This window comes from Bombina bombina, chromosome 1 (genome assembly GCF_027579735.1).
Source record: "Bombina bombina isolate aBomBom1 chromosome 1, aBomBom1.pri, whole genome shotgun sequence".
Lineage (NCBI taxonomy): Eukaryota > Metazoa > Chordata > Amphibia > Anura > Bombinatoridae > Bombina > Bombina bombina.
In genome coordinates this window covers 124,588,151-124,660,239 of record NC_069499.1, presented here as the reverse complement: position 1 = coordinate 124,660,239, position 72,089 = coordinate 124,588,151, and positions in this window count along the sequence as shown.

The window sequence follows — 72,089 nt, the reverse complement described above, 5'->3', positions numbered from 1 at the left end:
CTAGGTGGGCCTGGCACACAGCAGGCTGCAAGGCAGGAGGAAAGTGCAATTCACTGGCACCAGCAAACTGAGGATTCACAACTATTAACAAAAATTTGAATTTTAATGACTAAGAATACTGTGACAACAAATATGATTGGTGTAAATATTTTTCAAGTAGGCCTGGCACACAGGCTTGGAAGGCAGTAGAAAAGTGCAATTCTAGGGCACGAGCAAACTGAGGATTGAGATCAGCAATCAAGAATTTTTTAATTTTAATAAGTAACTATACTGTGACAACAATTATGATTGGTGTAAATAGTTGGTAAGACGGCCTGGCACAAAAGGCTGGCATGCAGGAGGTAGATGCAATTCAAGGACACTAGGAAACTGATTACTGACAGTCAAAACAGTGATGATTGACAATTTTTGCAATACTGTTAAAAGAAATATGATTGCTGGCAATAATTGGCTAAGTGGGCCTGGCACACAGCAGGCTGCAAGGCAGGAGGAAAGTGCAATTCACTGGCACCTGCAAACTGAGGATTCACACAACAAATATTACCAAAAATGTTAATTTTTAATTACTAAGAATATTGTGACAACAAATATGATTGGTGTAAATATTTTTCAAGTAGGTCTGGCACACAGGCTTGGAAGGCAGTAGAAAAGTGCAATTCTAGGGCACGAGCAAACTGAGGATTGAGATCAGCAATCAAGAATTTTTTAATTTTAATAAGCAACTATACTGTGACAACAATTATGATTGGTGTAAATAGTTAGCAAGACGGCCTGGCACAAAAGGCTGGCAGGCAGGAGGTAGATGCAATTCAAGGACACTAGGAGACTGATTACTGACAGTCAAAACAGTGATGATTGACAATTTTTGCAATACTGTTAAAAGAAATATGATTGCTGGCAATAATTGGCTAGGTGGGCCTGGTACACAGCAGGCTGCAAGGCAGGAGGAAAGTGCAATTCACTGGCACCAGCAAACTGAGGATTCACAACAACTATTAACAAAAATTTTAATTTTTAATTACTAAGAATACTGTGACAACAAATATGATTGTTGTAAATATTTTTCAAGTAAGCCTGGCACACAGGCTTGGAAGGCAGTAGAAAAGTGCAATTCTAGGGCACGAGCAAACTGAGGATTGAGATGAACAATCAAGAATTTTTTAATTTTAATAAGTAACTATACTGTGACAACAATTATGATTGGTGTAAATAGTTGGCAAGACGGCCTGGCACAAAAGGCTGGCAGGCAGGAGGTAGATGCAATTCAAGGACACTAGGAGACTGATTACTGACAGTCAAAACAGTGATGATTGACAATTTTTGCAATACTGTTAAAAGAAATATGATTGCTGGCAATAATTGGCTAGGTGGGCCTGGCACACAGCAGGCTGCAAGGCAGGAGGAAAGTGCAATTCACTGGCACCAGCAAACTGAGGATTCACAACAACTATAACCAAAAATGTTAATTTTTAATTACTAAGAATACTGTGACAACAAATATGATTGGTGTAAATATTTTTCAAGTAGGCCTGGTACACAGGCTTGGAAGGCAGCAGAAAAGTGCAATTCTAGGGCACGAGCAAACTGAGGATTAAGATCAACAATCAAGAATTTTTTAATTTTAATTAGTAAATATACTGTGACAACAATTATGATTGGTGTAAATAGTTGGCAAGACAGCCTGGCACAAAAGGCTGGCATGCAAGAGGTAGATGCAATTCAAGGACACTAGGAGACTGATTACTGACAGTCAAAACAGTGATGATTGACAATTTTTGCAATACTGTTAAAAGAAATATGATTGCTGGCAATAATTGGCTAGGTGGGCCTGGCACACAGCAGGCTGCAAGGCAGGAGGAAAGTGCAATTCAATGGCACCAGCAAACTGAGGATTCACAACTATTAACAAAAATTTAATTTTTAATTATTAAGAATACTGTGACAACAAATATGATTGGTGTAAATATTTTTCAAGTAGGCCTGGCACACAGGCTTGGAAGGCAGTAGAAAAGTGCAATTCTAGGGCACGAGTAAACTGAGGATTAAGATCATCAACAATCAAGAATTTTTTAATTTTAATTAGTAACTATACTGTGACAACAATTATGATTGGTGTAAATAGTTGGCAAGACGGCCTGGCACAAAAGGCTGGCAGGCAGGAGGTAAATGCAATTCAAGGACACTAGGAGACTGATTGCTGACAGTCAAAACAGTGATGATTGACAATTTTTGCAATACTATTAAAAGAAATATGATTGCTGGCAATAATTGGCTAGGTGGGCCTGGCACACAGCAGGCTGCAAGGCAGGAGGAAAGTGCAATTCACTGGCACCAGCAAACTGAGGATTCACAACTATTAACAAAAATTTTAATTTTTAATTACTAAGAATACTTTGACAACAAATATGATTGGTGTAAATATTTTTCAAGTAGGCCTGGCACACAGGCTTGGAAGGCAGTAGAAAAGTGCAATTCTAGGGCATGAGCAAACTGAGGATTAAGATCAACAATCAAGAATTGTTTAATTTTAATAAGTAACTATACAGTGACAACAATTATGATTGGTGTAAATAGTTGGCAAGACGGCCTGGCACAAAAGGCTGGCAGGCAGGACGTAGATGCAATTCAAGGACACTAGGAGACTGATTACTGACAGTCAAAACAGTGATGATTGACAATTTTTGCAATACTGTTAAAAGAAATATGATTGCTGGCAATAATTGGCTAGGTGGGCCTGGCACACAGCAGGCTGCAAGGCAGGAGGAAAGTGCAATTCACTGGCACCAGCAAACTGAGGATTCACAACAACTATTACCAAAAATTTTAATTTTTAATTACTAAGAATACTGTGACAACAAATATGATTGGTGTAAATATTTTTCAAGTAGGCCTGGCACACAGGCTTGGAAGGCAGTAGAAAAGTGCAATTCTAGGGCACGAGCAAACTGAGGATGAAGATCAACAATCAAGAATTTTTTAATTTTAATTAGTAACTATACTGTGACAACAATTATGATTGGTGTAAATAGTTGGCAAGACAGCCTGGCACAAAAGGCTGGCCTGCAGGAGGTAGATACAATTCAAGGACACTAGGAGACTGATTACTGACAGTCAAAACAGTGATGATTGACAATTTTTGCAATACTGTTAAAAGAAATATGATTGCTGGCAATAATTGGCTAGGTGGGCCTGGCACACAGCAGGCTGCAAGGCAGGAGGAAAGTGCAATTCACTGGCACCAGCAAACTGAGGATTCACAACGATTAACAAAAATTTTAATTTTTAATTACTAAGAATACTGTGACAACAAATATGATTGGTGTAAATATTTTTAAAGTAGGCCTGGCACACAGGCTTGGAAGGCAGTAGAAAAGTGCAATTGTAATGCACGAGCACACTGAGGATTAAGATCAACAATCAAGAATTTTTTAATTTTAATTAGTAACTATACTGTGACAACTATTATGATTGGTGTAAATAGTTGGCAAGACAGCCTGGCACAAAAGGCTGGCATGCAGGAGGTAGATGCAATTCAAGGACACTAGGAGACTGATTACTGACAGTCAAAACAGTGATGATTGACAATTTTTGCAATACTGTTAAAAGAAATATGATTGCTGGCAATAATTTGCTAGGTGGGCCTGGCACACAGCAGGCTGCAAGGCAGGAGGAAAGTGCAATTCACTGGCACCAGCAAACTGAGGATTCACAACTATTAACAAAAATTTTAATTTTGAATTACTAAGAATACTGTGACAACAAATATGATTGTTGTAAATATTTTTCAAGTAGGCCTGGCACACAGGCTTGGAAGGCAGTAGAAAAGTGCAATTCTAGGGCACGAGCAAACTGAGGATTGAGATCAGCAATCAATAATTTTTTAATTTTAATAAGTAACTATACTGTGACAACAATTATGATTGGTGTAAATAGTTGGTAAGACGGCCTGGCACAAAAGGCTGGCATGCAGGAGGTAGATGCAATTCAAGGACACTAGGAAACTGATTACTGACAGTCAAAACAGTGATGATTGACAATTTTTGCAATACTGTTAAAAGAAATATGATTGCTGGCAATAATTGGCTAGGTGGGCCTGGCACACAGCAGGCTGCAAGGCAGGAGGAAAGTGCAATTCACTGGCACCAGCAAACTGAGGATTCACACAACAAATATTACCAAAAATGTTAATTTTTAATTACTAAGAATATTGTGACAACAAATATGATTGGTGTAAATATTTTTCAAGTAGGCCTGGCACACAGGCTTGGAAGGCAGTAGAAAAGTGCAATTCTAGGGCACAAGCAAACTGAGGATTAAGATCAACAATCAAGACATTTTTAATTTTAATAAATAACTATACTGTGACAACAATTATGATTGGTGTAAATAGTTGGCAAGACGGCCTGGCACAAAAGGCTGGCAGGCAGGAGGTAGATGCAATTCAAGGACACTAGGAGACCGATTACTGACAGTCAAAACAGTGATGATTGACAATTTTTGCAATACTGTTAAAAGAAATATGATTGCTGGCAATAATTGGCTAGGTGGGCCTGGCACACAGCAGGCTGCAAGGCAGGAGGAAAGTGCAATTCACTGGCACCAGCAAACTGAGGATTCACAACTATTAACAAAAATTTTAATTTTTAATTACTAAGAATACTGTGACAACAAATATGATTGTTGTAAATATTTTTCAAGTAGGCCTGGCACACAGGCTTGGAAGGCAGTAGAAAAGTGCAATTCTAGGGCACGAGCAAACTGAGGATTGAGATCAGCAATCAAGAATTTTTTAATTTTAATAAGTAACTATACTGTGACAACAATTATGATTGGTGTAAATAGTTGGCAAGACGGCCTGGCATAAAAGGCTGGCAGGCAGGAGGTAAATGCAATACAAGGACACTAGGAGACTGATTACTGACAGTCAAAACAGTGATGATTGACAATTTTTGCAATACTATTAAAAGAAATATGATTGCTGGCAATAATTGGCTAGGTGGGCCTGGCACACAGCAGGCTGCAAGGCAGGAGGAAAGTGCAATTCACTGGCACCAGCAAACTGAGGATTCACAACAACTATAACCAAAAATGTTAATTTTTAATTACTAAGAATACTGTGACAACAAATATGATTGGTGTAAATATTTTTCAAGTAGGCCTGGCACACAGGCTTGGAAGGCAGTAGAAAAGTGCAATTCTAGGGCACGAGCAAACTGAGGATTAAGATCAACAATCAAGATTTTTTTAATTTTAATTAGTAAATATACTGTGACAACAATTATGATTGGTGTAAATAGTTGGCAAGACGGCCTGGCACAAAAGGCTGGCAGGCAGGAGGTAAATGCAATTCAAGGACACTAGGAGACTGATTGCTGACAGTCAAAACAGTGATGATTGACAATTTTTGCAATACTGTTAAAAATTGCTGGCAATAATTGGCTAGGTGGGCCTGGCACACAGCAGGCTGCAAGGCAGGAGGAAAGTGCAATTCAATGGCACCAGCAAACTGAGGATTCACAACTATTAACAAAAATTTAATTTCTAATTATTAAGAATACTGTAACAACAAATATGATTGGTGTAAATATTTTTCAAGTAGGCCTGGCACACAGGCTTGGAAGGCAGTAGAAAAGTGCAATTCTAGGGCACGAGTAAACTGAGGATTAAGATCATCAACAATCAAGAATTTTTTTATTTTAATTAGTAACTATACTGTGACAACAATTATGATTGGTGTAAATAGTTGGCAAGACGGCCTGGCACAAAAGGCTGGCAGGCAGGAGGTAAATGCAATTCAAGGACACTAGGAGACTGATTGCTGACAGTCAAAACAGTGATGATTGACAATTTTTGCAATACTGTTAAATTGCTGGCAATAATTGGCTAGGTAGGCCTGGCACACAGCAGGCTGCAAGGCAGGAGGAAAGTGCAATTCACTGGCACCAGCAAACTGAGGATTCACAACAACTATTACCAAAAATTTTAATTTTTAATTATTAAGAATACTGTGACAACAAATATGATTGGTGTAAATATTTTTCAAGTAGGCCTGGCACAGAGGCTTGGAAGGCAGTAGAAAAGTGCAATTCTAGGGCACGAGCAAACTGAGGATTAAGATCATCAACAATCAAGAATTTTTTAATTTTAATTAGTAACTATAATGTGACAACAATTATGATTGGTGTAAATAGTTGGCAAGACCGCCTGGCACAAAAAGCTTGCAGGCAGGAGGTAAATGCAATACAAGGACACTAGGAGACTGATTACTGACAGTCAAAACAGTGATGATTGACAATTTTTGCAATACTATTAAAAGAAATATGATTGCTGGCAATAATTGGCTAGGTGGGCCTGGCACACAGCAGGCTGAAAGGCAGGAGGAAAGTGCAATTCACTGGCACCAGCAAACTGAGGATTCACAACAACTATTAACAAAAATTTTAATTTTTAATTACTAAGAATACTTTGACAACAAATATGAATGGTGTAAATATTTTTCAAGTAGGCCTGGCACACAGGCTTGGAAGGCAGTAGAAAAGTGCAATTCTAGGGCATGAGCAAACTGAGGATTAAGATCATCAACAATCAAGAATTTTTTAATTTTAATTAGTAATTATACTGTGGCAAAAAATTATGATTGGTGTAAATAGTTGGCAAGACAGCCTGGCACAAAAAGCTGGCAGGCAGGAGGTAGATGCAATTCAAGGATACTAGGAGACTGATTACTGACAGTCAAAACAGTGATGATTGACAATTTTTGCAATACTGTTAAAAGAAATATAATTGCTGGCAATAATTGGCTAGGTGGGCCTAGCACACAGCAGGCTGCAAGGCAGGAAGAAAGGGAAATTCAATGTCACCAGCAAACTGAGGATTCACAACAACTATTACCAAAAATTTTAATTTTTAATTATTAAGAATACTGTGACAACAAATATGATTGGTGTAAATATTTTTCAAGTAGGCCTGGCACACAGGCTTGGAAGGCAGTAGAAAAGTGCAATTCTAGGGCACAAGCAAACTGAGGATTAAGATCAACAATTTTTTAATTTTAATTAGTAACTACACTGTGACACTAATTATGATTGGTGTAAATAGTTGGCAAGATGGCCTGGCACAAAAGGCTGGCAGGCAGGAGGTAAATGCAATTCAAGGACACTAGGAGACTGAATACTGACAGTCAAAACAGTGATGATTGACAATTTTTGCAATACTGTTAAAAGAAATATGATTGCTGGCAATAATTGGCTAGGTGGGCCTGGCACACAGCAGGCTGCAAGGCAGGTGGAAAGTGCAATTCAATGACACCAGCAAACTGAGGATTCACAAAAACTATTACCAAAAATTTAAATTTTTAATTATTAAGAATACTGTGACAACAAATATGATTGGTGTAAATATTTTTCAAGTAGGCCTGGCACACAGGCTTGGAAGGCAGTAGAAAAGTGCAATTCTAGGGCACGAGCAAACTGAGGATTAAGATCAACAATCAAGTATTTTTTAATTTTAATTAGTAACTATACTGTCTGTGACAACAATTATGATTGGTGTAAATAGTTGGCTAGACGGCCTGGCACAAAAGGCTGGCAGTGGCAGGCAGGAGGTAAATGCAATTCAATGGCACTAGGAGACTGAATATTTGCAGTCCAAAAAATAATGATTTTTATTTTTTCATATACTGTTAGAAGAATTATGATTGGTGCCACTAATTGGCTAGTTGGGCCTGGCACACAGGCTGGCAGATATGAGTCGTGGATGGTAGGTAGGGCAGCAATTTAACACAGTATGCTGTTTAAGTGACAAAAACACAGGCCTGATAGAAAATTAAGTTAGATTACACTAGCAAAATATTTTAAAATTTTAGATTTTCATATTAAAATTATGTTAAGAAGTGCAATGCACATATGACTCTATGAGTGGTCGCACTGGCTGGCTGCTACGTAGGGCAGCAATTAACAACAGTATGCTGTGTAAGTCAGATAGACAGACACAGGCCTGATAGAAAATACAATTAGATTACACTAGCATAATGATTTAAAGACTTTTTTGGGGGGAATTTAAAGAAAAAGATTAAGCACATACATATGAGTCGTGGCTGATAGCCTTGGAAGGGCAGCTATTTAAAACAGTAGGCTCTGTAAGTCAGATACACACACGCCTGATAGAAAATACTATTAGATTACACTAGAAAAATGATTTAAATTATTTTTTTGGGGGGGAAATTAAAAAAAGGTTAAACACATATGAGTCGTGGCTCATAGACTAGGGAGGGCAGCAAGTAAACACAGTAGGCTCTGTATGTCAGAAAAACACACAGGCCGGATAGAAAATTATATTAGATTACACTATCAAACAAATTTAAACTTTTTTTTTTTTTATATTTAAATTAAGATGAAGAAGATATGAGTGCTGGGTGGCTGCCTGGCACAGACCAATTAACCAAAAGACTGAAAAAAATGAGGTATATTAATGCTGAGTGAGCCTGACAGACACAGGCCTGATAGTAAATGTAATTAGATTACACTAGCAAAATATATTTTTTTTTTTTAAATTTAAAATAATGTTATAAACGGATATTAACACTGGTGGCTGCTGGCTGGCACAGAGCAATGAACCAGAGTATATGCTGTGTGACACAGGCCTGATAGAAAATGAAAAATAATTACACTAGCAAAATAATTAAATTTTTTGGTTAGTTAAATTTAAACTAATGTTGTTAGGGAGATATCTGTGGTGGCAGTAATCACAGCATATGCTGTGAGCCTTAAACACACAGCCTGAAAGCCGGGCAAATGCTAATAAAAAAAAAGAAAAAAAAAAAAAAAAAAAAAAAACGGCACGAAATATAGCCATAAAAAGGGCTTTTTGGGGTGCTGTGCTTGCAGCAGAGATGAGTGGAGTCCTTCTGGACTGTAAATACACTAGCCTAGCTATGTTTTTCCTATTAATGTCAGGAGCAAAAACACAACACGTCCTCTCATTAAGAAAGCAAGGTCGTTATGAGTCTAAAATGGCGTATTCCGAGTAGCTGGGAGGGTCTGTGAGGGAGTGTCTGATGTTGATTGGCTCTAATGTGTCAGGCGGCTGTGACATAAAGGGTCAAAGTTTCCTCAATGATGACACATAGGGGCGGATCGCCATGTGTTCGCGCACAAACGCGAACGCAAACAAGCTATGTTCGCTGTGAACCATTCGCGGGGAACAGTTCAGGACATCACTACTCTGGAGTCCCACGGACATCAAGGTGTAGAGTCATCCAGAGTCTTGCAACTGTGCATAAACCTTCCATTTGGCCACCACTAACCAATGCTCACAAGCAGAAATAGCTGCATTGGGAAGAAAAATACATGAAGACTAATTTTCAAACAGTCCTGTTCATTTATGAGTGCCGTGCAACTCTGGATGGTCCAGATGGATGGAGAAGTGGATGGTTGGTGGACGGCCACCATGTTCCAACAAGGCTGCAATGTCAGCAAGAAGGTGGTGGAGTCATGTTTTGGGCCAGGATCATGGGAAGAGAGCTGGTCGGCCCTTTTAGGGTCCCCGAAGGTGTAAAGATGACCTCTGAAAAGTATGTGGATTTCCTGACTGACCACTTTCTTCCCTGGTACAGAAGGAAGAACTATGCTTTCCGTAATAAAATCATCTTCATGCATGACAATGCACCATCTCACGCTGCAAAGAATACCTCTGCATCAATGGCTGCAATGGGATAAAAGGAGAGAAAGTCATGGTGAGGGTGGGAGGCAGTTTACATCCAAACAGCAGCTCTGGGAGGCTATTCTGACATCTTGCAAACAAATTCAAGCAGAAACTGTCCAAAAACTCACAAGTTCAATGGATGCAAGACTTGTGAAGCTGCTATCAAATAAAGGGTCCTATGTTAAAATGTAGCGTGACCTGTTAAAATGTTTAAAAAGTTAAAATGTTGTTCAAAGTTTGATTGAAATAGCTTTTGATTTCAGTAAATATGCTGCAAACACAACAAATGACAATTTTCAGTTCTTTACAACCTATAAAGTGTTTTGAAACTTACTGTGCATAATAATTTGGAACAGTGCATTGTAAGTTTTTTATGTTGAAAAAAAAATACTGTTATCATTAGGAGGTTTGTTCAATAAAATGTGAATTGTACTCTTAATAGTTGATAACATGAGAATCATGCAGACTGTTGTTTACATCAATTATTTAGGTAAATGAGAAATATATCATTGGCATAATAATTTGGAACAGGGTGTGTATATTTGTTTATGTGTATATATGTAAAGTATGTACAAATATATATATTATATATATATATATATATATATATATATATATATATATATATATATATATATATATATATATATATATATATATATCCTCTCCAAGAACACAGGCACTCACTGGTCTTTATAAATGGTAATCCTTTATTCAATCCATTAAAACGATAATAATACCATGACGTTTCGGCACATCATCGTGCCTTCATCAAATGTATCAAAATATTAAAAGCGTCATATCAAACTTACCCCAAGTCACCAATTAAATACTACTGGAATACAACACATGTCGTCAAGTTCCCCGTGTGTAAAATTGGCGTCTGACGTCATCAGGGAGCGCTAATCTGTGCGCCCTGTGAGATCGTGGAGCCGACGTTGCCATGGCAACATGTAAACTATACACAGTTTCTCGGCGGATGTGTAATAGACCAATAGATATATTTGCATATTGAGTGTGTCGCCGATTACAGATATTGACGGAGATCCCCATACTTATTTATAATGGGGCAAAGTTCCGCAATTTCCAAACTAATGGACAAAAACGATGTCTCTATCAGCGCAACACTCCCAGCAAATAATACTAAAAACAAAGTGCGTAAAAAACATAGTGTATAAAATTCAAAATGTGTTAGAAAGGAGCATCTGTGTAACATTGTATCCATATCATAATAAATGAAAAATATCAAAAAAGCATTTGATGTCATAGAGACAGTAAACTACATCAATTTTCATATAAAGTGAAATACTAGCTCACAGTCATGGCTACTAGTACTATGGTAGAAACATGGGAACAATATGTGAGAAATAATTGTATGTCCTTTATTGAAACCCATACGCTACAGCAGGACAAAATCTGGGTACTCAGATTATGTTGTAAGGACAGAATTTGTCTAGTAGAAGGGGCTAAAGTCCAGCGAGGTATTGAGGCCATATGGAGAGATGGTATTTAGCCTGTAAATCCACTTGGTTTCGCATTGTAGTAACAGGTTCCCCCTGTCACCTCCTCTTGGGAGTGGGGGTATATGATCTATAAGCATTGTTCGTAAACTGGAAACCGCATGTTTATATTGGATGCAATGCCTAGCTACTGGTTGTTCTGATTCACCAGTGCGTAGGGCCTCCCATATTGCACACCGGTGGTTTGCCATACGCTCCCGGAAGGTTGTTACAGTTTTGCCGATATATACACTGGAACATGGGCAAATAATCATGTATACTACATATATGCTGGTGCAGGTAAGGCGATGCCTAATGTCGAATCTTTTGTTGCTATGAGGGTGCTGAAACGAGTTACCCCTAAGCATACCATTGCAGGTCACACATCCAGAACAGGGAAAACAGCCCATCTTCGTGGGTTTAAGCCAAGTATCCTTTTTGTAATTTCTTATTGGATCTGACTTAACCAGTATGTCCCTTAGGTTATTTGCTCTTCGGTATGCTATTCTGGGGGCAGCTACCCTCCCAAATGGTAGTGTGGGATCACTGCCTACCACTGGCCAATGCCTCCGGACCGCCTCAATGAGGTGTCTCGAATCTGATGTATATGTAGTGACCATGTTGATCCGGTCAGGATCTGACTTGGTTGTCCTTTGCCTTTTTTCCAGATTAGTAGGATCCATAAGGTCATCACGTGCCCTCTTGACAATCTCTCTAGTGTAGCCTCTCTCCACTAGTTTCGTGTCCATTTCTTCCAGTTGTTGATGTAGCATAGGTAACTCACTATTGTTCCTGATGACACAAGTGAGTTGGGAGGTGACAATCCCTTTCTTTTGGTGCAGAGGGTGAAAACTCCTCGCATCCAACAAGGAATTGCGGTCAGTTGGTTTGGTATAAAGAGAGGTACCAAAACGAGTGATACTCTCTGCATCAACTTTGAAAATATTGAGATACAAAAAATGTACAGATGCTGTACTGTATTCCAACTTAAACCTGATTGGACAAGCCATGGTATTCAAATGTGACACCCACTCAAGCAATGCTGGCTCACCACCTCTCCACACCAAGAACACATCATCGATATAGCGTGTGTAATACATGATGTTGCTATTATCATGTGGCCGCATCAGAGTGCGCTCATACCACGCCATGTAGAGATTTGCACAAGTGGGTGCCACATTCGAACCCATGGCTGTACCTGCGATTTGCAAAAAGTAGTCATTTTCAAATTTAAAATAGTTCTTCTCAAGACAATGTGTTAACATTTCGCAAAGGAACTCTATGGGTGGGCCATTGTACAAATCATTACCCGTCACCATGGACCTGACAGCCTCCACACCCTCATGATGAGGTATCACAGTGTAAAGGCTGTCCACGTCCATGGTGACAAGCACATCATCAACACTTAAACCAACATATTCCTTGAGAACACGAATCATATCTGGGGAATCCTTTAAATAGGATTCAGTATGCTTAACAACATGCTGGAGGTGCGAGTCAATGTATATGGCCAAACTGGACAGAATTGAGCCCCTGGCAGACACAATCGGTCTGCCAGGTGGATTTTGTAAGGTTTTGTGCACCTTTGGCAGTAAGTAGAGTACAAAGAATGGGGCAAAGTTCTGCAATTTCCAAACTAATGGACAAAAACAATGTCTAAATCAGCGCAACACTCCCAGCAAATAATACTAAAAACAAAGTGCGTCGAGAAACTGTGTATAGTTTACATGTTGCCATGGCAACGTCGGCTCCACGATCTCACAGGGCGCACAGCTTAGCGCTCCCTGATGACATCAGATGCCGATTTTACACACGGGGAACTTGACGTCATGTGTTGTATTCCAGTAGTATTTAAGTGGTGACTTGGGGTAAGTTTGATATGAAGCTTTTAATATTTTGATACATTTGATAAAGGCACGATGATGTGCCGAAACGTCATGGTATTATTATCGTTTTAATGGATTGAATAAAGGATTACCTTTTATAAAGACCAGTGAGTGCCTGTGTTCTTGGAGAGGATACGAATTGGCTTGCAGTGCACCTTGGCAGTTGAATTGATGTAAGATTGTGCTGTCCTTTATCTGGACTGTATTTATGCTTTTGCATTTTGGGATAAGCACTCCGATCATTTATACACACATGAACTGTGGATGCTGCATTATAATTGTTCTATGGATATGCTAAAGTGATATTGGAAACTTCACATCTAATTTTTACCTGCTTTTAAAGTATATAATTAGAGGAGCATCGGATATACATTGCTTGACGTTCATTTGTATGTGACACAAAACTACCGGCTTACAGTCTTGTATACTTGCTATTCATGCACTAACTGTTAAATTCCTGTTAAAGATGGCTGAGTCAGCACAGTTCGACAATCTGTATCATGATGAAGACTTCAACACAGAACCATTGGTGTTTACAGATGATGATGCAGAGAGAATCAGAATAAGTGACGAAATGAGTGAGTTGGGGGGTGACACCCCCATTAATATATATCACAAATTGTTAAATTTAAGGAGGAAGCAAATAGATGATCATTTACACGCAGTCTTTTTATCTGGGTATCATAGGAAGAAATATATCCCTAGGGGATATAGGGTGAAAAACATACCCACCCTAGGCCGCAATAATGTTGAATTTTGTAGGAGGTGGTGCTCCGTGTTAAATAAGTGCTCCTATGACCTTATGTTGTTGGTGATAGAGGAGGTCACTAGGTTAGAGAATAAAATTAAAAATGAAACTGACATCATTAAACAAAACAGTATGCACATCCTGCTGGAGGATAAGAGTCAGGATTGGGTTACCAAACTGGAAGGTATAGTCAGTAAATACCGTAGTGACCTTATTGCATTCAAAAATAAGAAACTTAACAGTGTTGAAACAGATTATAGAGAGAAACGTGTATATAAGTGGCTACATGGCAAAGATGACACTGCACAGAATAGACGGCGACGTAATCTGCGCCCTAGAAACACACTAAGTATAGTCAATAGCAGTGGAGGAGATTCCTCAGGCCCGGAGGGTATCACCTCTAGCCAGGGTAATATGAATAATAGCGAACACTCCAATTCTTTTTTAGGAGTGGAGACACGATCAGCAGCAAAACCACCAACTATTCCCACTACAAAAAGAGAAGTGAGGGAAGAAAAATCAGAAGGGGGGGCCACAAAAATACAATTTGCAAGGAAAAAGTAGATATTATATTTAACCTTAGCAGCAGACATTTGAATGAAGCGGAAGTATCCCTGCTAAATCGGGGGCTATCATTCATACCGACCCCCAAAACTGATTCTTTCGATATGCTGGTGGATGTACATAAATTACAAAGGCAGCTGAAATTAAGAGATCATTTTAGAAATGATACTTATGTCCCCACTCCATTCAAGAAGAAATCTACTTTTGAACCTGCAAATACACATAACTCCATCAGAGGATACACACGGGCTCTTAGCCATGATATCAAACAAATACCCCAACAAAAGACATATTCTAACTTGAGTAAAGCTGAGGCCCAGGCACTCACGGACCTGAAAAATGACACATCCAGCATTATCCGCCCTGCGGATAAGGGGGGATCTGTTGTCATTTTAGACTATACAGAGTACAGGAATGAGGCACTTAGACAGTTAAGAGATAGCCAAACGTACAAGAAATTATCTGGTAACCCTACATTAACGTATAAAAGGGTCATTGACAAATTTCTACAGGAGAGCTTTGAGGCAGGTATACTCAGTGAACAGGAGCAGACATTTCTTATTACAGATTATCCAAAGGTTCCTGTACTCTACTTACTGCCAAAGGTGCACAAAACCTTACAAAATCCACCTGGCAGACTGATTGTGTCTGCCAGGGGCTCAATTCTGTCCAGTTTGGCCATATACATTGACTCGCACCTCCAGCATGTTGTTAAGCATATTGAATCCTATTTAAAGGATTCCCCAGATATGATTCGTGTTCTCAAGGAATATGTTGGTTTAAGTGTTGATGATGTGCTTGTCACCATGGACGTGGACAGCCTTTACACTGTGATACCTCATCATGAGGGTGTGGAGGCTGTCAGGTCCATGGTGACGGGTAATGATTTGTACAATGGCCCACCCATAGAGTTCCTTTGCGAAATGTTAACACATTGTCTTGAGAAGAACTATTTTAAATTTGAAAATGACTACTTTTTGCAAATCGCAGGTACAGCCATGGGTTCGAATGTGGCACCCACTTGTGCAAATCTCTACATGGCGTGGTATGAGCGCACTCTGATGCGGCCACATGATAATAGCAACATCATGTATTACACACGCTATATCGATGATGTGTTCTTGGTGTGGAGAGGTGGTGAGCCAGCATTGCTTGAGTGGGTGTCACATTTGAATACCATGGCTTGTCCAATCAGGTTTAAGTTGGAATACAGTACAGCATCTATACATTTTTTGGATCTCAATATTTTCAAAGTTGATGCAGAGGGTATCACTCGTTTTGGTACCTCTCTTTATACCAAACCAACTGACCGCAATTCCTTGTTGGATGCGAGGAGTTTTCACCCTCTGCACCAAAAGAAAGGGATTTTCACCTCCCAACACACTCGTGTCATCAGGAACAATAGTGAGTTACCTATGCTACATCAACAACTGGAAGAAATGGACACGAAACTAGTGGAGAGAGGCTACACTAGAGAGATGGTCAAGAGGGCACGTGATGACCTTATGGATCCTACTAATCTGAAAAAAGGCAAAGGACAACCAAGTCAGATCCTGACCGGATCAACATGGTCACTACATATACATCAGATTCGAGACACCTCATTGAGGCGGTCCGGACTCATTGGCCAGTGGTAGGCAGTGATCCCACACTACCATTTGGGAGGGTAGCTGCCCCCAGAATAGCATACCGAAGAGCAAATAACCTAAGGGACATACTGGTTAAGTCAGATCCAATAAGAAATTACAAAAAGGATACTTGGCTTAAACCCACGAAGATGGGCTGTTTTCCCTGTTCTGGATGTGTGACCTGCAATGGTATGCTTAGGGGTAACTCATTTCAGCACCCTCATAGCAACAAAAGATTCGACATTAGGCATCGCCTTACCTGCACCAGCATATATGTAGTATACATGATTATTTGCCCATGTTCCAGTGTATATATCGGCAAAACTGTAACAACCTTCCGCGAGCGTATGGCAAACCACCGGTGTGCAATACGGGAGGCCCTACGCACTGGTGAATCAGAACAACCAGTAGCTAGGCATTGCATCCAATATAAACATGCGGTTTCCAGTTTACGAACAATGCTTATAGATCATATACCCCACTCCCAAGAGGAGGTGACAGGGGGAACCTGTTACTACAATGCGAAACCAAATGGATTTACAGGCTAAATACCATCTCCCCATATGGCCTCAATACCTCGCTGGACTTTAGCCCCTTCTACTAGACAAATTCTGTCCTTACAACATAATCTGAGTACCCAGATTTTGTCCTGCTGTAGCGTATGGGTCTCAATAAAGGACATACAAATATTTCTCACATATTGTTCCCATGTTTCTACCATAGTACTAGTAGGCATGACTGTGAGCTAGTATTTCACTTTATATGAAAATTGATGTAGTTTACTGTCTCTATGACATCAAATGCTTTTTTGATATTTTTCATTTATTATGATATGGATACAATGTTACACAGATGCTCCTTTCTAACACATTTTGAATTTTATACACTATGTTTTTTACGCACTTTGTTTTTAGTATTATTTGCTGGGAGTGTTGCGCTGATATAGACATTGTTTTTGTCCATTAGTTTGGAAATTGCGGAACTTTGCCCCATTATAAATAAGTATGGGGATATCCGCCAATATGTGTAATCGGCGACACACTCGATATGCAAATATATCTATTGGTCTATTACACATCCGCCGAGAAACCGTGTATAGTTTACATGTTGCCATGGCAGCGTCGGCTCCACGATCTCACAGGGCGCACAGATTAGCGCTCCCTGATGACGTCAGACGCCGATTTTACACACGGGGAACTTGACGACATGTGTTGTATTCCAGTAGTATTTAAGTGGTGACTTGGGGTAAGTTTGATATGAAGCTTTTAATATTTTGATACATTTGATAAAGGCACGATGATGTGCCGAAACGTCATGGTATTATTATCGTTTTAATGGATTGAATAAAGGATTACCTTTTATAAAGACCAGTGAGTGCCTGTGTTCTTGGAGAGGATACGAATTGGCTTGCAGTGCACCTTGGCAGTTAAATTGGTGTAAGATTGTGCTGTCCTTTATCTGGACTGTATATATATATATATATATATATATATATATATATATATATACACCTATACACATATTTAGACATATTCACATTATAGTCATTTCCAGTCAAATACTTATAAAAAAAATATTTATAGAAATCTTTTTTTATCAGAAACTGTATATATGAGTGTAACACTTTCCTTTAATGTATTTATGTAGTGTTTGGTGCACATCTAGCCCTCAGTAAATTATAAGCAAAAACCCTTGTCTCTTGGTATATAATGACAATCTTACCCCCTCAAAGCAATAGCAATAATATTACCAGCAGCGCAACAGAAGCCGTAAGGAGCTTTAATTCTCTCCTCAGCATTAGAGTGCATATAGCAAGAAGAAGGCGTTTAGCCTGTGCTGAAAAAATGTGACATAAAAAAAATACTATTACTTTGTGAAGCATGCTAATCTGAGTCATCAATGCAACTTGGTAGAGTGTAGACGATAAAGAGTCGCACATCAAAGCCAGTGCACGCTATGCAAGTTCACAGATGACAGGAGCATGTCTGCATAGTGATAGCATTGAGGTAAAATAAACATTTTCCTTAAAATCAGCATAAATGCCAAATAAAACATAAGGCATGGTATTTTTGCACAAATAATGAATACAAAAATAAGCTGTCAACAATCAATAAAAGATTCCACAGCACACTGTAATCTCCAATAATAATTATACATAAGTCATAAATAGGCCTCTAGTTATCAATGTGTCTACTTACCTGCCATCGCCGGCCCCAATACGCCCGCCTAAGCTCACCTACCATCGCCGCCGCGCACCAAGTACGGAACGATGAGCAGCGGACTGTGATAGTTATCAATCATCCGATCTCGCTGATCTTCGTCTTTTTCCCAGCTTTATTGCTAGCCTGTCACTAAGCACCCACACTAAACTACACTGTTCTACCCCCTATACCGGCGCCCCCGGAGCCCCCCGCAACTAAATAAAGTTATTAACCCCTAAAACGCCACTCCTAGACCCCGCCACAACTATAATAAATGTAATAACCCCTAAACCGCCGCTCCCGGAGCCCACCGCCACCTACATTATACCTAGTAACCCCTATCCTGCCCCCCCTATACCGCCGCCACCTTTAATAAATTTATTAACCCCTATCCTGCCGATCCCGGACCCCGCCACCACCTATATTAAACTTATTAACCCCTAATCTGCCCCCCCTACAGCGTCGTTACCTATAATAAATTTATTAACCCCTATCCTGCCCCCCTACACTGCCGCCACTATAATAAAATTATTAACCCCTAAACCTAAGTCTAACCCTAACCCTAACACCCCCCTAACTTAAATATTAATTAAATACATCTAAATATTATAACTCTTATTAACTAAATTAATCCTATTTAAAACTAAATACTTACCTTTAAAATAAACCCTAATATAGCTACAATATAAATAATAATTATATTGTAGCTATCTTAGGATTTATTTTTATTTTACAGGCAAATTTCAATTTATTTTAACTAGGTACAATAGCTATTAAATAGTTATTAACTATTTAATAGCTACGTAATTAAAATAAAGACAAATTTACCTGTAAAATAAATCCTAACCTAAGTTACAATTACACCTAACACTACACTATCATTAACTAAATTATTCCTATATAAAACTAAATACTTACCTGTAAAATAAACCCTAAGATAGCTACAATGTAATTAATGAATACATTGTAGCTATTTTAGGATTTATATTTATTTTACAGGTAACTTTGTATTTATTTTAGCTAGTTAGCTAGTTAGAATAGTTATTAAATAGTTATTAACTATTTAATAACTACCTAGCTAAAAGAAATACAAAAGTACCTGTAAAATAAATCCTAACCTAAGTTACAATTAAACCTAACACTACACTATCATTAAATTAATTAAATAACTTAGCTACAAATAACTACAATTATATACAATGAAATAAACTAACTAAAGTACAAAAAATAAAAAAAACTAAGTTACAAAAAAAAAACATTTAAAAAATATTACAACAATTTTATGCTACTTACACCTAATCTAAGCCCCCTAATAAAATAACATTAGGAATAGCCAATAGAATGCGAGCTCAATCTGATTGGCTGATTGGATCAGCCAATCGGACTGAACTTCAATCTGATTGGCTGATTCAATCAGCCAATCAGATTTTTCCTACCTTAATTCCGATTGGCTGATAGAATCCTATCAGCCAATCGGAATTTGAGGGACGCCATCTTGGATGACATCACTTAAAGGAACCGTCATTCATTGGGAAGTCGTCGGTGGAAGAAGATGGCTCCGCGTCGGCTCATCTGAAGATGGCTCCACTCCGGATGGATGAAGATTGAAGACGCCGCCTGGATGAAGACTTGAATCGGATGGAAGACCTCTTCAGCGCCCCTTGGATGATGACTTCAGTCGGATGGAAGACTTCTTCAGCGCCCCTTGGATGATGACTTCGGACGCTGCGGATGTCCTCTTCTGTTCCATCGGTGGTAGGCTGGCTGAAGACGGCTAAAGGTAGGATGATCTTCAGTGGGGTAGTGTTAGGTTTATTTAAGGGGGGTTAGAGTTAGAGTAGGGATGTGTGGGTGGTGGGTTTTATTGTTGGGGGGGTTGTATTTTTTTTTTACAGGCAAAAGAGCTGAATACTTTGGGGCATGCCCTGCAAAAGGCCCTTTTAAGGGCTGGTAAGGTAATAGAGCTGTTAACTTTCGTAATTTAGAATAGGGTAGGGCATTTTTTTATTTTGGGGGGCTTTGATATTTTATTAGGGGGCTTAGATTAGGTGTAAGTAGCTTAAAATTGTTGTAATATTTTTTGAATGTTTGTAACTTTTTTTTTGTAACTTATTTTTTTTTATTTTTTGTACTTTAGTTAGTTTATTTAATTGTATTTAATTGTATTTATTTGTAGCTAATTTATTTAATTAATTAATGATAGTGTAGTGTTAGGTTTAATTGTATCTTAGGTTAGGATTTATTTTACAGGTAATTTTGTATTTCTTTTAGCTAGGTAGTTATTAAATAGTTAATAAATATTTAATAACTATTCTAACTAGCTAAAATAAATACAAAGTTACCTGTAAAATTAATATAAATCCTAAAATAGCTACAATGTAATTATTAATTACATTGTAGCTATCTTAGGGTTTTTTTACAGGAAAGTATTTAGTTTAAATATGAATAATTTATTTAATGATAGTGTAGTGTTAGGTGTAATTGTAACTTAGGTTAGTTTTTATTTTACAGGTAAATTTGTCTTTATTTTAACTAGGTAGCTATTAAATAGTTAATAACTATTTAATAGCTATTGTACCTAGTTAAAATAAATTGAAATTTGCCTGTTAAATAAAAATAAATCCTAAGATAGCTACAATATAATTATTATTTATATTGTAGCTATATTAGGGTTTATTTTAAAGGTAAGTATTTAGTTTTAAATAGGATTAATTTAGTTAATAAGAGTTATAATATTTAGATGTATTAATTAATATTTAAGTTAGGGGGTGTTAGGGTTAGACAGGTTTAGGGGTTAATAATTTTATTATAATGGCAGTGTAGGGGGGGCAGGATAAGGGTTAATACATTTATTATAGGTGGCGACGGTGTAAGGGGGGCAGGATAGGGTTTAATAAGTTTAATATAGGTGGCGGCGGGGTCCGGGAGCGGAGGTTTAGGGGTTAAACAATTTATTTAGTTGCGGCTGGGTCCGGGATCAGCAGGATAGGGGTTAATAAACTTATTATAGGTGGCAGCGGTATAGGGGGGGCAGGATAGGGGTTACTAGGTATAATGTAGGTGGCGGTGGGCTCCGGGAGCGGCGGTTTAGGGGTTAATACATTTATTATAGTTGCGGCGGGGTCCGGGAGCGGCAGTTTAGGGGTTAATTAGTTTATTAGAGTGGCGGCGGGGTCCGGGAGCGGCGGTTTAGGGGTCAATCAGTTTATTAGAGTGGCGGTGGGCTCCAGGAGTGGCGGTTTAGGGGGTAATACATTTATTTAGTTGCGGCGGTGTAGGGGAGGACAGATTAGGGGTGTTTAGACTCGGGGTACATGTTAGGGTGTTAGGTGCAGACATCTCCCATAGGAATCAATGGGATGTCGGGCAGCAGCGAACATGAACTTTCGCTATGGTCAGACTCCCATTGATTCCTGTGGGATCCGCCGCCTCCAGGGCGGCGGATTGAAAACCAGGTACGCTGGGCCGGAAAAGTGCAGAGCGTACCTGCTAGTCATTTGATAACTAGCAAAAGTAGTCAGATTGTGCCGAACTTTGTTCGGAACATCTGGAGTGCCGTAAGAATCGATCTGTGTCGGACTGGGTCCATGGGGATTGAAGCTTACGTCACTATATTCTACTTTTGCCAGTGTGTAGGGCTTGATAACTAAGGCGAATCAGCCTCGTCACAAATACGCTGCGGAATTCCAGAGTATTTGCGGTTGACGGCTTGATAACTAGTGGCCATAGACTGAAGTATATGAAAGTGATATAAACTGTCTAATAAATTTGTCCTCTGGCTATGATGTATGGTATAATAACTGTACATGCTTATAGGCTGTGGACTATGTGATGTGCAATCCGTGTGATTGTACTTAACTTCACCCACTCTACTGTGCTTACCCGCTGCAGAAATGACTTCTTCCAGTAGAGAGCCCATCCAGTGCTGTGTACATCATAGCAGAGGATCACTTTAAAGAGTATCTCAATGACCCAACAGGAGGAGGCTAAGGGACTGACCCCTATGACACCTGTGGCAGGCTTGTGACTATCTCCTCATTGGGAGTAATTGTGTCACTAACCCATACTTCAATATCCCCTCTGTCTCTCAGGAGCAGCTTGAGGGGAGAAATGAGCTTCAAATTGGAATGAGAACTCATCTCAACAAACAATCTAGAACACCTGAATTATTCACCTGGCTTACCAGAGAGGTGGCATGGATTGAGTGCTCTTGGAGTTTTTGGAATATTTGCCTCCTCCTAGTGGCCAGGAGTTAAACATAGAAGTAAATAAGGAAGGTTTCTTAAAATTACTTTGTCTATATGAACCATAAAATTACATATTTTCATTTACACAAACAGATGGGGTTAAAGTGTCAATATAATGAAATAATTACACTTTTGCTGTTTGCATTTCTTTTATAATAGAAGCTTTAAGACTTTTAAATTGGCTGTTCATGGACTGTTTACTCTTTTAGGGTGCAGTATATTGTTTAAAAATTATTTCCAACAATTACAGATTTTTTTATGAAATCAGTGGTGCGTTTATTAACAATAGAGCCATAATCAAAAGGTAGGAGTTGCTCAAGGAATACAAAGTTCTCTTGGAAAATTTAACCAAAATCTACTGATGTTTTGAAAATATTTTGTGTCTATTTAATGAATTTGCATCATGAGATTAGACCTTTGATTGAATTTACAGTTTATAAAATATAAAAATAGAATAAAATATCAAAAGCCTATTTAGAATAATGAAACATGCATAATAAAGGTTTTTTTGGTTCATATGAGCAAACTAGGAAAACAAAGCAATTTTTGATACATTGTTCAGTAAAATGTAAATCTAAATATTTCTGCCAAGAGTGGTCTTTTTGTACTACATATTGTAAAGAAAAGAATGTGTTTGTTTAAATGCCCTGTTCCATATTAGAAGCTTTCACAAATGTTGGGCTCTAACGTTTTCATCTAAGAGCATTTTGTTTATTGAAATGTTCAATCATAATATGATTTAAAAAAAGAAAATGAAGCAGAAAAAAAATCCTGTATTTCAAAGACACAAACTGTTATCTGTGAATCAATCATCATTAAAGGGATATGAAGCCAAAATAGTTTTCTATTATGACTCACATAGAGCATGTAATAATTTTAAACTATCTTAAACTTTCTCATATACTTATACTATATAATTTGCTTTATTCTCTTCCATCCCTTTTTAATTATTATTATTATTATTGCTATTATTTGTATTATTTATTATTATCAGTTATTTTTAGAGCGCCAACAGATTCCCTTTGTTGAAAAGAATACTTAGGTAGGCTCTGAAGCAACAAAGGATAGACATGTAAGCCAAAAAGATTTCAATTTGGACTAAATTTTCGTTCCAAATATTCAGGGAAATTGGTTTCCAAGAATATTTAATGGCTGCACTATTCAGTTTTTGTTTTGTTTAAATTGAAACGAAAACTGAATTTTCGTTAAACATTTACATTAGTTTTTGTCAAAACTAATGCAAATGTTTCCAAGTTACAGGTGAAAAGTTTACTGCAGCTACAATATTTACCTTAATATGCTGTGGAGAGCATGGAGAGCATGATAAGTATTAATCGCTTAAAAAAAAAAGAAAACTAATGAATACTGATGATTTTTGTCATTAAAAGGACCTCTATAGTCAAAATTAAACTTTCATTATTCATATAGAGCAAACAATTCTAAACAACTTTCCAATTCACTTCTATAATCAAAATGTACACTATTTTCTATATGCACACTTTCTGAGGCACCATCTCTTAATGAGCATGTACAAGAATTCACAGTGTATACATATCCAATTTTGTAATTGGCTAATGGCTGTCACATGGTACAGTGGGAAGGAAAATTAAACTCACTTTTAAATATGTCTGGAAATAATCTACTGCTCATTTAAAATTAATCAGAAGTGCTTTTGCATTTTTTTATTTTTTTATTTTTTTTTAAGTTTTGCATTATGCATCGGTTGATTATGCAATTCTACTGTATTTAATGGCCATGTAAAAGCACAGTGCACTCTACACTAGGATTATGTTTCAACATTTTCATTTTATATTTGCTCCACTAGTCCATGCTAGTTTCTAAATAAACACTGTCCATGTTCTGCTATGGAATTAGTCTGGCAGCTATCTAGAGGAAATCGGCTGGGGTTAAACGCATAGGTAACGAGGCTCACTAATGAAAAAATATACATACAGACTAGAGCATTTAGAGTATAACGTTTCTAGCTTATAAATCCAAAAAGTCTCCCCTTTTAACAAATTAATCCCACATCTTGGGCGCATTCAAATATACGGCACAGGTTTTGGTGCAAACGTGGAAAACTGCGCCGCCCGTAATTTCACCTCGCACATCGGGGTATTACATATATGGCGCCGGCATTTCCTAAGTTGCGTAAGTTGGATAAACTAGCGATGTCCAGAAATAAGCGTAAATACAAATTTCTGGAGTCGCTAGTGACTTACGGCACTTTAGAAACTGCCGGCGCCTAAGAAAAGTAAAGAAAATAAGAAATCTCCTGTTAAAGTCTAACACGCCTCCCAAAAATAAGCCTGACGCGTAAAACCCCTATATCCGCAATCCCCCCTCTCATTACTAATATTAAATGTATTAACCCCTAGACCGACAACCCTCCACAAAGCAATATGCCTATTTAAACTATTAACCCCTATATCCGCCATCAAACCCACACCGCAAGTAATAACTAAATTATTAACCCACCTAAACCGCCATAGCCCACAACGCAATTAACCTATTCAAGTATTAAACCCTAAGCCGCCATAGCCCACATAGTCTATTAAATGTATTAACCCCTAATCTGCCGCCACCAACGTCGCCGCCACTATAATAAAGTTATTAACCCCTAAACCTAAGTCTAATCCTAACACCCCCCCTAACTTAAATATTATTTAAATAAATCTAAATAATATTACTATTATTAACTAAATTATTCCTATTTAAAACTAAATACTTACCTATAAAATAAATCTTAAGATAGCTACAATATAATTAATAATTACATTGTAGCTATTTTAGGATTTATTTTTATTTTACAGGCAAGTTTGCATTTATTTTAACTAGGTACAATAGCTATTAAATAGTTAATAACTATTTAATAGCTACCTAGTTAAAATAACTACAAATTTACCTGTAAAATAAATCCTAACCTAAGTTACAATTACACCTAACACTACACTATCATTAAATAAGTTAAATTAATTAACTACAATTACCTAAAATTAAATACAATAAAATAAAATAAACTATAGTACAAAAAAAACCAAACACTAAATTACAGAAAATAAAAAAAATTACAAGAAGTTTAAACTAATTACACCTAATCTAAGCCCCCTAATAAAATAAAAAAGCCCCCCAAAATAATAAAATTCCCTACCCTATACTAAATTACAAATACCCCTTAAAAGGGCTTTTTGTGGGGCATTGCTCCAAAGTAATCAGCTCTTTTACCTGTAAAAAAATAAATACAACCCCCCCAACATTAAAACCCACCACCCACACACCCAACCTTACTCTAAAACCCACCCAATCCCCCCTTAAAAAAAACCTAACACTAACCCTTTGAAGACCACCCTACCTTGAGCCGTCTTCACCCAGCCGGGCAGAAGTCTTCATCTGATCCGGGCAGAAGAGGACCTCCAGCCCGGCAGAAGTCTTCATCCAATCCAGGCAGAAGAGGTCCTCTAGCCGGGAAAAAGTCTTCATCCAAGCGGCATCTTCTATCTTCTTCCATACGATGAGGAGCGGCTCCATCTTGAAGACATCCGATGCAGAGCATCCTTCCTGGCCGACGACTAAGCGAATAACGAAGGTTCCTTTAAATGACGTCATCCAAGATGGCGTCCCTTCAATTCCGATTGGCTGATAGAATTCTATCAGCCAATCGGAATTAATGTAGGAAAAATCCTATTGGCTGATGCAATCAGCCAATAGGATTGAGCTTGCATTCTATTGGCTGATTGGAAAAGCCAATAGAATGCAAGGTCAATCCTATTGGCTAATTGGATCAGCCAATCGAATTGAACTTCAATTTAATTGGCTGATTGCATTAGCCAATAGGATTTTTCCTACCTTAATTCTGATTGGCTGATAGAATTCTATCAGCCAATCGGAATTGAAGGGACGCCATCTTGGATGACGTCATTTAAAGGAACCTTCATTCGTCTTTTAGTCATCGGCCAGGAAGGATGCTCCGCGTTGGATATCTTCAAGATGGAGCCGCTCCTCGTCTGATGGAAGAAGATGGAAGATGCCGCTTGGATGAAGACTTCTGCCCGGCTAGAGGACCTCTTCTGCCCGGATCGGATGAAGACTTCTGCCCGACTGGGTGAAGGCGGCTCAAGGTAGGGTGGTTTTCAAGGGGTTGTTTTTTTTTTTTAAGGGGGGATTGGGTGGGTTTTAGAGTAAGGTTGGGTGTTTTAATGTTGGGGGGGTTGTATTTCTTTTTTACAGGTAAAAGAGCTGATTACTTTGCCTTTTAAGGGCTATTTGTAATTTAGTATAGGGTAGGAAATTTTATTATTTTGGGGGGCTTTTGTATTTTATTAGGGGGCTTAGATTAGGTGTAATTTGTTTAAACTTCTTGAAATTTTTTTATTTTCTGTAATTTAGTGGGGGGTTTTTTGTACTACAGTATAGTTTATTTTATTTAATTGTATTTAATTTTAGGTAATTGTAGTTAATTAATTTAATTTATTTAATGATAGTGTAGTGTTAGGTGTAATTGTAACTTAGGTTAGGATTTATTTTACAGGTAAATTTGTAGTTATTTTAACTTGGTAGCTATTAAATAGTTATTAACTATTTAATAGCTATTGTACCTAGTTAAAATAAATGCAAACTTGCCTGTAAAATAAAAATAAATCATAAAATAGCTACAATGTAATTATTAATTATATTGTAGCTATTTTAGTGTTTATTTTATAGGTAAGTATTTAGTTTTAAATAGGAATAATTTAGTTAATAATAGTAATATTATTTAGATTTATTTAAATAATATTTAAGTTAGGGGGGTGTTAGGATTAGTGGTTAATAACTTTATTATAGTGGCGGCGACGTTGGCAGCGGCAGATTAGGGGTTAATACATTTAATAGGCTATGTGGGCTATGTCAGTTTAGGGGTTAATAGACTTTATTAGTTATTGCGGTGGGGGATTGCGGTTGACAGGTAGATAGACATTGCGCATGTGTTAGGTGTTAGTTTATTTTTGCAGGCATTTTCGGGAGTTACGTTGCTCCCATACTCAGTGCAAGGCCTGCTACGGCTGCCTTTTATGGCGTGGTAAAAATGGAGTAAGATTTCTCCATTTTCGTCACGTAAGGCCCTGCGCTGGATATTGGATACCCATTTACGACGCGGTCCCATGTTAGCCTATGGGAGTAAAAATTGCGAGCGACGAGTGAAATATACCGGTGTAACTTGTATGCTACACCGTATATGTAATACCAAAATCACATAAAATCTGGCGTCGCCGGCTTTTGCGGGCGACGCTCTATATGTAATGGAGGCCCTTAGCTGTGGGATTTGATCTGTAAATCGGCATCTTAACTGTGAACTAGAATGGGCCATAGTTAAAAAATTATGAACGACCAGGGCAGACAAATCTTTCATCTGATGCTTTATTTGTGTTGAATTATTCTTTCTATAACTCTTACCCACATAGACACTCTCATATTGGCATTTAAGCAAATAAATGACATACATAGTGCCACATGTAAAGTAGCCATTAATATTGTACAAGTTATTGGATGTAAAAATACAGAGCCTTTTAATCAGGCTATTGCAATTCACTCATCCAAGACAAATAAAGCAACCCTTATTCGTAGATGTAATATAACCATAATTCCCTTTGCTACTGCCCCTTTATCAGCCTTCATTAATTTATCTTTCAATTTGCACTTCTTTTATATGCTGATATAGGGACTTTATCAAAGGCTTTAATACCTGGGTGGCAACATTTCTTTGTTTTTTGTTGATGTAAGCTCAAGAGCGTGCACATGTCTGGAGCACTATATGGCAGTAGTTTTCCAAGAATATTATCCATTTGCTTGAGCATTAAATAGCAATTTCCTGCCATATAGTGTTCCAGCCGCCTTCCTTGGTATCTTTTCAACAAATAATACCATAGAAACAAAGCAAATTTGATAATAAAAGTAAATTGGAAACGTTTGACAGACAGCCTCTTATCACATGCTTTTTTATTTGCTTTTCACAACAGTAGACTACTAGTTCATGTGGGCCATATAGATAACATTGTGCTAACACTAATTAGCTAAAATGCAAGCCAAGGGATTATAAATAAAACTCATGTGATCAGAGGGCTGTCAGAAGATGCTTAGATACAAGGTAATTACAGATGTAAAGTATATTAATATAACTGCGTTGGTTATGCAAAACTGGGCAATGGGTAATAAAGGGATTGTCGATCTTTTAAAACAATAAAAATTTTGATGTAGACTGTCCCTTTAAATATAGTGTTGAAATAATAAAGTATGAGCAAATACATTTCTGAATTTTGCTGCTATTTTTATCTGTTTTTTTTCTATTTGTGTAGGTGGCATGGACATAGGAACCGGGGAGACGGGGATACATATCCCCCCAAAAAAATCATGTGGTGGGGGACAGATAATGCAGAAATCCTTCCTCCAGTTAAATGAGGCAGGCGGATTGCTTAACACAGGACAAAACACCCATGGTTGTCCCCACTATTAACCCCTACCATCTGCAGCTTGCTGCTGCCAGCCGCACCTAACATTTAGCTAGGTGTAGCTGGTTCCTTTCTAGGCTGCAACCCATGATATAGGAGTCCTCACATCTGACCATGTAGCATGTTGAGACTTCTAGCTCCCCTACCACACAGCTAGAGGATGCATACATCACAGGAGCAGCTCATTTATATATATAGCACTGGGGGGGAGTGAGCTGCAGAAGACATGCTATATATAGCACTCGCTGTGAGTGGCAACACTGTAGGATGCACTTGGAGCACCCACAGCACCCAAGGCATTTTCTACCACTCTGCTGTGCACCTTGGAAGTGACTGGAGGCTAAGGACCATGCCCATCCTCGCATGGAAGGTGTGGATGGACATAGGAACTGTACAGGACAAGTCCTCCAGCTTCCTCTCCCACACATGAAATAAGGATTTTTTTAATTATTATTTTCAGCATAGCTTTCACCCTCACTTTAAACAGCAAGTGTAACTATGTCACCAAGCACCAGCTGTGAGTCAGGAAGTGCCTATCCTGCTGCTACATACTGTCTGTATGGGCAGAAGTTAAAGGGACAGTCTAGTCAAAATTAAACTTTCATGATTCAGATAGGGCATGCAATTTTAAACAACTTTCAAATTTACTTCAATTATATAATTTGCTCAATTCTTTAGATATCCTTTGTTGAAGAAATAGCAATGCACATGTGTGAGCCAATCACACAAGGCCTCTAGGTGCAGCAACCAATCAGCAGCTACTGAGCATATCTAGATATGCTTTTCAGCAAGTGATATCAAGAGAATGAAGCAAATTAGATAATAGAAGTAAATTAGAAAGTTGTTTAAAATGACATGCTCTTTCTAAATCACGAAAGAAAAAAATTGGCTTTCATGTCCCTTTAAACCTCTGCCTCTCTCCTACTGCAACCACAAGGAATGGTATTGGCTACTATGCTGCCTGTGTTCTAAATGAATCCGTCTACTCGGTAGGAATGTGTATACCTCGTCACTTGCCGTGACGTTTGTCAGCTGGTGGAGGTTTGTGGCGCTCACTGCGTCTGCGCTAGAGGCACAAACTCCTTACAAAAGCTGATTAGAATATGATCAATTATGTGGCACGCGCAAGTTACTAATCATTGAACCAGCTAGGGGTGATAGCTGAACATTGAGTAGCTATTCCATGTTTGGTTAAGGGAGTCTGGGTACATTGGTGGAGTTATGTGTCTGCCTGTCAGGGGAGTGGATGCAGGATATGATGTTGAGCATAATGACACTACGAGTGTATAGTAAAATAACAGCATTGTAAACTATGCATTTGTATTGTAGACGTTTTAATTTAAGACACCAGACTTCTCCTTCTCCCTAAAGGGCTGGACCCTTAACAGACAGCTGGAAAAAATTAATATCACTGATTCTGCCACTCTCTCACACCCATCCCAATCCATACCCAGGTTCTGTACTGACGCACATTACAGAGATCAAAGGTCTACAATACAAATGCATAGTTTACAATGCTGTTGTTTTACTATACACTCGTAGTGTCATTATGCTCAACATCATATTCTGCATCCACTCCCCTGACAGGCAGACACATAACTCCACCAATGTTCAATGATTAGTAACGTGCGCGTGTCACATAATTGATCGAATTCTATCAGCTGTTGTAAGGAGTTTGTGCCTCTAGCGCATGTGCAGTGAGAGCTACAAACCTCCACCAGCTGACTAACGTCACCGGAAGTGACGTAGTATACAAATTCCTATGGTAGACGTTTTATTTTAAGACACCGTGTTCACAAATTTATACCCCTAATTAAAACTACTTAAAAGTTCTTAGCTTGGCTGCTTTTCCTTAGAGTGGCAACCTCTTTCCCTTATGACTCAGCTGCCCTCTGAGTTTAGGTTACACACAGTGCACAAGGCTAAGAGTAAATAGAACCAAAGGTATACATATATATATATGTTATTTATTTCCTTATGTTTATCTATATGTACATGCATTTGTGTGTATATATATATATATATATATATATATAATTGTTTATTTTTTTATGTGTATATATTTACATAAAAAGAAAGTGCTATGTAAACTGGAGTGCTGCTATATGACTAAAAGCCATAGGCCTAGATTTGGAGTTTGGCGGTAGCCGTGAAAACCAGCGTTAGAGGCTCCTAACGCTGGTTTTAGGCTACCTCCGGTATTCAGAGTCAGTCAAAAAAGGGTCTAACGCTCACTTTTCTGCCGCGACTTTTCCATACCGCAGATCCCCTTACGTCAATTGCGTATCCTATCTTTTCAATGGGATTTTTCTAACTCCAGTATTTAGAGTCGTGTCTGAAGTGAGCGTTAGAAATCTAACGACAAAACTCCAGCCGCAGAAAAAAAGTCAGTAGTTAAGAGCTTTCTGGGCTAACGCCGGTTCATAAAGCTCTTAACTACTGTACTCTAAAGTACACTAAAACCCATAAACTAACTATGTACCCCTAAACCGAGGTCCCCCCACATCGCCGGCACTCGATTACATTTTTTTAACCCCTAATCTGCCGACCGCCACCTACGTTATCCTTATGTACCCCTAATCTGCTGCCCCTAACACCGCCGACCCCTATATTATATTTATTAACCCCTAATCTGCCCCCCTCAACGTCACCTCCACCTGTCTACACTTATTAACCCCTAATCTGCCGAGCGGACCGCATCGCTACTATAATAAAGTTATTAACCCCTAATCCGCCTCGCAAACCCTATAATAAATAGTATTAACCCCTAATCTGCCCTCCCTAACATCGCCGACACCTAACTTCAATTATTAACCCCTAATCTGCCGACCGGAGCTCACCGCTATTCTAATAAATGTATTAACCCCTAAAGCTAAGTCTAACCCTAACACTAACACTCCCCTAAATTAAATATAATTTAAATCTAACGAAATTAATTAACTCTTATTAAATAAATTATTCCTATTTAAAGCTAAATACTTACCTGTAAAATAAATCCTAATATAGCTACAATATAAATTATAATTATATTATAGCTATTTTAGGATTTATATTTATTTTACAGGTAACTTTGTATTTATTTTAACCAGGTACAATAGCTATTAAATAGTTAAGAACTATTTAATAGCCAAAATAGTTAAAATAATTACAACATTACCTGTAAAATAAATCCTAACCTAAGTTACAATTAAACCTAACACTATACTATCATTAAATTAATTAAATAAAATACCTACAATTACCTACAATTAAACCTAACACTACACTATCAATACATTAATTAAATACAATACCTACAAATAACTACAATGAAATAAACTAACTAAAGTACAAAAAATAAAAAAGAACTAAGTTACAAAAAATAAAAAAATATTTACAAACATAAGAAAAATATTACAACAATTTTAAACTAATTACACCTACTCTAAGCCCCCTAATAAAATAACAAAGACCCCCAAAATAAAAAATGCCCTACCCTATTCTAAATTACTAAAGTTCAAAGCTCTTTTACCTTACCAGCCCTGAACAGGGCCCTTTGCGGGGCATGCCCCAAGAAGTTCAGCTCTTTTGCCTGTATAAAAAAACATACAATACCCCCCCCCAACATTACAACCCACCACCCACATACCCCTAATCTAACCCAAACCCCCCTTAAATAAACCTAACACTAAGCCCCTGAAGATCATCCTACCTTGTCTTCACCTCACCGGGTATCACCGATCGGTCCTGGCTCCAAAATCTTCATCCAACCCAAGCGGGGGCTGGCGATCCATCATCCGGTGGCTGAAGAGGTCCAGAAGAGGCTCCAAAGTCTTCATCCTATCCGGGAAGAAGAGTAGATCCGGACCAGCAACCATCATCTTCCAAGCGGCATCTTCTATCTTCATCCGATGAGGACCGGCTCCATCCTGAAGACCTCCACCGCGGACCCATCTTCATCCGGCGACGTCCAACTGAAGAATGACGGTTCCTTTAATGGATGTCATCCAAGATGGCGTCCCTCGAATTCCGATTGGCTGATAAGATTCTATCAGCCAATCGGAATTAAGGTAGGAATATTCTGATTGGCTGATGGAATCAGCCAATCAGAATCAAGTTCAATCCGATTGGCTGATCCAATCAGCCAATCAGATTGAGCTCGCATTCTATTGGCTGTTCCGATCAGGAGTTAATTAATTTCGTTAGATTTAAATTATATTTAAGCTAGGGGGGTGTTAGTGTTAGGGTTAGACTTAGCTTTAGGGGTTAATACATTTATTAGAATAGCGGTGAGCTCCGGTCGGCATATTAGGGGTTAATAAGTGTAGGCAGGTGGAGGCGACGTTGTGGGGGGCAGATTAGGGGTAAATAAATATAATATAGGGGTCGGCGGTGTTAGGGGCAGCAGATTAGGGGTACATAGGGATAATGTAAGTAGCGGCGGTTTACGGAGCGGCAGATTAGGGGTTAAAAATAATATACAGGGGTCAGCGATAGCGGGGGCGGCAGAATAGGGGTTAATAAGTGTAAGGTTAGGGGTGTTTAGACTCGGGGTACATGGTAGGGTGTTAGGTGCAGACGAAGGAAGTGTTTTCGCATAGGAAACAATAGGGCTGCGTTAGGAGCTGAACGCGGCTTTTTTGCAGGTGTTAGGTTTTTTTTCAGCTCAAACAGCCCCATTGTTTCCTATGGGGAATCGTGCTCGAGCACGTTTTTGAGGCTGGCCACGTCTGTAAGCAACTCTGGTATCGAGAGTTGAAGCTGCGTTAAATATGCTCTACGCTCCTTTTTTGGAGCCTAACGCAGCCATTCTGTGGACTCTCAATACCAGAGTTATTTTTATGGTGCGGCCAGAAAAAAGCCAGCGTTAGCTACGCGGGTCCTTACCGACAAAACTCTAAATCTAGCCGTTAGTGCACAAGACATGTATTCATTAATAATAAAATTAGACATAAACTAAAAAAAAAAAGTTGTTAAAAATGGAGTCCAGAATATTGATCCTCCAAGTGGAAAATATAAATATATGTCTTGCAGGAAAGATTGCTGCATACAAATAGGCAACAACGTTTATATGCAGAGAACAGTACCTCTCTTTTGCAATGTATTAAATATCTGGTGTTTCACTTGAGTAGGATACTAAGCCTTCTAGGGACTAGTCACTTTGCTTATTCCCTACACATTTCATTCACTTCCGAAATAACTTCCTCAGGGGGTAGTATGTATTTATGGGTGTAAGTATTTTTATATATGGTTAGGTTTATGTGCAAATTAAGGGGAATATAAGGGAGAAACAAATTCCACAATGGCTGTGACCGAACTCGGATACCCCGACAGGGTAACTCCCCCAAAGAGTCTTTCCAACACCTGGAAACTGCTGCTATTTAGCGGAGAAAAGTGATTATAGCATGAGCCCACCCAAATAACTAGAAAAACTAGCATTCAGGTGAAACAAGAAATTATTTTATTAGGAAACACACACTCCTTATACACAATCAAAGGGTCTTATCTTACTCCCGAATCTCCCGCTATTCCCACCCCTCCAGACAGGCTGGCACCTGCCATAGCAGCCACAGTTCTACAGAGTCCTAGGACACAGAGGTGGTAGTTTTGGGGTGATCCTGGGGGAGCGGCGGCACTTCCAGAGTGTCATTTGAAAGCTCTCGGTCCCAGGATGCCACAGTCCCAAAAGGCATGATTCGTTACTGGGGACCGGAGTTACAGCCCGGTAAAGATAGGGGTGTCCAAAACACCCAGTTCACAAAGGAGCTACCCTCCGGCAATTCTCCCACCTCTTGTCCTCCCTAGGGGCTACCAATACTCAAAAGAGTGGAGCTCTGGGGAAAAGGGGTAAAGTTAGCGGGTGCCTGACATGATGTGGCTGAAGTTCCAGGAGCCGGCCAGCCTGAGAGGAGTTAGGCAGGTATCCGTTGCGGTGCAGCCAGCCGGCAGTTCCAGGAGCCTGGCCAGCCTAGAAAGGTTTTCCCGGTCAGAGATCAGCTCTTCTCTGACAAAGTTCACATTACAAAATAAAGGAAACAACAGGTCTGGGAGATTGCGGTCGCTCTCAGGAGCACAAATCTGCTGAAAAAAGGAGGGGGTGAAGTAGTAGGGGGGTGGAGATTTAACCCCTGCAGCCCGGTATCCATGACAGCTCCCCCCTTCCAATTTGGCAGACTCAGCTAGATCCACACACGGGTCAGCTTGGGGCTGTCCGAGTAGCTATTCCATTTCAGTTTGCCGGGAAAGTCTATCAGCCTTTCCATTGCTCTTTCCCGGCCTTTACTGAATGTCAAAGTTGAAGGGCTGCAGGGCCAAACTCCACTGCAGCAATTGTCCATTGTCCCCAGACACTCTGTTGAGCCATACAAGGGGGTTATGATCCGTGAGGATAGTGAAAGGCCTCCCATAGAGGTAGGGCTGCAGTTTTTTAAGGGTACACACTAGGCCCAGGCACTCCTTCTCCACCGCTGCGTAGCCTACTTTTCTGGGCAACAGTTTTTGGCTGATGTAAGCTACGGGGTGGTCCTGTCCCTTCTTGTCTACCTGGTTTAGGACTGCTCCCAACCCGAACATGGAGGCATCTGTCTGGACAAAAAAATGTTTGGTGTGGTCAGGAGCAGCTAGGACAGGGGGAGAGATCAAGGCAGACTTGAGGTTCTGGAAGGAAGTCTCACATTCTGTGGACCACAAGACCTGTCGGGGGAGTCACTTACATGTTAGGTTGGTCAGGGTCTTGGCCAGGGCACTGTAATTGGGGACAAATTTATGGTAATACCTGGCGGTTCCTAGAAACACTAGGACATGTGTTTTAGTCTTGGGGGTTGGCCAGTTCAGCACTGCCTCAATTTTGGCTGGCTCCAGACGCTGCTTTCCACATCCCACTCGGTGACCCAGGTACTGGAACTCCGAGCATCCTATAGTGCATTTGTCTGGCCTCAGGGTAAGACCGGCGGCCCTGATGCGATCTAAAACCATGCCTAGGTGGACCATATGGTCCTCCAAGGTGTCGCTATAGATGGCAATATCATCCAGGTATGCACAGGCATAGTCCTGAATGCCATCCAGAAGGCTATCCACCATCCTTTGAAAGGTAGCTGGACTGTTCTTCATCCCAAATGGCATGACCTTGAACTGGTAGAGGCCAAAGGGGGTGATGAAGGCAGACTTGGGGACAGAAAAAATGGGAAAGGAGTTGCACACTACTAAATTAATGAATTAAATCACTTAAGAACAGGTGCTTCCTAGAAAGAGTACATATGAAACAACATAGAAAAGAAAGTGGGAACTCCACAATAAGGAATTCCCAAAAGTCTAGGTAAATCCAGCACAACTATATCGATAAAAAATGCACGAGATTTTATGTCAAACGATATAAATATTTAATAAATACACCAAACATACAGGGGATCCCGCAATATAGATAGTAAAGAGTACTGGTCAAAATCATCTGGTGCACCAGGGGAAAATAGATAGTGTTCAGTCCATTTAAAAATTGCTGATATTTGTAATCCAACAGGTGCAAAGTTAGTACGATTATATAACCCCCAGTGCTACAAGTCCAGTCAATCCAGACTTTAACCCCAAGTGTCACTGAATAAAATAATTGCGTTAGGGCATAGCATAGGAGGAGCTAAGAAAAACACGTGTCTTTGTTCACAGGTATCTTTTGCCAGGAGGTAATGCTTAATACAAGGATGCAGATCACATATTATACCTGTATTTGTTCACGCGGTTGCTCCTCCTAGCTGCGTCACTCCCATAACATCCAAACTTCAGGGGTAAGTCGGGGTAAGCAGGGAATCCGCTGTAAAGAGGGCTGCTAAGCATGACGAGTCCAAAAGCTCGTTTCGCTCCTTCAGTCAGTGCAGCGTGGAGCTTCTTCCAGGTGCTGACTTCACCTTGATTACCATCCTCTTTTATTGGATGCCGGCTTCAAACATTCTTTTCCCATTTGTTAAAGTCTGTGTCAATCACAGCTAGCCACTGCGCCGCTGTTACATTGTTTTCAAATGGTTACTTTAGTTATATGCAGGGCTCTTCATCTTCAAGTTGAAGTATTTCATAGCAGAAATTAATTGTAAGAAACACACACTCACACATACATCCACAACAATTCACATATACAAAAAAATCTAAATTACGATTTTATTCTTATTATTCTAATTATTCTAATTCACACAATTGTGCAATATTTTCCAAAGAAAAAGGTAATACTTAATATATACAGATATGTGTGTTTAATTTATTTTAACAAATAATATGTGCAATTTAGCTCATCATAGAAATATATATTTCATTTTATGGCAAATAATAATTATTTGGAGATCCCACTTTTTATACAGATATATATATAAAGGGAGATGTGCAGACAGAATTAGGTGCGAGGAATTAGCCTAAAAAGGAAGCAAATTCCAATTTTTCATTTAAACCATTGGGAGACAATGTGTTCAATTTATACATCCATCTTGTTTCTTTTTGCAATAGAATTCTATCGATGTCACCTCCACGCATACTCAACTTAACAGATTCTATTCCAATAAAATGAAGGTCATCCGTTTTAGATTTGTGAAATTGAGCAAAATGTCTCGCTACTGGGCTATCAATATTGAAGTCCTTTACATCGTCTCTATGTTCTGTAATATGGGAGCGTAGTTCTCTAAAAGTTTTACCCACATAAAAATATTTACAAGAACAATAGAGAAGATATATGACTCCTTTGGTAGAGCAATTGATGAATGAATGAATTTTATATGTAACCCCTGTATTTGTGCTAAAGGTCTTAGTATTCTGCATGAATTGACAGCAGACAGTGATTACAAGGGGAGCTGCCAACTATCTTTTGAGCGTTACGTTCTAACCAATTACATGTAGGAACCTTATTGAATTCACTCTTAACAAGGAGATCTTTCAGATTACCAGGTCTCCTTGCTGTCATTAAAGGATAGTCTCCCACATATTGGTGCAATGTAAAATCATTGGTCAGCAAATGCCAGTTGTTATTTAAAATATTTTTAACCTTACTCCAGTGGGCATTATATTTAGTATTGAATCTGATTTTAGTGTCTTCCACGTTCTCACTTTTATTTTTCCTTTGATACAACAGGTCCTTTCTTTGATGCTGAGATGCTCTATAAAGTGCTCTTTTTACGCATCTTTTAGAGTAACCTCTCTCATAGAAACGAGTCGCCATGTCTTTTGCCTGTTGTTTAAAAGTTTGATCTCTGGAACAAATTCTGCGTAACCACAGAAATTGCCCGTAGGGAATACCCTTCTTAAGATTTTCAGGGTGGTGACTCGTTCCTAAGAGCAGGCTGTTTGTTGCAGTCGGTTTTCGAAACACTTTTGGTTCAATTTTCCCTTCATTCTTACTAATTTTTAAATCAAAAAAATTAATTGAACTGAAATCATAGCTACATGTCAAAAAAATATTTAAATTATTGTCATTTAGGAGGGAAACAAATTTAAGCAAATCCTCCTCGCTGCCATCCCATAGCAGGAGGATATCATCCACATATCTGATCCAGAGGGCTACATGTGCCTCAACTATATCCGATTTTTTGCAAAAAACTATTTGGTCTTCCCATCCTCCAAGATGTAAACAGGCATAGGTTGGGGCACATGTAGCCCCCATTGCTGTCCCTTGTTTCTGTTTATAATATTTACCATCAAAGATGAAGATATTATGTTCCAAAACAAATTTCAAAAGTTCACTTACAAATTTAGTGTGTCTTCCATAACCCACTCCTCTTGTATTAAGAAATTTTTCACAAGTTGCAATTCCAATAGAATGGGGAATGGAAGAATACAAGGATTCAACATCCAACGAGACCAAAATGGTCTTATCAGTGACATTGATTCCATCAAGTTTTTTAATCACATCTGTTGAGTCTTGAACAAAAGTACGTAAATCATTCACAAATGGCTGCAGAAACCTGTCAATATAGTTACTTATTCCTTCAGTGGGGCCCCCTATCCCAGAGCTAATGGGGCGTCCCGGTGGATTTTTGATGGATTTATGTAACTTTGGTATCCAGAAGAAAACTGGTGTTTTTGGTTTATGATTATATAAAAAGCCAAATTCTTGACTTGTAATCAAATTATTTCTACGTGCTTCATTCAACAGGATTATGGGATTTGTGAAATTCATCAAAGGAGGATTTGGCATATTGGGTTTCATCAAGTAATTGCCGCATTGCTTCTTTAATATAATATTCTCAGGTAAGAATAACAACATTTCCCCCTTTGTCGGACGGTTTTATGACCAATTCCTGATGATTAATCAGTTCTTTAAGGGCTCTACGTTCAGATTTGGTAAGGTTATCATTGACAATCTTTGTAGTTTGAACTTGTGCCAATTCATGAGAGACATTTTGAACAAAACCCGAGATGTTAGGAATGGAGGAAAAAGAGGGCATGTAGGTGGATTTTTTCTTTAAATCCGTTTTCGGAAGGATATCTGTAATTTCATTACTCTGCTCATAAAGGAGAGTTTCTAAACAATCCAAAATATCCCTCTCTTTTCTACAAGCCAGGTCAATTTGGATTTTTGGAGCGAGTTTTCTCGCAAAAAGATGTAAGTCTTTTGTGACTTCAAATAGATCTAGATTGTTAGAAGGGCAAAAACTAAGTCCCTTTTCTAATACCTTTATATGTTCACGATTTAATGGAAATGAGGAAAGGTTGACAATACACATTTTTTGAAAGAGGGGATGAGGACCCAAAAGTGAGTCATTTTCCTCCTCTAATTGTATCTCATGCGATTTCTGGTCATCATATACTGACCCTGATGTTGTCTGTTCTCCCTCCCTCTTCCTTCTCTCCTCTCTTGAGATTGCCCTCCCATGCCTCCTCCTCCCACCTCATCTAGTCCTACCCCTAAAGGGTGCATACGTTGATTATTTGTACCACTATTTTTATTTTCACCATCAGAGTCCATGTCAGAAATGTCTGTACCCGAATCATAATAATTTCTTGTATTGATTCTATTCCTATATATATAAATTTTGTTTCTCCTATAATCTTCTTGATCCCTTATTAATTTCCTCCTCTTGCGTGTTTTTAATTCCCCTTGTAATTTTTCTATTAATTTTTGTGTCTCTTTGTTAAGTTTCTCAAAGGATGTGTCATTTTCAAATTTGTGCAAACATTCGTACACATCATACACATCTTTTTTACATTTTTCCAATTTTTTCCCATCCTCCTCTATTATTAAGGCAATCAGATCAAGTGAGCATTTTGTTAATATTTCGTTCCATCTAGCTATAAATTCATTGTCTGCATCTAAACCTCGCAAGTTAATGCCAGAGGCTAAGCGGATTCTCAGACCTTTTGGAATTATCTCCATCTTTAAATAATTAGTAAGGCTTTGATGTTCCCATTTAATTTTTATTTGTTTAGTCAGTTTTTTCTTATAAAGCTTAAATGCAGAAACAACATCATGTATAGCATCATCTTCTCAATCTATCTGCACATCTCCCGTTATTGTAAAAGCTTCATCAATATCTGTGACTTGGAGACAGACTCAGGGTCTAAAGGGATCTGTCATTATCCCTTGAAGAAATTGAGGGTGGTCATAAAGTGGCAGTGGGCAATTCTGTCTAATAGGTCATTGACTCGGGCATAGGGTAGATGTCAGTTGTGGTTTTGTCATTGAGCTTATGGTAGTCAATACAGAACTGGGTAGTCCTGTCCTTCTTGGGTACCAGCACCACCGGGGAGGCCCAGGGACTGTTGGATGGTTCAACAACACCTAGGTCCAACATTCCCCTGAGCTTGCGGTGCATACTGTCCCTGACTGCCTCTGGGACCCTGTAGGCTGCCTGTCATAGGGGGGGCCTGTCCCGGGGTCTCCACTCAGTGTATGGCCACTGTGGTGTACCCAGGGACAGTAGAAAATATATCTTGTCTGTCTTCGAGGAGTCGCCGGACTTGCTCTCTCTGTCCAGTCTCTAACCTCTTGTCTAGGGGTATGTCAGCTACTCCTTGGGGGGGTCTCATTTTTTTGGGGAGCTTCGGCATGGGAAGACTCTCAGAGTCCTCCACAGCCCAAGCACAGTTAGCGGCCAAATCCTTGGTCCTTTCCAGGTATGCCTTTAACAAGTTCACATGAAAGGTCTGGCGGACTCATTCATCTGAACATTTGGCTACCAGGTAGGTGGTGTCATTCAGCTATTCCACCACCTAGTAGGGTCCCTGCCAGGAGGCCTGTAGCTTGTCTTTTTTGACAGGCTTCAGAGCTAAGACCTTCTGCCCTAATGTCAAAGTCAGAGTACGAGCATTCCGGTCATACCACCATTTCTGTTTTCTTTGAGTGATCTGAAGGTTCTGTCACACGCTGTCAGTGAGGTCCTTCAGTCGGACCCTTAGTTGGAGGACGTACTCTACAATGGATGGTCCTTCCTCTTCTGTGGGCCCCTCCCAATGGGCTCTCACTAGGTGTAGGAGTCCCCTTATCTTCCAGCCTTACACTAATTTGAATGGGGAGAAACCGGTGGATTCCTGGGGCACCTTTCTGTGTGCAAAGAGGAGGTGCAGCACAAACCTCTCCCAGTCCTTGTGATATGGAGTACTGTGCAGGGGTTTGATCCCGCATAGCCTCCACAATTGTTGCGTGATCTACTCAGTGAATTGGGTTCCCTCGTCGAAGATCACTTCCTGGGGAAGCCTACCCTGGTGAATATCCAGAGCATTGCATTTGCCACTGTCTCCGCTTCTATATTGGCCAGGGGGATTGCCTCTGGGTATCGGGTAGCATAGTCAACCACTGTAAGTAAATACTTCTTCCCAGTGGGGCTAGGTCGGGCCAAAGGTCCAATTATCTCTACTGCTACTCTACTGAAGGGCTCTTCAATAATGGGAAGGGGATTCAGCGGAACTTTAGTGTTGTCTCCTGTCTTCCCTACCTTCTGACACACAGGGCAAGTTTTACATTAGTCCTTAATGTCTACTATAATTCCTGGCCAAAAGAAGGTCTGGGTCAGGTGGTGGTGGTCCTGGACTTTCCTGAATGTCCAGCAAGGGGAATATCATGCCCTATTCGCAGCAGAAACTTCTTCGGTACAACCAGCTGATGTTTGGGTACCGGCCCTTTTCTACTCTCGGAGATCCGGTACAGGAGCCCTCTCTCCCACTGGAAACATTCCTCCCCGGGGCCCTGGGGGGTCAGTACCTACTTGGTCTTGGTAAGGGACTAGGGTCGGGTCACTCCAGGTCTCCTGGGCAAAGTCGAAGGGGGATGCCCAGGAGGGTTGGTCAGGGGGTAGGGTTGGAGTCAGAGCAGAAGGTCAGGGCAAGGTAGGAGTCAGGGTAGAGGGTCGGGGTAAGGTAGGAGTCGGGGAAGAATGTCTCACCTGGGTCCCCAGATCAGATGCAATGGTTTGGCATCTGGCTTGCTGGTGGGTGGTAACTGCAGCAACATCCTGGGGTTTATCCCCCACAAAAGCCGAGGCAAGGTGGCCCAGGTCGTTTCCCAGTAAGACCTCAGCATGAAAGTGGTTCATGACCCCTACTTCTATAGCATGGGGCCCAACACCTTAATCCAGATGCACTTGTGCCGTAGGGATCTTTAGTATGGCACTCCCAGCCATCCCAATGGTAAGTATCCTCCCTGTATGGCCAGAGGCGGGGGCCAGGTGGGGTTGGATCAGGGTGACTATAGCTCCAGTGTCCCTTAGTCCCTGGGCCGCCTGCCCATTGACCCAGATGTCTTGGCGATGGTGTTGGCAATTGTTGCCAGTTGCGGGGTGCACTTCATGCAGGACGCCAACTTATTCTTCTGCCAAGCCAGTGTAGTTGATGGAGTCCTTGGTGTACAGGCAGTAGGCCACAGCTTGGTAGCTCCTGACAAGAGTGCTGGTTCACTGAGCCAGAGAGGGATTCCTTGGCCTCTGCTCTGGGCATTCTCTTCTTATGTGGCCTGCCCGTCCACACTCGTAGCACCCCTGGGATGAGCTGGGCCGGAGGTGCAGACAGGCGCCGGCCGAGTCTTGGGGTACCGAGTAGGCACCGGAGGGCGGGCAGAGGTGGAAGTGGAGTGGGTCACTGATCAGCCATATTTTTTTAACCCCCAGATTTATTTGGGTGTCTATGCCCATGGTAGGTGGCTGTTATTTGTTTACATATAAATGTTACAAATAATTAAAATTTTTGTTGCTTTATTTTAATTCATGAAAATACAAATGCCTTTATCTGTAACCCTTGGTATTATTGCGCAAAGGCTTTCAGTCGCATCTTCAGTGAATTACAAATCTTCTATAATTGTATTCTTTGTTCAGTCATTTTTTTTTTTAAACCTATAATATTTCAATATTTTATATCAATTTGTATCTATAAATTGATAAACACCTTAAAACGTGACATATATTTTGCTGCTGAGATCTTGAGAAGGGAATTGGTTATGCCTTGGAACAGCATTAGTTAATGCTCTTAGAATTTTCCTATATCAAATGTATTTTATTCTGTTTGTTTAAGGAGAGAGTAAATGCTAATAGTTTGCATGGAGAAATCAAATCACTGCATGGCAGAACCTGTCCTTTAATGAACCGAGTTTACTGGGCCAATGGAAATCAACTGTGTTGGTTGAAAAAAAAAAGGGCTACATTTAGCATCTAGACACCGCCCTTCCTCCACCAAGATACAAAATCTGCATCTTATTTGTCATGTTTATTAAAAGAACCTCTATATAATTCCAGACAAACGCGCATAAGAGCCAACACGCCACAGATCTGAGCTTTTTCAATCCATTACAATTTGCTTGTAATAGCTTATGATATTTGCCTTCTTTTCTGCTCTCTCCAAGCCCCTTTTATGAATCTCTTTGTTGTGCAGCTCTTTCAGAGAGATGGAGTTATCCTCTCTTTGACAGAGAATGTCAGGGAAAGGCATAAATATTAATCGGTGCTTAGGCAGTAAATGAATCTGCTGCTTATCTGGGGCTGCATTTAAAGGAGCAGGCACAGTGTGTTGTTCATAACATAAAAAAGATAACAAATATATATTCTGGGTCTAAAATTGGTGCAAATGCATTTATTTTTACAAGAAGCATATAATCATAACTCCTCTTTATTTGTATATTATAAAATTGTATGTCCCAACCCTCATTTCGGTTAATATACAAGTTATGGTTTAGATTTCCAATATTAATATATTTTGCAACATTTTTCCAGATTTGATAAAAGTGCTTTATCTACTTCTGCATGTTTGTTTATAAAAATGAAATGCTCTTTATTTTGTTAGAGCATTTTATATTGAACTAATATCCCATGTTTAACCCTTGAAAAGGCCTTAAAGGGACATTAAACACTAAATACATGCTAGATAGAATGATGCATTCAAAGAAAAGATTAGTCTATGACTAACATGTAGATTTATTTTTTAAAGTTTCATTAGTTGTTTAAAAAGTGACAAAATAAGTGTATCGTTTTAGTGTCTATAAAACACTGGGAGCTGCCATGTTGTAACTTGTGTTACCTTCTCTGCTGTGGCCAATTAGGGACAGTTATACATAGGTCACTAGAGTGTGCAGCCAATGATTGTGCTGGATTTAACAGTGTTCTCCACTTCCATTTCTAGCAGGAACTGAAAAGCTTACAATTTCAGAATGGAATTACAGGCAAAGAGAACAAAATAAATAATGAAAGTATATTACAGAGTTGTTTTATTATATACAATTTATCATTTTATATTACCATCTCAAAGTGTTTAATGTCCCTTTAATAACAGTTAAAGATGAACACCCAGGTCTAATGCAGTGCGATGCCTGAAAAGAATACAGCTCGTGATCCAATCAGGAGTGGCCTACTTTGTATCCCTGGGTGTGTCCCATTTAGGAATGGTACATGTTTGATGCATGACTTTAGCAATATGTTAAACTACTTTACAAGGGGTTTAACATATTGTGGTGGATTACAAGTGGAGCGCAAATTTTTTTATTGATATGGTGCGTTAGGGATGTATGTGCTAACATCTTCATGTCAGATAGTTCATGTTGGAGAATACTTCAGTGCTAAACTGATGGAGTAAAGTTAATTCTGTGTTATACTATTTCAATGAAACCTAAGCAGAAAACATTTCACACGTACACACACACATTGAGGGCTGAAACGCGCTATTTTGCAGAATGGTTTACCTTTAAGCGGGCTTGGACGAAACCTACTATGTGTTTACAAGTAGGACTCATCTATACAAGATCAAAATACAAGTTTAGGTAAACGCTGCAAGGGGTTAATTTACTGTGCAGGAATTTTGTGCTATCTTCAGTGTGGGGATTAAACTGATAGAAGCTATTGGTGCAGTGGGTTAGTAGCCTACATCTGAAGTGAAGTGGGCCTACACTGGGCGGTGTAGAAGTTTTTCCAGTTTCTTGTCAAAAAGTCCACTGGAATTTGACCTCCATGCTGTGTGTTAGTGCACCATAGTGCTTTCTGGATGGGTTAACAGGCTTTGGATACAGACATTCTGTTTGGGACTTTTAATATTTAATTGTAATATTTAATACTGTATTTAGTATTTTTGATGAGATTGTGGGCCTTTTAGCAACATTTATTGAGCAATACCTAATGTTTCTGAGCTAGATTACAAGTGGCGCAATTTTAAGCGATTTTGCTCGGGCATAGATTTCCTTAGAAGTAAGCTTTTTGCACGCGCCTGGCGCTACCCAACGAACGCTAACTTCCAGACTTTGAGATATCGTGACCCTGTTAAAGTGAATTTAAAGTTTAATTAATAAGTGCCTGGTATCTAAAAATACTCTTAAAAACAGGGGCACTTTCATTCATGTAGCTTCTTTTTTAAAATACTTACCTTTGTTTTATGGAAAGCAGAATGGCGATCCTTCGCCCTCAGCTCCTGCTGGAGTTAGCAGATCGATGATGAATCCGGGATTCTTGCAACAATTGGAAGAAGCCGGATTAGTCATCACTTTGTTAACTATGCACAAGATTGCAAGTCATGCATTATAAGTTTTCTCCGCGCAATTTGGTCTTTTCGCAATCAATTTCCATTGCGCCGCTATTACAAGTCTTGAAAAATTGTGATTTTGCACACCCATTAACCATTTACGTAATAATCCTGTCCACTCTCGTAAAACTGTAGTTAACAGTTTTGCGTAACATAAAAGTTTAACGGAACACTTCAAAATACATTACAAAGTACACTTACACTCATATTAACACTGTCTAATAAAAATTATTTTTTTTAAAAAATATTACACACAAAAGTTATAAGGGCTCAAAGAAATGAGATCTTGGGTGTTAGAAAAAAAAAAAGCAGACACAGGGATTTTACATTGACCTACATACACATACATAGAGAAACAGGGTTTTATATGTGTAGAGATATGTTTAACTATGGAGCTAATGAAAAGATTTTACATTACAATCTTAGGCACATTAAACAATTTCAAAGAGCTATTCACATATAGATCTCAGGATATATAGACATATAAACTCATTGGCCACTTTTTTAGGTACACCTGTTCAATTGCTTGGTAACACAAATTGCTAATAAGCCAATCACATGGCAGCAACTCAGTGCATTTAGGCATCTAGACATGGTGAAGACGACTTGCTAAAATTTAAATGACTTTGAACGTGGCATGGTTGTATTTCAAAAACTGCTGATCTACTGGGATTTCCACGCACAACCATCACTAGGGTTTGTGTAACAACGTGAAAAAGGGAGTAGAAACCTAAAATACAGGTTACTAAAAGTCTAGGCAAAAGAGAGCACAACTGCATGCAATAAAGAGGAGACAAAAGGCGAATTCTTGAAATACAAATTAGTTTAATAAAACTACGCTATATGAATTCATACATCCAAACATACAAGTCACATACATACAGGGGATATCAAGGATGCATAAAAATGACAGATGAGCCGTGAAGGAGACTGGTGCACCAGTATACAAAAATAGGCAAATGTTCATCACATTGATGCATGTATAGATTGCATATATTTGTAATCCAAACGTGTAGTGCGTGTCCCCAGAGATACACGGACCAGGTGAATACAGTCTTAACCCCTTCATGTCTAAATGCAAGTAATAGCGTGAGGTCGTCAGGAGTCGAGGGGAGCTTAACCTCGCCGCGTCTTTTTCACAGGCATATATATAGTGCAGATAGATAACAGTTCATTTGAATACCTGTCTTTTTCACGCGGTTGCTCTACCCTTAACCGTAGCTCCTGAGACGCTGAATCTTCTGGATTAGACAAGGGGTAGACCACAGTCAGGCAAAAGGTCCTCTGAACGAGTGCTGCAAACCGACGAGTCTTAGAGCTCGTTTCACTCCTTTCAATACAGCAGCATGGAGCTTCTTCCGGGTGCTGACGTCACGTCAGTAGCTGTGCTGATTTATAGGAATTTGGCCGCAAAGGGAATTGTTGCCATTAGCAGAGAGATCTGTCACTCAAGACGGCTTTGATACTTATCGCAACACTTTACTTTCTTGTAGATCAGAACAGCAAGGGGTTATTTACAGGGATACATTTGTGATTAAACACTCATACATTCATACTTCCATTCGATACATTAGAAAAGTTTGTTATTCATCTAATCTATTATATTACTGATATATGTATGTATGTTTGGGTTGCATGATAGAGATTGTATTTTTTAGTATTACAATTACGCCATTATATTCAATTAATAATTTTGATACTACCATAGACCATATAATTACACACAGAGATATGTGCATATATCCGCTGAGGATTAACCTAAAAATGAAGCAAACTCTAATTTTTCATTGAGGCCATGAGGTGCTAAGGTGTTGAGTTTGTATATCCATTTTGTTTCTTTGCATAGTAGGATATTATCAATATCCCCGCCACGCATGCTAAGTTTTACAGATTCAATTCCAATGAAATACAAATCATCAGTTTTTGATTCATGAAATTGTGCGTAGTGTCTTGCCACAGGGCTGTCAATATTGCAGTCTTTAATATCGTCCCTGTGTTCAGAAATTCGAGAACGAAGTTCTCTAAAAGTTTTACCAACGTAAAAACTTTTACAGGAGCAATAAAGTAAATATATAACTCCTTTTGTGGAGCAATTAATAAAAGAGTTGATTTTATATATATGCCCTGTATTTGTATCAAAAGTTTTACTTCTCTGCATATATTGACAGCAAACACAGTGGCCACATGGGGTGCTGCCTACAATTTTCTGTGCATTTTGTTCCAACCAGTTATAGGTTGGGACTTTGTTAAATTCATTTTTAACCAAAATGTCTTTTAAATTACTGCATCGCCTTGCAGTCATCTGAGGATAATCTCCTACATATTGGTGAAGTGTTGTATCATTAGTTAGTAAATGCCAATTTCTATTCAGGGTGTCTTTTACTTTGCTCCAATGGGCATTATATTTGGTGATGAACCTGATCTTGTTTTATTCATTTGTGTCATCCCTGTTCTTACTTTTGTATAACAGGTCTTTTCTTTGGTGTTGGGAGGCTCTATAGAGAGCTCTCTTGACACACCTTTTAGAATAGCCTCTATCATGGAATCGGGTTGCCATCTCTTTTGCTTGTGTTTTAAAGGTTACCTAACAGAAATTATAATGGATTGTATAATTTCAGGCAAGAACTTAGTCTATTGAAGGTCATAAAGACAGGGGGTTTCTTAGCCCGCCCAGGAGGGTGTGGTCAGGCAACCTGATCTATGGAAAAGAGGTATTAGAATCTTTTTCAGCTATGAGATGTCATTCTTACAAGGGGAGCTGTTCTGCAGAGTAAGAATCCATCATTTCATGCCAGCCCCTGGCAGAGATCTTGAAACTAGGAAAGTATTCAATTCTGTTTTTCTCCTTTTTATTTTAAAACACTGTTTGCGTGTGTAATTTTATTTGTAACAACTTTTTATTAATATTGCATTGTGCATAATATTTTTGGCATAATAAATAATTCCTTTATTAAGTTTGGCCTTTGTCTTATAATTGAACCACGTTACTGAAAGAGACTGGAATATTAGAACTGTATAATTTAGGTTATGTTCTGCTAAATTGTATTTAGAGAGTTAATGTGTAAAGTCTGGGTTTTTTCTTAGGATTTTCCCTTTAATAAATTTTAAGTCGTGACAGTATTGGAGCTATAGGATTGTTGGTTTAGTGTGGGTGGCATTAAAAGGGAGCTTTGGGCATTTCTCTTACGTCTAGTACAGACTAGGGGGTGTGGTTAACCCTTGCACCCACTAAACTGAATCACAAGCATGCCTGGTGTGGCTAGATTGTGACCTATTGGTGACAGGGGGGCTGATAACCCTTTCTGTGCCAAATAAGTGACTGGCACAGGGTTGGATAACCTTGGTTCATCACACTGACTATCTTCCTCTGACACTGCTTCCATTGCTGCTCTCATGCACGGCGGTCTCCATTTTAGCCACACACCTAGGCCAGGTGAGAGACATGGTGACGGTGTTGGAATCTTACTATCCCCCTCCTGCTCCTATCAGCATCTGCATCTTAATCCATATCTCTCCTTCTCCTCCTTTGAAGTCCACTGCATCTGCATTTTCTCCCCCCTCTCCCTCAAGGTGGCAGTTATCTATCACCCCCTGGACCAACCTCCCAATTCCTCGACAACTTTGCTGCCTGGCTTTCTCACTTTCTCTCTACAAATACACTTGCTCTAATACTAGGGGACTTCAACATCCCTATTGATAACCAATCTACCCCTGCTGCCTCTAAACATCTCTCACTCACAAACTCCTTTGGTCTCTCACAATCCACCCTATTCCCTACTCACCGCAGTGGACACTCTCTTGATCTGGTATTCTCCTACCTCTGCTCCCCTTCTGATGTCACCTGTTGTCCATTTCCCATCTCAGACCACCATCTGCTCACCTATAATCTCAATGTACATGCTAAACCTATTTCTCCCCCCCGCTCCCGCACCTGTAGAAATCTGCACACTGTGGATCCTCTCCAACTTTTCAACCTTATTCAAAAAAACGCCTCCCCCACACTTCCATGGTATCCTACCCTGACCTTGCTACAAACCACTATAACAATATTCTCTAATAATAACCCCACATTGTCAGCTCCAGCCCTGGCACTCTCAGCAAACACGCAATCTACAAAAATGTTCCCTTGCTGCTGAACGTGCCTGGAGGAAATCCCGCTCTGAACCCAATTTCCTTCACTATTAGTTCATTCTTTATTCTTACTCTTCTGCCCTTCACTTAGCCAAGCAAAACTACTTCTCTTTTCTCATATCTTCTCACTCCTCAAACCCTAAACATCTCTTCTCCATTTTCAACACTCTCCTCTATCCACCTACACCACCCCCTTCATCTGCCTTTAGTGCTCAAGACTTGGCAGACTACTTTTTCAACAAAACACTTACCATCCAAAGTAACATCCCACCACAAGACTGCAACCTTCCATCACCACCCCCGGTCACCCCCTCCACCACTCTTAGTACCTTCCCCCCAACCACTGAGAATTTAGTGAGTTCCCTAATATCTTCCTCACACCTCACTACCTGCCCACTTGACCCTTTCCCTTCACATCTAATACCTTCTCTGTCTTCTACCCTCACCCCAGCTTTAACTCACATATTCAACTGATCCCTTACTACTGGTTCATTTCCATCATCCTTCAAACATGCAAAGGTCACCCCCATCCTCAAAAAACCATCCCACAACCTCAATTCTCCTGCAAATTACCGCCCCATTCACTGCTTCTGCTAGCTTTAAAAGTCCTGGAAAAATTAGTTTTCGATCGTTTAACCCACTTCCTATCCTCCAACTCATTGCTTGACCCCCTGCAATCTGGCTTCCGTCCCCAACACTCAACTGAGACTGCCCTCACCAAGGTTACTAACGATATTCTTTCTGCTAAAAACAATGGCCACTATTGTATACTTATCTTACTTGACCTGTCTGCTGCCTTTGACACTGTTGACCATCCCATCCTCCTCCTCCCTCCTCAAATTTTGTTGCTTTCACCCTGAAATAAAGACAGACACAGATTTTGTTTATCCAGTTGTAATTACTCAGTGCAACTTATAACATCCAAGTGAAAGATATAACACCAACATGTGAGGCAAAAATAAAGACAATTCAGAAACAGAATCACTGCAAAAACGATCACCCCCTTGTGTCAGTATTTTGTTGAACCACCTTTTGCTTAAATTACAGCCTTTAGTCTATGGGATATGTCTCTACTAACTTTGCACATCTTCTTTGCAAAACTGCTCCAGTTCCATTACATTTGATGGTGACCATTTGTGGACTGTAGTCTTCAAGTCATGCCACAGATATTCAATGGGGTTTAAGTCTGGGTTTTGACTAGGCCATGCAATGACATTCACCTTTTTTCTCCTTCAACTCTGGGTCAGGGCCGGACTGGGAAATCAGACCGGCCCTGGAAATTTGTATAGACCGGCCCAACCCCCCTCAAGCCTAGCCATGCCCCCTCCAGCCCAGCCACACCCCTCCAAGCCAGCCAGCTATGCTCTAGCCGGTTTTCCCTTCAACTCATATAGATATATAATATATAAATATAATATATAAATATATATAATATTAAAATATATATAATATAAAATATATATATATATATATATATATATATATATATATATATATATATATATATATATATATATATATATATATATACAAAACACGGGGGTGGGGTCAGCACTCTCATGCCGGACCGGGTACACATCCTATGACCCTGCAACATGCACAGCCCTGGGTGCAAACCAGCACTCTCAGGAAGCTGCACTGTTACCAGAGCCACAGGCAGTTAACCCCAGTCAGGCCTGGGTGCAAGGCCCAAACAGGGAAAATTACAAAAAAATATTTTAATATAAACACACAGAAAAAGTCCAGCACTCACTCACAAGCTCTCAACTAAGATAAAAAGCAGCAATGGAAGAATTAGTTACCGCATCTGGCCAAATGGGAAAAGCCCAGGTACCTCGTCAAGGTTTCTTCCAATAAACCTGGGTCCCTAACCAGCCACACAATGCAGGCTCACAATCAAACAACTGTGAAAAAAAGCAACTGTGAAAAAATGGAGGGTGCACAGGCTTATGTGCATGTTGCAGGGTCATAGGATGTGTACCCGGTCCGGCCTGAGAGTGCTGACCCCACCCGTGTTTTGTATATGTTTGGGGAGATTACATAAGCCTGTGCACCCTCCATTTTTTCACAGTTGCTTTTTTCACAGTTGTTTGATTGTGAGCCTGCATTGTGTGGCTGGTTAGGGACCCAGGTTTATTGGAAGAAACCTTGACGAGGTACCTGGGCTTTTCCCATTTGGCCAGATGCGGTAACTAATTCTTCCATTGCTGCTTTTTATCTTAGTTGAGAGCTTGTGAGTGAGTGCTGGACTTTTTCTGTGTGTTTATATTAAAATATTTTTTTGTAATTTTCCCTGTTTGGGCCTTGCACCCAGGCCTGACTGGGGTTAACTGCCTGTGGCTCTGGTAACAGTGCAGCTTCCTGAGAGTGCTGGTTTGCACCCAGGGCTGTGCATGTTGCAGGGTCATAGGATGTGTACCCGGTCCGGCATGAGAGTGCTGACCCCACCCCCGTGTTTTGTATATGTTTGGGGAAATTACATAAGCCTGTGCACCCTCCATTTTTTCACAGTTGCTTTTTTTCACAGTTGTTTGATTGTGAGCCTGCATTGTGTGGCTGGTTAGGGACCCAGGTTTATTGGAAGAAACCTTGACGAGGTACCTGGGCTTTTCCCATTTGGCCAGATGCGGTAACTAATTCTTCCATTGCTGCTTTTTATCTTAGTTGAGAGCTTGTGAGTGAGTGCTGGACTTTTTCTGTGTGTTTATATTAAAATATTTTTTTGTAATTTTCCCTGTTTGGGCCTTGCACCCAGGCCTGACTGGGGTTAACTGCCTGTGGCTCTGGTAACAGTGCAGCTTCCTGAGAGTGCTGGTTTGCATCCAGGGCTGTGCATGTTGCAGGGTCATAGGATGTGTACCCGGTCCGGCATGAGAGTGCTGACCCCACCCCCGTGTTTTGTATATGTTTGGGGAAATTACATAAGCCTGTGCACCCTCCATTTTTTCACAGTTGCTTTTTTTCACAGTTGTTTGATTGTGAGCCTGCATTGTGTGGCTGGTTAGGGACCCAGGTTTATTGGAAGAAACCTTGACGAGGTACCTGGGCTTTTCCCATTTGGCCAGATGCGGTAACTAATTCTTCCATTGCTGCTTTTTATCTTAGTTGAGAGCTTGTGAGTGAGTGCTGGACTTTTTCTGTGTGTTTATATATATTTTGCCTTGACTGGCTTCTTCCCCTCTCCCACACACACCCTCCAGCCCCATCTCTCATCCCGGGCTAAGAGCTCCCCTGGGTGGGACTATCTATGCAGTCAAGCTGTTAGCTGAGCACTGTGACTATTAACTGCGGCGGCTCAGCTGTGAATGAGTCAATTACTGTGGCTGAGCCTGTCAGTCTGTGTGCAGTGCAGTGCTGCTTACTGCTGGCGGCTCGGGCTGCCACTGGGCTCCCTCACACAACTCTGCTAAGTTACTTGCTGCGCTCTCTCTCCACTGCAGCTGAGCACTTGAGCAGCCTCTGCTGGCCGGCGGCCTACCAGGATTTTTCCCTGTATCCCGGAGGCCCAATCTGGCCCTGCACTGGGGTCATTTTTGCTGTGTGCTTTGGCTCATTGTCATGTTGTAAGGTAAACCTTCTTCCCATTGACAACTTCCTGGCAGAGGGCAGCAGATTTTCCTCAAGAATTTGACGGTATTTTACCCCACCCATTATTCCTTCTACCCTGACAAGTGCTCCAGTGCCTGTTGCAGAGAAACACCCCCATAGCAGGATGTTACCTTTTGTTAGCTGCAAAAGTAGCGATTGAGGCTTACCAATAATCAGTAAACAGTAAATCAGGGAGTACTCTCCAGCGTTCCATTTTGAGACTTTCCAGACTACTCCTGTCTTTGCCATTCTTTGCCACACTGGCCTAAATCGGAATTTGGGAACTATGAAAACCTCCAAGCATAGCTCTATATGAGTTATAGTTCAATTTAATTATTTGTTGATAATTTTTTAATATTGTGAGCCACCAGTGGTTATTTATTTATTTGTATCCATTGTGTTATTAAATTCTATTAATTGTGTCAATATCTAGTACAGCCACTTATTTGTAAAAAAATTTATACTTTTTTTATATACATTTAACACATTTAGTATACATACTGCTAATAGCATGAGCCACTTTAGATTCTTTATAATCCAGATCCTATAATATTCTGCTTTTTTTAGCGCAGGGACTTATTCTTTTATATTGTCTATATTTGTTAAACGCTTCCAGAGGGCGTTTTCTTTCTGTCTCCTGCTTGTAATATTATACTTGTACATTTAGAGTAAACCTTCCAATTTTATTTAGGATATTACAACCTCCATGCTTTACTGTAGGTATAGTGATATTTGGATCGTGAGCTGTATTGGATTTCCTCCAGATATAACGTTTGGTGTTGAAGCCAAATAATTCAATTTTACTCTCATCTGACCATAACACCTTTTTCCATGTGGCCTCAGAATCTCCTAGGTATGTTATGGCAAAGCTCAGTCATGACTGCATGTGGCCTTCCTTAAGGAGTGGCTTTTTTCTAGCAACCCTCTCATTCAAGCCACATTTTTTTGGAGAATGTGTGATATTGTTTTCACATGCACACAATGACCACTCTTTGTCATAAATTCCTGCAACTGCTTCAGAGTTGCTGTGGGCCTCTTGGTAGCCTCTCTGAACCAGTTTCCTCCTGGCTCTTTCATCCAGTTTGTAGTGACGTCCTGATCCAAAGAGGGTATGTGTTGTACCAAATACCTTACACTTCATAATAATAGACTTCACTGTGCTTCTAGGTATTGATAAAGCCTTTGATATGTTCTTTTATCCATCTCTTGACTTGTGCCTGTCCACAACATTATCCCAGAGATCTTTTGCCAGTGCCTTGCCACCCATAGTTGATTGTTTGCTTCAGTTGCACTACCAGGGACTGAGATGCTCCCGGAAAGCTCTTTTCATGCTGAGCTAATCAATATGTCCACAGCTGATTATAGTTGGAGGTCAAATGGCTTTGTGTGTGCAGTTGAGAAGGTGATTAGCTACACCTGATTGAGTTTACAAGTAATTTTAAGAGGAGTTGATCCTTTTTGCAACTCAGTGATTCTTTTTTTTAATTGTATTTATTTTTGTCTGACATGTTGGTGTTATATCTTTCACTTGGATGTTATAAGTTGCACTGAGTAATGACAACTAGATAAAAAAAAATGTGTCTGTCATTATTTCAGGCTGCAAAGCATCAAAATGTGATTATTTTCAAGGGGGTGATTCTTTTCAATACCCACTGTATATGTGTATATTAACATATTAACACATTAATATATATGTATATTAGCATACACATATACATTTACAATTTAAACACAGTCACCATAGGCCGCTATGTAAAGGCACTTTTCAGTGCTTTTTTTTCCTAACAACCCACATCCCTTCACTTTAACCCCTTATAACTGCTTTGTGTAGTTATTTTAATTTTATTTTATTTTTATTTTTTTAGAAATGAACTGTACATGTCTCTGATAAGACTCAAATGGTCTACATCAGATCAGTTCCCACAGCCATGCAGTATTATAATATCCCAGGGTCAGCTTTTGTCTGCTGCTCCTGTTTCCCTTGTATGCATGAATTAGCTATCTCTAAAGCACTGCAAATAGTGTAAAGAACCTGGCTCCCATACTACCTGACAACCAGGTAAAATTAAATAAGTGGTGTGGTAGAATGTGTCCCAAAAAAGGAGCACCAAAGATGTGTCACTCCTCCATCTTGTAGCACAGATGTGTCACTCCTCCATCATTGCAGCACAGATGTGTCACTCCTCCATCTTGTAGCACAGATGTGTCACTTATCCATCATTGCAGCACAGATGTGTCACTCCTCCATTATTGCAGCACAGATGTGTCACTTATCCATCATTGCAGCACAGATGTGTCACTTATCCATCATTGCAGCATAGATGTGTCACTCGTCCATCATTGCAGCACAGATGTGTCACTCATCCATCATTGCAGCACAAATGTGTCCCTCATCCATCATTGCAGCACAGATGTGTCACTCCTCCATCTTGTAGCACAACAAAGATGTAAAAGAATATTATTTAAAATACTGGACCGTATGGATGCATTACAGACACCTATCATCAATGTCTGTGCAAGGCATTGGCTACGACCTTAACCCACCTAGGTGATATTATATTTTGCCACATACTTTAATTGAATGAAATGTGAAAGTAAGGCTACAGGCTTTCTTCACAAAGAAGAGAGATGATTGTAAACAAAAGGCAGTTTCCCTGAGATAACCTTGACCCATGAAGGCCAAGAAATGTATTCTTCATTTAAATAGAATTCATTCTGCTGTCATATTAGTTACGCTCTTAGGGTTTTATATCCAGCTGAAAATCTCAGGGACACACTGTTCCTGCAGCACCAATGATACTAACATAGACAAATAGGCAGAACTTTAATGAAGCCCTGGCATTTAGAGCAGGGGACAAAACTTTGTACTTTGTCTTCTTTTTTTTTGCCAGAAAATGTAATACAGCATTTGGTGGCTTTCAAAAGAACATAATTAAAATTAAAGTTTGCAAATCTGCCGATGACAAAAATGTTTACTGATCATTTTGAAATAATAGCAAGAATCTAATGCACAGAAAGTTTTTTTTTTTAATTATGCAATAAACATTTACAATTTTAAAGAATAACATAAGGTATATTTTAGTGTAAAGCCCCCCCCCAAAAAAACAGAAAAACACTGTCCCTTTTTTCTTCAAAAACAAAACAAAAAAATGACACACACACATAGTAGTCATATATACTATATATATATGGTATCACTTACTTACCAATGGTGTCCAAGTCCAGTCCCACTCTGACAGTTGTGCTCGGTATTCCCTATGTGTAGAGCGGCAGGCCTATAAGAGTGCACAGCTAGGGATATCGGAGTTGCTGTTGTCACGGATACCGGGCTGCAGGGGTTAAACTCCTACCCCCTACCTCTGCCCCCCCCTATTGTTTCTCAGCAGTTTTTGGCTCCTCAGAGCAACCGTGATCTCCTATAGCTTTGGTTTCCCTTGTTTCCATTGGTCCACCTGATCTTGAAAGAGCTGGTCTCTGACCGACCTATCCCTCTCCGGCTGGCCAGGCTACTGGAACTAACGGACAGCCCCCACACCCAGCACCCTCAGGGACACTTTACCTCCGGCCGCTTCGAAGGCCTCCTTGCCCCAGAGTTCCGCTCTCTTGGGGATTGGTACCCCGTGGGGAGGGCAAGAGATGGGCCAATTGCCGGAGGTGAGCTCCATTGGGAACCAGGGTTTCCAAGCCCTATTAAACAGACCACCATTAAGCTGGCAGGCCCCATGGAACCGCCAGCCTACCGCATCAGCTCGGATCCCCGGGCCCCTACATCCCAGGTCACTCCAGCAGTTCTTTGTCCCAGAGCTCCGCTCTCTGGGGAATTACTACCTCTGAGGAAGGACCAGAGGTGGGGTGATTTACAGGGGAAAGCTCTCTCAGGAACCGGGGGTTTCAGACCCCCCATCATTATACCCTCTTACAATGGCCTGCCCAGTGTACGTTGGATAAAGCCATAACTCCGACCCCCAGCTATGGATCAAGGCACTTTTTGGACCAAAGTAGCTGGGGGCCAGGGGCTTTACAACGACACCCTGGAAGTGCCACAGTTTCCCCGGGATCACCCCGAATACCTCATCTTTGTACCACTAGACACTGGGGAACAATGGATACTTTGGAGGCACCAGGGGCAGGAATGGCGGGAGATGTGAAGATCAGATAAGACTTGTTATCAAGATCAGTTTTTGTGTAAATGTTGTGTGGTGTTACCAATAAAGTGTACTTCGTGTTTTCACCTAAATGTCTAGTTATTTGGGTGGGTTCTGCTAGAATCACTTCCTCTGCTACATAGCGGCAGGTTCCAGGCATCAGTAGGATCCATTGGCGGAGCTACGCAGTCGGGGTAGTCGGAATCCGTCACAGCTGTGTTCCTTGTTCAGAGAGGAACCTGGTGTGTTGGCGCTTGACTGACTGTAAAAGGCGGGAACAGACTGATATACTACAGAAAGGTGGTAAATCGCCATATAACAGGTTAACAATGTTATTGATCTGGTTGTTCATTCCTGTGAGTGCACTTCTCTGTATGTATATATATATATATATATATATATATAAATTTGTAGAAAAAGTGCACTCCAAACGTTTCAATCAGCTTCCTTGGGTGCAACAAACAGTATGTGTAGACAGGTAGAAGAAAGTGCACTCCAAAGGACTTACTTGTAGATATATATATATATATATATATATACTTTAACATTCCTTAAATATATTTAATTTAGCTGGTTGAAGACTGTTAGCTCGCACTTTCTTCGTGTCAGGCACATTGGGAATGTATTGTGTTTGCTTCAGGGTGAGACAGCTCATTTTATACATTTACATAAATAAATAACCTGCCAAACCTAATTACATTTTTTCAAAATCAAAATACATTCTCTGTGTGCTATTTTCACTTTGTCTCATTTAATTATTTTTGCATCAGTTGTCAGTTTAAGAGCTATACTTGGACTAAAAAGGGATCAGAAGTGTCGAGCGGTTTTAATTTGCTAATTAATTTTGTTACTCTTGTTATTTTCTAGAGTGTAGGTGAGCAAAAGGCACAGGAACCATATTTCCCTATTTGTCACTGTATTCATTTTTGTCATGTTTGCCTGGCTATTAGTGCTTGATGTTTGCAATTTAGAGGACTAGAGCATTAACTTTATCTGCCAAAATACCATACCGAGTGAATAAATTAGTCTAGGGCCACAATGTTTGAATTGAATAAAATTGATGCCTTTTTACATTAAAATGACACTAATGCTTTAAGACAAAAATACATTATTTAATGTTCTGTTTGACTAAATTGCTTAGAGTTTAGGTACCTAGTCCCAGATGCCAAGAGAGAGGCAAAATGTTCATATTGCCAGCATTTGGTTTAAAGGGACAGTCTACATTTTAGTGGTCTTACCTTATATTAAGCTGCAAATAGCCTCCTGCACCCTTTCTATATCATGCAGCAGGAACAGTAAAAATTTTATTTTAAAATAAATTTGTTTCTTTCCATTTTGAAATGGCTGCCAAGCTCCGCCTACTGATGACATCACAATGTGTGCTGCATCTAGGCACTCTGATGAATAGCATAACTAATGAGCCTTTTTTCAATTGGATTTTATATGCAGCCTAGATCATGATGTCATCAGTTGCCTGAGCTTGGCAGCCGTTTCAATGTGGCCAGAAAGAATATTAATTTTAAAATAACTTTTTTACCATTCCTGCTGCATGATAAAAGAAGGTGTCGGAGGCTATATGCAGCTTAATATAAGGTAAGACTTTAAAATGACCAAGGTGTAGACTGTCCCTTTAACAAAATATATACATCAAATTGCAGGGGTGAAAAAACATTCATACCAAATGGAGTGCACAAACAATCCTTGATGGCACGTCACCACTATCCTATCATCATACTACCCAGTAATAGCCCTACTCAACACAGGGACCTGGTGCAAAGTTTTTTTTGGTCCTACAAAGGTAACACAGTAGCAAACAATAGTAATAATATACATAGTGCTTTTTATAATGATTTTGAGGATAGATAGATAGATAGATAGATAGATAGATAGATAGATAGATAGATAGATAGATAAATAGATTGATATAGATCGATGGATTAAAGATAGATAGATGATAGAAAGATAGATAGATGATAGATTTATTGATTGAAGATAGAAAGATAAATAGATAGATAATAGATTAATTGAAGATAGATAGATAATAGATAGTTTGAAGATAGATAATAGATTGAAGATAGATAATAGATTGAAGATAGATAGATAAATAATATAGGTAGATGGATTGAAGAAAGATAGATAGATGGATGATAGATAGAAAGATATTAAGATTGTATACATTCTACACATGCCTATGTCATCTTTGGGCCCCCTCCAGCTCTTGGGTCCTGATGCCACTGCATCTGATGCCCCAATGGTAGTTCCGCTCCGATACGGCCAGCTGATCGCTTCCTAGTTCCTTTCAGCTATGACAGGTAGGTTACTCCTTCCTAATCTGTATGTAGAAAATTACAACTTCCAGCTTGCCCCAGCCAAGGAGGAATTACAGTGCATGCACATAACTGCACATGCAGCAATCCGGGGGAAAAAATAGTTACTGAGAAAGGTACCAAATCTGTTGACACCACTGTGATAACTGCTCACACCAATAAAAAAGGGATTCTGATTTTTCAAAGAAAACACCCGCTGACATTAATAAAAACATTTTATTTTTAAGTGAAATACTGTTTCTTTCATTTCCCATTTTAGAAAAGGCTATGCGAAAGAAAAGCAAATGTGTAATTTTATTAGAACTAAAAAGTAAACTTTATGTGCCTCGTACATAAAACATTTTTTAGGTTCCACTTGTAATCTAAGCATTCATGTTTGTACTGATGTGTCACTGTAAAAAAAAAGGATATGAAAAAACCTTTGTTTTCATGAGTTCTCATAACACACCATTACATCATTATCTCAATTCCAATAAGCAGTGATTTTAGAACATTAACATATTGTTTTTCTCTAAATGTAGCACCAACTACAAAAGAAGGGCATAACACATGTATTATACATATTAAATGAAGAGAAAAATAATTATTTTTTTACAATATCGAAATGCGTACATACTTTATTCTTTTATGATTCAAATAGAGCATGCAATTTTAAACACCTTTTTACTTTACTTCTATTTTAAAATTGTCTTTGTTCTCGGTATCTTTTGTTGAAAAGTAAGCGACGTAAGCTCAGGAGCATGCACGTTCCTGGAGCACTATATAGAAGCAGTTTTATAAGAATGTTATCCATTTGCAAGAGCACTATATGACAGCACTATTTCCTGCCATATAGTGCTCTAGCCACCTACCTTGGTATCTCTTCAACAAAGAATAACATGCGAACAAAGCAAATTTGAAAATAGAAGTGAATTGAAAACTTTTTTGGGTTTCATATACGTTTAATAAGTCTTCATACAGATTTGGAGAAACAGAAAATATAAGCAAATTCAAAATTCAGCATAACTATTATGTCCATTAAAAAACTGTACCCTGTGAAGATTGATATATCTTTTGTTGTGACAGTGGGAAAACACTCCAGTGTTATATTACTAATATGACCCGCATAGCTTATGGCATAAAAAACATTAACTTATGTACCAGCATTACAATGATATATATAACACACATTTTTCACACATAAAGATGCTTCATTCCAGTAATATACCTGTTGCATTGCTTGTTTCAATGGGTTCTTACATCATGTGAACTATGAAATCACTATTATTCACACATGCTATATTGATGGATGCTAAAGATCAATTTAGTTTTTTGATCATCCCCTGAAACATAGTAAAATCACTTGGGTAGATTTCAAATGCTTGGGCAGCAAACAATGCAAAGATTTCCATAGATTAAAAATTGCCGACACTCCCTTTGAATAATAGCAATCAAATGTAGCAAATTGTCATTATTTGCAAAAACACACATGGATACAAGTAGAGAGTAAAGAGGATACCATATCCCCTTTCAAATGAGTAGATGTATGTTAAAGGGACACTGAACCCAAATTGTGTCTTTCGCAATTCAGATAGAGCATGCAATTTTAAGCAACTTTCTAATTTACTTCTATTTTCAATTTTTCTTCGTTCTCTTGCTATCTTTATTTGAAAAGAAAGCATCTAAGCTTTTTTTGGGTTTCAGAACTCTGGACAGCACTTTTTTATTGGTGGATGAATTTATCCACCAATCAGCAAGGACAACCCAGGTTGTTCACCAAAAATGGGCCGGCATCTAAACTTACATTATTGCATTTCAAATAAATATACCAAGAGAATGAAGAAAATTTGATAATAGGAGTAAATTAGAAAGTTGATTAAATATCATGTTCTATCTGAATCTTGAAAGAAAAAAATTGGGTTCAGTGTCCCTTTAATGTAGACGGAAGAGTGTCCAAGTTATTTAATTTAATTTATTTGTTTCCAGTATACTGCATATTGGTTCATACTCTAGACATATATTCAAGTCATTTTATAGTGGAGGTGGGGGAACTGCCCAATGTCAACTACACCTAGATGTCTCTATACTTCATAGACATTCAAAGTTTTCAGCTAAGTAAAGACACTGTCAGTGAGGTTTCAGGCAAGCTGCTGATGATACTGTTTCTCTCATATTTTGGAATCAATTAAAAGCTATGAATTTACTATGCATAAAGTGGGGGGATGCTTCCCATCCACTTTTACTTTTAAATCCAGAGTCAGCCAGTAGAGTTCGGATTATGGTGTATTTCTGTGGGGCCACATGGATATATGCAGCTGGGCATTTCTTGTTATCCATATGCTCTTGCATTCCATCTAGTACAACTGCCACTGTGGACAGGGCTCATCTGAATTGCTTAAATGTTTCAGCTGACTAATAGTACTTACAGGCAAGTTCTTTGGCAAACTATACATTTGTTATTTTTTTCAAGGGTACCATGGACTTAAATCTCCTATCCAAGAGTGAACCGTTGTCTTTCAGAGGAAGCTCTTCCTAGTCACATGCAATTATGTACAGAGTATGATCAAAGGGTTCTGCTGAATTATGACCCTGAGATTAGGGTTGTTTCATAGTGGAAATTATATTTACTAACTTTGTCAAATTTCATGAACATTTGAAATATTAGTTATGTGCATTCAGATTCAAAATTATGTAACAATCTGAAAGCAATTAACAAGTTATCCCTTTAATGAAAGAAGAAAATAATGTTTGTGCAATAAAAAAGGTTATTGCTTTGTTTGTGAGTTAATCTTAGAGCAGGAAGGTTTTTCAGTCCAACAATGTTCTTGTCAGTCTACTAAGCTTTAATGTGTTCTTGAAAATCTTCACCAAGTTAAAATAAATTAAAGCAAAATTGTATTTGTTGTACTTACTCCCAGTTTAGCACTGTTGATGAGGTTAGGCTGGGATACCCAGTGAATAGGACACCCCCCCTTCCCCCTTTCCTGCCTATGAAAAGACAGATAACATAAACGTAAAAGGAGTCTGTGAACGCACCTATACATCTGACACTGTGGGGTTTGGTTAGGAGTCTGAAAATCATAATGTTGTTTAAAAAAAAAAGCAAAACGACACCCCCTGCTAGTGGCTGATTGGCCGCAAATCTGCAGGTGGTAGCATTGCACAAGCAGTTCCCAAGATCTGCTTGTGCAATGATAAATGCCGACAGTGTATGCTGTCTGCATTTATAGGTGTGCGGCGGACATGATACGCTACATTGTATCATGTCTGCTCGCACTTTCATAAATCGGCCCCATTGTCTAAAATGTCCATCCTAAATAGGAACTTATATTAATCAGTGTCAATTTTAGCATTTTTTTTTTTTGGGGGGGGGGTGCAAAATCTTATCCTAACTGAGCCAGGGATCCTAGTATTCATAGTCACATGTCATTGGTGCTAAATGTCTGGAGTGTTTTTGCACCACAGTAAAATTACCACTCACATTGAGGGACACAATCGCTAAAGCTCTCTGGCCTGGAGAGTTATCGTAGAAGACCTGTTAGTACTAAGAGTTACATTTTAGCTTAAGAACTGTTTATGTTGCTATGCAGAGTTCTGGATGCGAAGGAGAGATTTCTACATTGCAACATAATGCTTGAAAAAATATCTGTGCTATTAATCTCCATGTTGGCAAGTATTCTCTGATTAAAGGTTCATGAAACCCCAATTTCCTCTTTCACAATACAAACAGAGTATAAAGTTTAATCTTTCCAATTTACTACTATTATTGAATTTGCTCTGTTCTTATGGTATCCTTTGTTGAAAATAATACCTAGGTAGACTCAGAACCTGTGAACTAGCTGCTGATTGGTAGTTACATAAATATGCCTCTTGTCATTGGCTTACTGATGTGTTGTGCCAGCACCCAGTAATGAATGGCTTCTCCTTCAATAAAGGATACCAATGAGAATGAAGCAACATTTATAATAGAAGTAGAAATAAAAGTTGCTTAAAATACTATGCTGTATCTGAATCACAAAAGAAAAATGTGGGGGCTACTTTTCCTTTAAAAAAGAAATGGAAAATTCCAAAAAATATTCACTCTGTATTAAGGTGATTGAATTATGGTGTTGCTTTTTGAAGTTTGTAACTTCTGTTAAAAATGATAAACCAGTGGACTATTTTTTATGATCAACTTCTATAATTTCCAAAGAATTAACTTAAAACAAAGAAAAATATATTTTGTATTGAAGCAGCTCATTAAGGAAGCTAAGACACTAAAAGTGCAAGGTCATATTAAATTGCACTGCAAATTTCAACATCATTTACATATGTGTGTCTATCTCCTTATCTTACTTCTATCAGCAAAAGGCTGAGATCTCTTCCAGAGTCTCTACCTGGACTGAACTTTTACTACTACAATAAATCCTCATACTGCTAAGACATTTCTCAGAGCCCAAGATTTTATTGAAGCACAATAAGGGAAAAGCTCCCTGAATCTGAATTGCTTCTATGTACAGTACAAATTTAGAACTACGGGAAAACCTTCCCTCTGCAGAAAACAAATAATACCCATATATTACTAACTCTAATATTTATTATCCACTCAAACACTGTCAGGTAGACTGAAAAAAAAAAACATTGCCAAAAGTTTATTTTTGCTATCATAGTTTTTTCCAAGCCTTTCAGGGGCATGCAAACATATTTTATTTCCAATATAATAATTTGAGAACTAGTTCAGAATCCATTTTGTTCCCACTGAGAGTTTTTATTGCTATGCTTTGTATTTTTTCATGTACATAAAACCTGCATCTAATTCATATTATTTAAATATTTGTGCTTCTAAATCTCAAATGCATGAGGTTGTTTGCAAAATGACATTGCTTTCCGCTTTTTTTTTATCTGGATAGCAAATTACTTTTAAAGCTGCTTTTTTTTTCTATTTTTATTGAAGTAGAAAAACAGCCCATTTTAAAACATTTTATAAATATTTCTAAGAACAATCTTTATTTACTCTTTTGCTAGTATAACTTTAGAATTATTGCATTGTTTCAAATTGGATTAATGATGAAAGGTGGATTGTTCTGTACTTTTCAATACTCAGCTCTATTGTACCTTATTGTGAATCAATTACTTAAACAATTAAACAAGAAAATAAATATAGTCTAGGATTCTGGAACTGCAAAATGTGATTACAAGCAAGGTTTAATGGATATACTCAGGTGTATAATATAGCCAATCAATGAGGTACAAGGAGGTGGTGTGAATTTGTGAGGGAAGGATTTTGAAATCAAAGCTTTATTGCTGGGGGATGTGAAAAGGTAAAAACTTTGTTTCTAAGTTATGAACAGAGAATTGCACTAGTGTTATATGTAAAGTGAATAGAAGGTTATTTCTGATGGATGTGAAATTAAAGGGACATTAAATAATTTTAGATTGTAATCAGGGCCATCTTTAATATTGACTGGGCCCTGGGCAAACATTCCCCCCAACACCCCACTGTTGGGCTAATCATTTTCAAAAAAATATGAAATAAATTGCAATATGTGAAACTGGACCTAAGCAGTACTAATAAGTAAATAAATATATAAATTCCTCCACTGTGGATTAATTTAAAATATTTACTAATTAATTAATTAATTGTTGGTTTTTAATTTATTTATATATATATTTTTTAAGTACATAAATATTTAATGCAATGCACGGCATTGCATAGTAAAAATCAGCGTCGGACCTAATGTCTACAGGGCCCCGGTGCAAGAATTTATTTTGGGCCCCCTTAAAAGCATCTCACCAGTTTTGGGACATTCACTACATATTTATTGTTTAGACAGCCACTGTACAGCAAAATTACCACTTTCATGAATACCAAGGGAATGCCTAACATACCAAACTCCCCTAACCCATATACACACACACTCTCCAGAGTATACACATATATTCATGTACCCACACACACTCTTTAGAGCAGTGATTTTTAACCTTTTTTTTTGCCGTGGCACACTTTTTTTACATTAAAAAATCCTGTGGCACACCACCATCCCAAAATTTTAAAAAAATCACACATTATAGCCTAATACAGCATATATATATATACACAAACACACACATACTGTATGTATTCTGCTGTTATGCCATGCCTCCTACAAACTACCCCTGCACTGGGAGTAAAAAACAAGCAAAGTTTAAAAAATATGTCACACTGTTGTCAGTCTGCCGTGGCACACCTGAGAATCTCTCATGGCACACTGGTTGAAAAACACTGCTTTAGAGCATACACATATACACACAAACACACACTACAGAGCACACACAAATGTATGTACACAGTCTATATAATCCAATATTAAAAATACAATGTATGTGTGCCACAAGATGGAAGAGAGCAGTGTCTGCAGCTGCACAGATGTTCAAATCCTCACGTGCCCAGTGCCGCTCCAACTTTCTGCTGCATGCGCCTAAAGTATGCCCTACAGTGAACAATCCCCACCACCAGAGCAGTTACCTGGTAAAAGTGGTAACCCCAGCAGTACCTTTTCTTATACAGTGAGATTGGTTGGATGCCAAGTTAGGGCTTAGCATTCAGTGCTGCACAGTGCACACCTAAAACAGCACATGGCACTAGCTTGGCATGTCACATGATCCCAGCACGGTCTGGCACAGTTTCTCACAAATAAATATAAGCAGAGAACTTTTGACTGTGACAGTATTAGGACGGACATCAGCAGTTTTTTTTTAGGACTCTTGGGCCCCACAACAAAGACTAGGCCCTGGGCAGCTGCCCCTTTTGCCCTGTGTTAAAGACGGCCCTGATTGTAATATAAAATGTGTGTGAAAAAAAATTACATTTTACTTTTAGTTTTAATCTTGATTTATTTCCTGAAAATTAAGAATTTTTTAAATCTGAGAACTGATAGCACACTAATGGAAGGCTTCAAAAGCCTAACACTGACACATATCTGACACAAACAGTTAGTTTTTAGCAGGACTGCAGAAAAACTGTAATTAAAATTTGTTTACTGTCCCTTTAAATACAAAAACATTTATTTTTGAGTTATATAATTTTGAGAAGAGAGGATATGTAAAGTGGAGATACGCTGTGAGTGGATATGAAAGAACAGAGGACATGTGCTTGTGTGTGTATATATGATTGTGTTTGTGTGTGTGTGTATACATGTTTGTGTATATATATGATTGTGTTTGTGTGTGTATATGCTTGTGTGTGTGTGTATATATGCTTGTGTGTATGTTTGTGTGTGTATATATGATTGTGTTTGTGTGTGTGTATATATGCTTGTGTGTATGTTTGTGTGTGTGTGTATATATGTTTGTGTGTATACTATTCTTTGTGTGTGTATATGTATGCTTTTGTGTGTATATATGCTTGTCTTTGTATGTTTGAGTATATGCTTGTGTGTATGCTTGTATTTGTGTGTGTATATGTATGGGTGTGTGTATGTATGCTTGTATGTATGATTGTGTGTATACTTGTCTGTGTATGCTTGTGTGTGTGGATATGTATGCTTGTGTGGGTATGTATGCTTGTGTGGATATGTATGCTTGTGTGTGTGTGGGTATGTATGCTTGTGTGTGTGGGTATGTATGCTTGTGTGTGTGGGTATGTATGCTTGTGTGGGTATGTATGCTTGTGTGTGTGTGGGTATGTATGCTTGTGTGTGTGTGTGGGTATGTATGCTTGTGTGTGTGTGTGTGTGTTTGTATGTGTGCTTGTATGCTTGTTTGTGTATATATATGGTTATGTGTATGCATATATGCTTGTGTTTGTGTGTATGTATGTATGCTTGTGTGTGTATGTATGCTTGTGTTTGTATACTTGTGCTTGTGTGTGTATGTATGCTTGCTTGTGTGTATGAACAATTGCGTGTGTATGCTTGGGTACTTGTGCGTGTATGTATGCTTGTGTGTGTGTGTATGTATATGCTTGTGTGTGTGTAAGCATAAAATAAAAACTATAAACAAATGAGGATTTTTTTTTTTTTGTAGATTATGAGGAGAATGTGTTTTGATCTGTGAGAAGATGAGGGGACCTCACATGACTGTGAGACACCATTTGTGACACCATGATGTGCAGCAGATACGTAAACAAGCAACTGCTGCACTCCTTGACACTGATATTATTTTGTTTGGAGTGTTCTAATTTTTTTGTTCCTGCCAGAAAATTTCTGATGACATGAATATGAGAGGATTAAGCTGTAAGAGGTGTAGATCTGTATGTTTTTGAAAGGAAAGTAGCAGGGAGACATTTGTGATTGAGCTGAGTGGAAAAGGGCTTGTGTAGCTTTGAGTAATGTGGGTAAAGGGGAGTTGAGTTTAGTATTTATGAGCTGCAATGAGGGCAGCATATTTTATAGGTATGTGTATGTGGTGAAAAGAAACCAAGGATATATGCAAGTTGCGTAAGAAAAAAGGTATGCGTACACTAACCAAAAAAAATAACTATACATGGGTGAGGGTGTTTGTATAAAGTAAACATATTAATGCGTATAAGAAGAATAAATACAATGCAATAGATATTGTGGTAACCAATGATGATACTGTATTTGAGATGTCTTCTGCAAGAAAAGGAATTTGCTAAAATGGGGAATCTTAGCGAAGACCATTTTGGTCATGAATAAATGCCTAGAAAATTATACAATAAACACTAGACTTTTTTTTTTTTAACTATTGTAAGATCAATATAGTAATGTATCTACAAAATACTTATGCATAGAACATCTCATCTGAAGTTGTCAGGAATTAGTGTATAGGTGATAACAGGATAGGCCACTCAATTACTTCTGGACACAACAGGGAGGCACAGAGATCACCCAGAGGACCCATAAATGATTGGAAAAGAAAGAGCCATTGAGCTGGCAAAATATGACTGAGAGAAAGAGAAGGCCCCGGATGACAAAATGGAAGAAGGGCACCTGTGACCCCACTTCCCCCCCAGGAGTGGATTATTCCAGGTGGGTGGGGTTGGGGAACTTTGATAAGTCCCAGCACTGGAAGTGAGGTCACAGGTGCCTTTCTGGAGCAGTACGGTAGGAGGTGTGTGCACTGACTTACCTGAAGATGGAGGCCTTGTTGCAGGAGTTGCTGTCGGCGGCGAGGAGGAATGGTGAAGGATGGATCTGGCAGCAGTTATCCATGGCTGGGGAGGCAGCCACAACAGGTCCGGTGTTGGAGTCAACAGTCGGGAGCGGAAGACGGCCGGCCAGGAGGTCGAGGCCACCGGAACTCTTGAGCCTGGAGGTCGGCAGGAGAAGATCCGGTCGGGAGAGGAGTCAGCCGGCAGGTCCACAGGAGCAGGTGAGGCTGGAGAGTGGCGAAGGTCTACGGTCCGGAGTGGGAACGGAGGCCCGGTCGCCGGCGGCGCTGCGGTCTGACTTCATCACGGCACGTCAACAGGCGGAGCCTCGGACAGCGAGAGGACGCGGCAGATCAGGAGGGACCGGGAGAAGAGCTTGGGAGTCAGGTAAGCGGCTGAGCTATCGAAGTATGGGGCCTGATGGCTGAGCTATTGCAGATGATGCAAATTGAAGTAAAAAAAAAAAAAAAAAAAAAGGGGGGGGCAAAAGGCAAGGCCGGGGAGCGGGCTGGAACTTGGCGACAAAAAGTCCGGGGGGGGGGAGAGCTGGAACTGTCAGTGTGGCGCCAAAAGGCCGGGGGGGGGGAGAGCTAGAACTGACAGTGTGGCGCCATAAAGGCGGGGGGGGCCCGGGGGAATGAGCCTGGGGACATGTGTGGCCGTGACCAAGGCCGAAGGGAGGGTGGGGCCCTTTTAGCGCCACGAGGTATGTTAAATTTAAGGGGGCATAGTGGCTCGCGCAGCAATGAGGAAGCATTAGAGTTTTTATGGGGTAGGCCGGGGATGAGGCCGCGGGGGTAGGGTGGGGTGCCGATAGGGCTCCACGCGGTTTCACATGGCGAGCTGGAGGCATCTAAGGGGTTTCAGAACGGGGCTACTTTTGGGCCCCATCATCAAAAAAAAAAAAAAAAAATATAAGAAATAAGCAAATCCTATATATATATATATATATATATATATATATATATATATATATATATATATATATATATATATATATATATATATATATATATATATATATATAAAAATGGATGGGTCCTGTTGTTCATTTTACCAAGCTTAGGGCCTGAGGTAGTTGGGTCCTAGGATCCATAGCGGCGCCCTCTTAGATTGGGGCAGGTAGATTGGGGCGGGTGTTTGGACCAGGGGGGTCACAGATGAGGGTGGTAGTGTATGCTGCACTAAGGGGGTCCGCGGAGTAGGGTGGGGTTTTAAGTTTTCTGAGGAGGGCGGGTGGCTGGTAGGGGTCTTAGGGGCAGGTAGAGGGGGGGGCTCTACAGTTGGGGGGCTGCACGCGCTTAGTTGCCCCAAAAAAAAAAAAAAAAAGATGTATGAATGAATGGAGACGAAAAGAAGGGGGGTGTGTGTTTATTGCAGGTATGGACAGTTTTGATGATTTGTTGTGTATTGCAGGTGGGACCGGGGCAGAACTGAGGGAGGAGGCTCTGAATGCCTCTGAAGGAGTCATCCCAGCAAAGCAGGACAGGCTTACGGAGCCACCACTTGAGCTCAACGCCAGTGGTGACTTCGCGGATGAGGAGGAGGATCCCTTAGAAGGCACCGCAGCGGGTCCGAGAACGGCGACTCAGGTAGGAGATCTGTCCGCCTTGGCGCAGATCTTACAGCTATTGTCTCCTCAACGGAGTGGGGGGGGGCAGGGGACAGGATCTCAGAGGGGAGGGTTAGGGGGTAGGGGGGTTTCTGAGGGGAGAGAGGTTATGGCTATATCTACGTTACAGGCACCAGTAGCAGGAGGTAGGACAGATAGTGGGGCTATGCAGCTGGACAGGACGGCGACCGCAGGAGGAGGCAGGAGGTCTAGGTCACCGCGAAGGAGGACAAGAGGAGGCGGATCATCGTCATCGCCCACTTGGGCCAGAGTGGATAGGAGCCGGGACCGGAGCAGGTACGGCAGAGGGAGATCCCCTGCCAGGAGGGAAACGGTTCGGAGGAGACTGGACGTGAGCAGAGGAAGGGAGGAAGAAAGCAGGGGCAGAAGCGGCAGGGATGAAGCAAGGCCGGTTCGAGAGGAGCACACAGATGCAAGGCCGGTACGAGAGGAGCGCACAGAAGCAAGGCCAGTACGAGAGGAACGCACAGGAACGGTGCAGCAGCCAGCAGGTGAGATGGCTGGTGGGGCACCAGGTGTGAATGTGGCTGTGACTGGTGAGAGGGAAGCGTTGGTTTCAGGTTTGAAAGCTTTACTTGCGTCTTTGGAAAACCCGGGTGGGAGGACCTCGGTAGCGGCGTGGGCTACGCCAGGGCTTACCCCGGTGGTGGCAGGGTTGCAAGTAGCGGCGGCAAGCACGGAAACCCCAGCAAGCAGTGTAGGAGAGGTGGTTAGGGTGCCAGAAGGGGCACTGCGGAGACCATGTCTCTGTTCGATCGGCCCTTTAGGGATTCACTTAACCAGTGAATTGAGGGAAAAGATTGGAAAATGGGAATATATAGAGATCTTCTCCCTGTTGCCTCTGGAGCATGTTTTAGAGGTAAAGGAGGATTAAAAGGAAAAAGGGAAAAAAGGAGGAGGAGGAGCGGAAAAAGCGCTGGCACAAATTACCAAAGACTTTTAGTAATTGGTCGCGTGCCTTCGGCATCTTGGCAAGTGTCACATGCGAGAAGACCCCGGATCAAGGGGCTCCCTTGTTTTGTTATGACGAAATTTCCAGTGCATACAGGACCTACGGGGGAATGGCTTGGTGGCGGTACAACGAGGGCTTTAGGCAGCGGTTGGCGGTTCGACCGGAGATGCGGTGGGACGACAGAGATATGAGCATTTGGCTCGAGATTATGACCCCCTTGAGGGGTAGTCATTCCTTTCTGGGCTATGGGCAAACGTCTGGGAGCGGAGGCACTGGGGGGGACCGGATCAGCCCTCAGAAAAGGGGTATGTTTCCAGTTCAACGACGGGCAATGTAAGTTTGGGGCCTTGTGCAAATACAAGCACGAGTGTT